Below are 71,090 nucleotides of genomic sequence, written 5' to 3' on the forward strand. Positions count from 1 at the left end.
AGAGGAAAAAAAAACAGAAAAAAGAAGTGAACATGACATGTATTGATTTACATTCAGTCTTTTAGTTCTTTTTCTGGATGCAGATGGCATTTTCTGTCCAAAGTCTATTGAGATTGCTTTGGATCACTGAACCGCTGAGAAGAACTGAGTCTTTCACAGTTGCTCATCGCACAATCTTGCTGTTACTGTGTACAATGGATTCCTGGTTCTGGCTTATAGGTTTTTAAATATTTAGTTTTCTCATGTGTGTAGGAACAAACACACCTAATTCATGTTATATACCGAATTCCTTTTTTTTATTTTGCTCCCTTCCACCTCTTTTTGGAGAGGACCCGCACATGAGACATAATCTAATTTAGGAAGAAGGAGTGGGCTTGTGATTTCATTGACATAGAGCTCCCTAAAAAGGAAACTTCCTCTGCCAATGCAGGTTGGCACTTTTTTTGGCAACTGGTCCTGGAGACTTGTTCAAGTTCACAGGAAGACTCGAACCCAGATTTATCCAAGGTAAATTCTTCATCTGTCATGTGACAGTGTTTTTTATAATTTGTGCCTCTGAGCCACAGAGCTGAGTGACTTAATGAGCCAATGAGTGTAAGAAAAGGGAAGTCCTTGTATCTTGCTTTGTGCTCCAAACTCAAGCCTCCACAGAGGCAAGTGCTCCACAACTCAAGTCACTTTCAGTCTGGATGTAGAACTGGGGCTCCCCAGTTCGGGTGGATCCAGTCTTCTGATAACAAAAGTACCTTTGTGTCAGCTGCCTCCCATTTCTAGACAGTTCTCCCTCTTTACCTTGTAAAACCCCAAGTTTAAGCTTAAGTGCCACTTTCTACATGAAGATTCCCCCTTCCTCTAGGCTGTTAATATACCCCTTCCCTCAAATTATCCTGAATTTATTTTGTATAGACTTGTATATGTATATATATTTTGTGTGTGTGTGTGTGTGTGTGTGTGTGTGTGTGTGTGTGTGTATACACACACACATATTTTGTATAAACTTATGTAGCTGGGTAGTAAAACTAATCTTCCTCCAGGTGGGAAGAGACCCTGCAACTTATAACTGGGATTCTGCAATGAATTCTGGGAGATGTAATCCCAAGCAGCTAGTGCTGATTCCTCTCACCTGGAGAGAAATTATTGTGAGAGGTGGATATCTATCCAGAGGGTTGAAAGAGGAATGGAGGGCAAAATGTCAGCTGGAGGAGAAACAAGTGAGCTTAAGATGAGCTGGATGTGTGTTTTAAATGGACACCAAAACTAGGAGGTTGGAAAGATGGCCAGAAGAGTTAAGCTCCTGCCATTTCTTCAGAGCTGCAAGAAAGGCAGTGGCTGAGAGAGCTCAAGCCTGCTGAGTTAGCTCTGACCTGAGGCTGAGAAAGGCAGAGATTTGATTTAGCACCACCTTCCTGCTTCTTCCTGGTGATGGTGAGCATTCACGCCAAGATCCTCTGTGAAGTTGTCTGTAATTCCTGATTTAGATAGTACTTTAAAAACTAGGTTACTGTGGTTAAGGACCACCATTTTTAACTGCTTTTGATTCATACATGTGGTTAATGGCTACAGAAGGAAGGAACAAAGTTGGTATGGGGGGAAGGAGGAGAGACAGACAAAGAGAGACAGAGATGCAGAAAGAGAGACAGATATAGAGCAGAAAGAGACAGACAAAAAGGGAATGAGAGATTAAGAGAGAAACAATGAAAACAAGAGGAATAACAAGAAAAAGGAGAGAAGAGAAAGAATAAGAATAAAAAATAGAGAAAAAAGAGAAGAGAGGAGAGACAGAAAAGAGAAGGGAGGGAGAAATGAGAGAATAGAAAAGGGATGAGAGAGAAAAGTGGAGAGAAGGAGAGAAGAAAGAGAAAGATTAAGAGAAAAGGGAGAGGGGGAGTCAGAAATACTGTTTTTGTCTAGTTTGGTCATAAGGCAGTAAGGGAATGGACCTTCATGCAAAGGCTGATGGGAAGCTTGAGCCATATGAGGGAGGATCTCAATGATTCTTTTACAAGTATTTCCAAGACGGTGCTAGGATCTTCTCTCAGTGTAGTGTGAGCTTGATCGCCATTATGGCATGGAGGGTGATTTTCTGCTGTTACGGTCTGGATCTGGTGGGAGGAATTGAGAAAGCAGGGCTCCGCATTGCCTTCCAGATGGTGCTTATGATGAATCTTCCAACTCCCAGAACACTTTGGATTACATTCCACATTCTGGCTCTCCCCTTGCCTTATTTTCTGATTTTGGGCAAGTCACTTTACTCTTAATGCCTGTTTATTCTTTTGTAACTTGAGGCTAATTTTGTTTATACCAGGTATGGGGTACCTTCCTAAAACAGGGATTATATGTGTGTGTGAGAGAGAGAGACAGAGAGAGAGAGAGAGAGAGAGAGAGAGAGAGAGAGAGACAGACAGACAGAGAGAGAGAGAGACAAAGACAGAGAAACAGAGATTGAGAGAGAGACAGAAAAGAGAAACACACAGAGAGACAGATTGAGAGACAGACACACACACACACACACACAGAGAGAGAGAGAGAGAGAGAGAGAAAGAGAAAGGTGGACTCTGGTAGTCTGGAAAAACCTTTAGACTAATTCTTCTCAGAATAATATTTTTAAGAAATTGAAGGAAATAATAAATTCCAATTATAAAGTAATGAAAAGAAAGGTGTGATTTTTTTCTTCCCCTCCAAATTTATAAACCCTATGAAATCTATCTATAGACCATCCCCTGTTCTAAGACTGTAAGATGTAGAGGAGGTGATAACGTATATTGGTAGGGCTTTCCTCACCTGAGAGTTCCCTATTCCCCAGCTTCTTAAATTATAGCTAGCAACCCCATATGGAGTCTCGTAACTGAATGCAATCATGAAATTATGATTTATTATCAGTAACTATTGATTTGTATACCTGTTGTATCCCATCCTGGAGTCTGGGTCATTGCACACAGTAGGTGCTTGGAGGTTTGTTGTTAGTGATATTGGCCCAAGTTGTAGACCTGGGAGGAGGGACAGGTGGTGCTGGGATGGGCAGGTATTTGGGGCATTTGCCCGCTTTGCGGCTACTCTGAGAGGCGGTCCTCCCTCCCAACTCCATCCCCCCAAAGAAGAAGCAGGAAGTAAACATCACATTTATTGTCAACAATCAGATTTACCAAACCAAAAAAAAGAACCACATGTTAATAAATATGGCATCTCTCTCTCTCTCACACACACACACTCGTACACACATGTGTCGTGGCTCATGTCACAGATGTACAAAATAGGGTGATGGGAGGGGGTGGGAAAGAGGAAGAAAGAGCAGCGTGGAGGAGCCGGGGCGTGGTCTCAGTGATGGGCACGAGAATCACAGTGTTGCACAGCTCAAACACAATTGTCTCACAGGCTAAGTCCCATGGGTGGTGCCTGTGGAGACACCTCCCAATGGGGGTGTCTGGGGGGGTGAATAGAGTCACACTCAAGGAGATGGGGTAGGGCTTGGGAGGAGCCAGAGGGCAGCAGATTAGGGACAGGGCAGGAGTCATCTAGGACACTGGGACATCAACGGGGCCAGGTTTGGGGGAGGAGCACAGGTATGATTGTTGAAGGTGAAAGCCTTTCCTTATCTCCCCACTCCCACCTTGAGGACTTGTGTCTCAAAGAGAAGGTGGAAATTTGGGTCTTTGGCCCCCCAGATCCTGTTCTTTGCAGAGATTAAGGTAGGACCCACCAAGCTGGTCACATCCCTGCTTGCCCATGGCACAAGGGCCCACAGGGAGAGAAGTAAGAATATGGAAGTCTCAGAGGAGATGAAGGGGATAAATGCAGATAAAAATGGGCTCAGATGGGGGGAATCGCTCTAGTGACAGGGCAGGCTCAGTCCTTTCTCTTTCTAGAAGGATCTGAGACACTCGATTTTCTTCAAGCCTCCCTATGGAGCCAGCCTTGGATTGCACCATCTTCTTATGTGCTACCTTTTTCCTGTATCCCATACTCTTGGGAAACTCGAGGGGCTGACATATTAAGTCACCCCGCTTTTGTTTCCCCAGAACAGGTGTGCATCCTTTCCCACTTTGTTCTTTTTCCCGTGGGGATGGAATAGGGACAGAATTCATACCACATAAATAATTCCAACAATTCCCTTTCACCTGACTCCTGTCAAAAGGATGTTTGAGCTGGGAGTGTTCAAGTCCCTTTCCACTCAATACAACTTAAGTTCTCTGAAGGCAGGAACTGTCTCCCTTTTTGTGTCTCCTCAGCACATAGCAGGCACTTCATCAGCACTTGTGGCTTGATGGGTAGATGGGCTGCTTTGCACCCCCAAAGAAATAACCTTCTCTGCTATCTTCCCTAAAAGGACAGAGGCAGGAGAAAAGTTTGGGGATAAAAAGGATTCGGATTTGGAAAGATCCTGTGATCTCAGGTGAGATCTGAAAGAAATCTTAATCCAAGGAGCATTTAATCAAGTGTTATGTGATCAGGCCCTAGAGAGACAAAGTTAAAAATTAAACACTTTTGCCCTCCAGGAGCTGATATTCTTCATGTAGTCTGAACCCTTTAATTTACAAATGGGGAAACCAAGGTTGAGAATGATCAGTTGATTCTGATACAGGTGAGAAGTAGCAAAAGTGAGCCTTCACTCCAATCCATCCTTCCTTCCAGAGTATGAAAGGAAGTAGTTTTGGCTACTCTAGGCAGTAATGGTAACTGAGTCCTTCTTGGACGTGGGGCTGAGGAAGCGACATCCTCAGAGAACTTTCCTTCTTGGACAGAAAGGCACAGGTGGAGACACCGAGAAAGGGGTACAAGTCCTAGCCCTAACCTTGACCTACTCAAAGCTCGAAATTTCTCTTGCTTTCCTTTCCTTCCTTCTCTGGGAGGCTGCACCAGCAGCTGGGGACTCAGCCAAGAGGGGTGAGGATCAGACACTCCCTAACGCATTGTCTCGGTAACAAGGCCGGAGCCTTGAGCATAACTCAGTTTAATTGGCTGTGACCAATGGCAAACATCACAGTTCTGAAATATCATCCTTAGGTACTCCTCTTCCATACACGATTGTCACAAAAGCTTTATCTTTAAAGAAGGGGGAGGGGATGTTCTGGGTTCTGCTGTCACCACGGCAACAAGACATGGCATTATTGATAGAGCTCTTGACCCAGAGCTCTTGCTGACGTCACCAACTGTTACCAGGGCAACTCAGGCCTCTGCTGGTTTTGGCTGAATAACGACCATGACATCATTGGGTCTTTGGGGAGGGTGGCTATAATCCGATGGTGGAGAAAGGAGGAGAGGAATGTTTTCTGTTCTTGCAATTCAAATAAATTGGTGAAGAAGAGGCTGCAGAGCCAGGGGATCTTAGAACAATGACAACTAGGGTGAAAAAAGAATATGGAAGGCCAAGTGTCTGGCTGGGGGGCCAGAAGGGAAATAAGACTGGGGGATGCCAAGAAATGGGGGGAGAAGACTAAGCTTTGTATTGCTTGTGATTAGTCAAAGTACAGTCAGCCCCTCAAGAGGGTTCCTTTGTGGCAGGATCCCTGGGTTCAATCAGCCCACCTGCATTATGCTTTCTTCCCCATCAGTTTCCTCAGTTTCCCTTGTCCAGTGGGACAGTGCCATGGAAGTGCTCCTAAGGGTTTGGAGTTGTACTACAGATAAATATTTTCCTGTTGCTAGGCACTCTGGTTTCTTAGGATCACCATTTATCCAAAAGTCTGCAGCTTCATGGGTAGGAAAAGGGAACTGATCAGCAGCGAATTTGAGCATGAGCCCTGTTATAACCCTAACTCACTGTCAGACCTTGCGTCATTTAACTCATTTTGGTCTTTTCCCTTTTCTGTAAGGCAAAGGTTGAAGTTCCCCAACCAGCCTTTTGGCTTTCTTTGAGGAGCCAGCCCCAAGTGAGACCACAAGACTAAATGTCCTGGGAGATCTTTGTCACCTCCAAGATCCTAGATGTGGATTTAAAGTTCTCTCTAGTCTAGTCCTACTGTAGCTCTACAACCTCATCCTGTACTACTTCTCTTTAGTCACATCAGGCCATATTAATCACCAGTTTACAAATTCATTTCTTCCTTTCTCTTTTCCTTTGCTTGTGTCCTTCTGCCTACAATAAAACTTCATTACTCCACTTTTCACTCGTTAAAATCCTCCAATGCCCAGCTCAGAAACAATCTCAGACCAACGCTCCCAGCACCTTCTTGCACTCCATCCAACAAACATTTATGAGATCCCTGCTGTGTGCAGGACACCAAGGTACAAAGCCAAAACAAAAAAGTGTTTCTGTCCTTAATAACTTGGTGATGCTTCCCTTATTATGGTTTGCTTAGTTTATTTTTCAATAGAGATATTTGCATATATACTTTCCTCCTTCTAGATGTTCTCCTCTGTGAGACAAGGACTACATCTTATCTTTATAGCTTCCCCCCCACACTTGACACAGCACCCTGTATATAGCAGGCGGTTAATCAATGTTGGATGAATGAATGGATGGATTCTCTCATGGCATGGAGATGAAGTCTGGTAGATAGGATTGGGATCCCTTTAAGACAAGTCCAGAACCAATGGGGTCGGCCTAGGGCTGAAGATAAAGCAGACTTTTTAACCTTAAAAAAAGCCATTGCCTTTTCTGCCCCCTCCCGGAACTATCCAGGGTGCTGACCGGACTTCTGCCTCAGGCCCTCTGGCTACAGGGAGCAGGATTCTCTCTTTCACAGCCAGACCTCAAATCTCTGTCCACTTCAAAGGGTTCTCTCTTGACTCTGACAACTCCTGGCATCTGCCCTAAAGTCAGTCCGACCTTCATATCTGATAGATCTTTGTGTTGTAAGATTGTAGGTTTTATGAAGGCAGAATCTATGTCTTATGTAATCTTCAAATCCAGACTTCGGGTGCTTTGTACAGACAAGATGGTTGGAAAAATTCATTATTAGTGATGTAATTGGTTTGAGTAACCCCCATCACTATCACCAGATTTCAGCCAAGTAAAGAAACAGGCCTTTGAGGAGGATAAGACAAGGATGTCACCCACTACCACACCTGGAGGTTATGTCGAGAAGCTGTCACCCTTTCCTATTACTCAAGTACCTTCTACATGTTTGCCCAAGGGCTGTACTGAAAAGAGCTGGCTCTGAGTGATCGATTATGGCAAGGGTTGGGTGACCCTCTTTGGGATGAGCTTTGTAAAACACAGGTTAACTTGATAGATTATTGTCTTTGAATTGAAGGACAGCATCACTCTAAGTTATCCCCAGACTTCATGGTAGGATGCTGGTCTCCAAATCTTGATCTTACCTTCCCATTCAGGGGGTTCAAGGTAAAGACTTGATGTGCCCACTCCAGACTGATTCCAGTGAAGGATCCCTTTCCAAGCCAAAATATGATCATCCTGTGGTCTACCTGGGCTCTATATGTACTAATGCCCACTTAAATATAAGTCCATTTTGAGTCAATCTGGAAACTCTAGTTTTTCTGAAGAGGAAAACACCAATGATTTCTCCATAAACAGTAAGATGGATGCCAGCCCATCTTTATTTCTTTCAGTAAAGCTAATTTTCCTCCTGTCATTAAGATATTAGTGTCTAGACCATGGTGGTTTCTGTGAATTTAGGAAACATTACGGACCCCAATTTTGTAACACAAACCAGCATACACATATGGGCAAAAGATGAACCAATAACTAAGGAGATATTAATAACTAACCAAAAGCCTTTAGGGCAGATATCCCAGTGCCTACTTGGGGGCAGGACACAGTCTTATTGTACACTGAAAACAGTAGAAATTCCTTTGCCTGATTTTTAAAGTTCTACACCACTTGGTACCATCAAACCTTTCCATCCTAATCTCACAATACTCTCCTCCATACAGTCTGTGTCAACTACTTTGGACAGCTCTCCATTTGTTACACATGATATAACAGTCTTTATCCTAAGATTTCTTTCTTTCCCTCCTAAATCCAATGAATTCCTAACCATCTTCTGAGACCCTACTCAAATGCCAGCTCTAATACTTGATTTTATCCCTGTCTGTTGTACTTAACAGCTGATATTGTTTATTATGGTTATTTGTGAGTCTCCTTTACCTTAGACTATAAACTTCATGAAGGGAATGCTCCCAAACCACTTAACACTGGACACTATACATGGAAGGTGCCCAATAAGCTGTTATGGGACTGAATTGAAGGTGACTCCCTCAGACAATTTCCCTGTCCTCTTGCCATGTATAGTGAATATGATGTCTCAAAACTATGGTGTCCCCAGTTTGTGTCTCTCTTCCTCCCATCATGAGATTTCAGATGGACATCTTTCATATAGCTTCTCAATCTTCCTATAGCTTGGGTATGACCAGGCTCTTTAGCTCAAAAACATTGTTTCCCAGTTGCCCACAGGAAAAGTATAATCTACTTAGCCAGACATCTTGGCTCTTCACAGTACATCTCCCATCTACCCTTGGTTCTATTTTCCACAGTTTCCCTTTATATATTCTACAATCCAGCCAGAATGGAGTCGTAGGGATTTGCCACTACATCTCCCACACAGGGCTGTGACCAATTAGACAGGGATGAATTTCCTCTCAGTCTTTGCCCTTTGAGATCCCTTGAGATCTTTGAGATTTCCTTCAAGAACTATCCCAGTCACCACTTCTTCCATGAAGCTTTCCCTGATACTCTCAGTTGAAAGCATCCTCCCCCTCCTTGAATATTCTTAGATCACTTTGTCGAGAGAGACGATGATAATAATGGCAACCTCCCCTAAAGTCCTGCCAACCGACCGACAGAATGACAAATGTCCTGCATTTCCCACAATGACGGACTCAGTGCTAGAGCTACCAGTCCCTCTTTTTTCTTGCCTACATTTCAAGATTCCTCTCAACTCTGGGTGCTAAAAATCAGAAAGCTAATGCCCACCCTGCTTTATTATATTTAGCCTCAAAGGAGGATTTTTGCCTAATACACCCTCGGTAAAGTAGTTTCTTCCCACCAGGCCTCAGTTCCCTGCTATGTAAAATGGGGGAGGGAAGATTTCATTCATTCATCCTTTGTATTCATATCCCCAGTGCCTGGCACCTAATAGTCACTTAATACTTATGATAGATGAATAGATAAACAGATAGATAGATGGTCTAAGGCCTGAGGCAGCTCATATCTCTGTTATTCAATTTAAGAAAAAAGAGTTCTTCACTTGGGAGCGGCTCAAGCCCGCAATCAAGCCCACATCCCCTTTTTGGCTCAAGACGGGCTTATAGATACTGATAGATACGAGGCCCCGCTCAGGCATACCTGTGGATCCTGGCTGTTCTAGGTCCTTGAGCTGGACCTCAGAACCCTGCCTTTGACTTCTGTCTGGTCTAACACCCTTTACGTGACAGCCTGGGATGCATGGTGGCTGAGAAGATGGCAGAGAAGGTAGATGCTTACTTGGGTGATTTCAGGGGCACTTTGAAGGGAACAGATCCCCCAGCTTCCCAAGTCTTGACACTCTGATTGAATGATCCTTTAGTTATGATCTAGTGTGAAGGCAGATCTGCCTGGGATGGGTCCAGAAGGAAAAGAGATTTGACCAAAGTTACAGAAAAGCCCTGGACCCTGATGCACCAATTCCTGTTCCTATAAATGCTTGGTCCAGTGGGAGGCTACATCTGTTGGCAGTGCTCAAGGGAGCTCATGGGAGTGAGCTCCTTGGGAATGGAGGGATGGGGGGAATGACCCCTCCAGTGCTTGAGGCAACATCCCCTGCACCACACAGTGGTGATGCTGAGACACCATCTGATGCTTTGTGATGGGGGGGATGACAAATGACTGGAGAACCAGAGGAGGGAGGCAGTGTGGTACCATAGGAGAGGCAGCTCGATATGGAGTCAGACAGAACTGGAATTCAAATTCGGGCTGTGCCATTTACTACGTGGGAAGAAATTTAACCTCTCTGGGTCAGATTCCATCTGTGAAATGAGTGGTTTGGGCCAGATATTAAAGTCACTTCTAGATCTGAATCTATGACCCTGTTGTTCAATCATTCCCAACATGTCTGACTTTCTGTGACCCTCGGTTGGGGTCTTCCTGCTGGAATGATTTGCCATTCGCTTCTCTGGTGTGTTCCCATTTTACAGATGAGAAAATTGAGACAAACAGAGTTAAGTGACTTGTAAGTGATTCCACAGAGCCACCTAGCTAACCTTATAATCTTGGGACTCATGATTTTGTCAGAGAGGTGAACTTGAGCTAAGCTCTTTGGGCCTCAGTTTCCACATCTGTAAAATGGAGAGATTGGACTTGATGACCCAAAGTTCCTTCCATGTCTACATCTATTCTTAGAATAGTGAGCTCAAGCAAGTCACTTACATATTCTGAGCCTTAGTTTCCCCATTTGTAAAAAGAGGATCAGAGTAGATGGACTCCAAGTTCTTTCTAGTCCTGATCTCTTCTAAGCCTCCATTCTGGTCAGTTGTGAATTCTTTTATCCTTAGGTAGAGACACACGCCCGAAATGAGTGAACCCGGCGGCGGGCATTGCCATGCTTGTTGTCCCTCTTCCTGTCCCCGCTTTCACCAGGACTCACCCTAAGCTTGACAGAACAAGCCACAGCTGCTGAGTATCTCCAGATGTCTGTGCCCGTTACCTGGAGCATTCGGGAGAGGGGGAGGAGGGGGAAGCAAAGATGTCCACAGTCTAGCAGGGAAGGGGGGAGAGGGGAGGAGAGGAGGTGGGGATAAAGGGAAGGGATGCTGCCCGCCCCATGCTCCCCTGGGGAATGGCTGGGGAGGAGGAGGGGAGGCTGGGGCTACGGGCCCTCCTTCAGGCCTCACGCCTTGGCCTTGGCCTTGGCCTTGCTCTTGCAGGAGTCAAAAACCATCTTGGTTGCGCCCCCAAAAGCCTCGACCAGCTTGTCATCCCAGGGGATGATGTTGCCCACCAGGGGGGAAGTGCAGTTGGCAATGCCCAGGATCTGGGCCGGTGTCAGGATGTGATCCCACAGGTTGAACTGGGCAATCTCGCCCACAAAAGCCTGGGTAGCATCAAACCGACCGCCCAGCGTGTCCTGGTGGGAGGACCGGGGGGAAACGAAGAAGGAAAGGGAGAAGGGGTGAGGGAGGAGAGAGACAGATACAATTTCAGTTAATAAAACACCAGCCCTGGTACCGATTTTCTGAAGTGGGCAGCAGGGGTTTGTGGGAAGGATCCAAAGTCAGAAGCCTGAAGACTTGGGTTCTAGCCTCAGCCCTGCTACTAACCTGTTGTATGAAGGTGGGGAAGGGACCCCCTCCCACACTGTCTGTAAAATGAGGCTGCTAGATTAGCCCCAGAGCCTCTTTTAGCTCTGACATTCTGTGTTCTAAGGACCCCCAGCTCTGACATCTTCATCTGGTTTCACAATAATGGCCAAGATGGAGATAAGCAAGCTAATATAAGTCAGAGTAATTTGGAAAATCTTAGAAAGGGAACCAAGCTTGGAGGAATCAGCGCTGTCATTATTATTTTAATCATGTAGAGGTTTCCAAGCTTTATCCCTGCTGCTCCTTTCTCCAGAAAGGTCTCTTTTTCCCTCTTCCCCTTCCCTACTTCTTTCCACCCTTCCTCCCTCCTTTTTCTCCATCTCTCCCTTCCTCCCTCTCTCCCTCCCTTCTTTTTCTCCTTCCTCCTTTTTTCTCTCCCTTCTTTTTCTTCTTTCTTTTTTCTCTCCCTTTTTCTTTCTTTCTTCCTTTTCTCCTTTCCTTTTTTCTTTCCTCTCTCCCTCCCTCTCTCCTCTTCCTTCCTCCTTTTTCCTTTCTTCTTTCCTTCCTTTTCCCTCCTCCCTATCTCCTTTCCTCCATTTCTCTTTCCCTCTTTCTTTCCTCCCTTTCTCCCTCTCTTCTTCCCTCTCTGTCTCCCTCCTTTCATCTCTCTTCCTTCTCTCCTTTCTTCCTTTTCTTTTCTTCCTTCCTTCTCTCTCTTGTCTCTTCCTCCCTCTCTTCCTCCTTTCTCTTCTTCTTTCCTCCCTCCCTCTCTCTCCTCCTTCCTTTTTTCCTTCCTTCTTTTCTTCCTTCCTCTCTCCCTCTCTCTCCTTTCCTCCTTCCCTCCTTTCCTCCATTTCTTCTTTCCTCCCTCTCTTCTTCTTCCCTTTTTCTTTCCCTCCCTTCTTTTATTCCCTCTCCCTTCTTTCCTCTTCCTTCCCTGTATCCTTCCATTTCTTCCTTCCTTCCTTCCTCCCTCCCTCTCTCTCTCTCCTTCCTTCCCTCCATTCCTTTCTTCCTTCCTTCTTTCTTTCCTTCCTTCCTTCTCTTCTCTGCATTTCCCAGAACCTGAACCCTCTTCACCTGTTCCTGCCCCAGGATGATGATTCCATGGGGTTTAATGGGATGCCAAGCAGCCAGGTTATCACTGGAGCCACGCAGCTGGCCATCTTGGTAGGCTGACCACAGGCCGTCCCTCGTGGTCCACGCAATGCAGATGTGGTGCCATCGCCCATCCTTCAGATTCAGTGGCAGCTGGGCCACCTGGAAATGGGCACAAAAGAGTCCTTCATTAAGGGAAGATCCTGCCCATGGCTGACACTCAGACGCTGGCCAACTGACTTCAGAGATTCACTGAAAACCTCAGAGCCGAGGGGACATCAGCGGGCATCCATCCTCCCCGTGTCAGAACCACTTCTGCTCAATGACATCTCTACAAATGGTCACCTAGTCTCCAGTGCAGAACCCGCTATCTTTATAGATAACTCATTTCTCTTTAGGGTAAACTCAATTTTTTGGGAATTTTCCCCTTCTATCAACAATTCATTTCAAAAACTGTCTTTTGTATGGATACAGCCCAATCTGTAAGGGGGCTGGGCGTGCTTGGGAGGTTTTATCGGTATGGGAGACTTCCACTGATGGATGGAAGGATGGGATAGCCCACTATTTAGTCTAGAGAATTGCCTGGGACTATGAAGGGTTAAGTGACATGTGTCTCAGGCTCAATCACTTATTTAAATGCCTCAGTTTACCACTCTGTAAAATGAGGTGGTTCAGACTCGATGGCTTCTTCCAGTTTATATTCTGGGATTATGTTATTTAGAGATGGAAGGGGCAAGATCTGGCACTCAGTGAGCACTTTATAAATGCTTGGTGGCTGACTAAGTCCCAGACAAGGGAAGGGTTTGAGGTTGCCCAGAAGCAAGAAGCAGCCCTGGAATCTGAACCCCCATTCCATGCTCTCCCCAGGACTCCTGAACCCACATTTTGCATTTTTTCCCTTACTGCCTGCAACCTGCCCCATCTCTGGGGTCTCAGGGGAAAGCTCCTAGAGATGGAAGAAAGGGCTATTGGAAGAACTTAGCCTTCTATGGCCGCTGCCCAGCATCCTCTAGGTGAGCTCTCAGAATGGCGTGAAGGAAGAGTGCATTGGCACAAAATGGCAGCCCATGGCTGGGAATGGAGGAGACAGACCGCGAGCAGCCACTGCCCGTTCTGAGGGACGACCCTGCGGTCAGGTGTCAAAGGGAGCCAGGGTAACTCCATTCTCCATGAGGAAGGCTGCTACCCAATAACCCCCTGCAGATCAGCTGGGGTCTCCTCTCAGGCGGAGGGCAGGTGGCAACTGAGGGAGCTCTGTTTTCAGGCAGCATGAGAACTCAAGAAAGACCCTGCAGACACTCATTAGTAGGTGATTGTGGGCCCGTTATTTGGCCTGTCTCTGCCTCAGTTTCCTCATCTGCAAAATAGGCTAGAATCATAGGTTTAGAGACCATCAGGCCCAACTCCCTCATTTTACAGATAAATAAACTGAGTCCTAGAAAGATGAAGAGGTTCCCGAAGTAGTCAATATGAGAGAACAATAGTAATACTTGTACTGCTGTGGAGAGATGGATTTTGAATCAGAGAACATTGGTTCCTGGCTCTGTTATAAGTTAACTGTGTGACCCCTGGTTTAAGTTTTCTATAAAATGAGGAGGTTGGACTGGCTGGACTCTGAGGCTGGCTAGGGGAAAGTGCTTTGGAAGCCCGAGAGCCCTGGGGAAATGGGAGTTGTTGGCTATGGGGACCTGAGCCAACTTGATTAGCATGAAGCCATCCCTGCCCCAGCCCCAATGCCCTGGAGTGGGGAGCTGAGGAACTCAGCTCCCGAAGCTCAACAACCATCTCCCAGGGGCACCAGGACCTTAGCCAGGAGGATGGATGATGAAGGTGGTCAAAGCCAGCCGGCTTCTTCCACCTCCCTCTTCTCTAAAGCTCTGAGGACTCCATCCTCTGCAAAGTAAAAGCATATTTCTCCATCCTTCCCAGCCTCAATATTCTGACCTCATCACACAACACACACACACACACACACACACACACACCCCACCCTGATAGAGAGGAAGTAATCCTGCCTTCATGGGGACAAAGAAGGTGACAATTCCCAGAGACCGTGGGGGCCTCTGTTACTCAGTGCCTCCATATCCTTCCCTGGAGGCAAGATGAGAGAAGGGAGTTGGAGTCTAATCTTTTTAGATGGGTATCAGGTCCATCAATTGGGGAATGGCTGAACAAGCTGTGATACATGAAGGTAACGGAATATTATTCTATAAAAAATGATGAACAAGGTGATTTTAGAAAGGCCTGGAAAGGTTTACATGAAGTGATGGTGAGCAAAACTAGCAGAACCAGGAATACATTGTATACAATAACAGCTAGAACAATTAGCGCAATGATTAACTATAAAAGGTTCAGTTCTTCTCAGCGGTTCAGTAATCCAAAGCAATCCCAATAGACTTTGGAGAAAATGCCATCTACCACCAGCAAGAGAACTAAAGAGACTGATTGTAAATCAACACATGCTAGGCTCACTTCTTTTTTCTGTTTTCTTTTCTCTCCCATGTTTTTTCCTTTTGTTCTGATTTTTCACTCCCAACATGATTCATAAAACAATGTGTATTAAAAATAAATAAAGTGAATTAAAAAATAAAATGGGCATCAGATCTGGAGAAAAATAGAATAGAAGGAGACGTCAAGGTAGTTGGCTAGAGATGAATGGCAGGGAAGGGGACCCCTTCCTCATCCCTCCCTTGGTCTTTTTCTCCTAAATCTTTATTCTCTAGTTCCTTTCTTCCCTGTCTCCCTTAGGCACTATTGTGGGGAAGAGTTCTGAGCTTGGAGTCTGGAAAGGGCTGGCTTTGACACTAGCTAGCTTTGTAAGCCAGATAAAAGCAGTCTGAACCTTGGTTTTCTCCTCTGCAAGCTGGGCATGCCATTCCCTGCTTCACACCCTCACGCCCCATGGAGCTCACCTGGTTCCCTCCTTCCCCAGCCTTCTCCACATCTAGTCCCCTTTCCTTACAGAATCCCTGTGCTTTTTTCCTCCAGTCCCAAATCTTCCAGGACCTAGTCCTTCTTGCCTCGAAACTTCCTTCCTCACTGCTGCCTCTTGGAATCCCTGGTACCATTCAAGGCTCACCACAAGTGCCATTCCTCCACTCATCTCTGACTCTCCAGGATGCTAATTCTCTCCTCACCCCCAAAGACTATGGATTTCCTTTCTGTAATGTTGTACTTAATGATTAATGCATCTTAAAATGAAATCTTGAGAATAAGACCTGTTTCCCCCTTTGTGTCTCCAGTGCCTTGTATACAGCTGGAATTTAATAAATGCTCATTGAACACCATTCCACTCCCCAATCGCTCACCTTGTCATTGATGAGCAGCTCCATGGGGTCATGCCCCGCCTCCAGCAGCACCATCTCATTGGACTGGCCCGGCACTGAGTAGGAGAAAGGGGTGCCTATCCCCATCCCCCCAGACTTAGACTTCAGCCACATGCAGATGGTAAAGGCGTATAGCTCTGGGAGGGTCCTGCGCACGCGGGCATACATGTAATTGTTCTTCACCGGGATGTTGATCTTGAAGGCATCTGGGGGGCTGTAGGCTGATGCCCCTGAAAACCAGAGGAGGGTAGAAGAGGCAAGAAGAAGTCAGTGGGAGGAGACAGTGGATCATAGACTGACATAGTGGGTCACTATGACCCACGGAAATGACTAAGGCAGACTCGGGCTCTATACTGACCACCCTCCAAGTGCTTAGATTCCAGAAGCTGGTCTAGGAGTTGGGGATGCCCGCAGTTTACTCTAAGACCCAGTTTGGCCAATCACAAACTCACAGAGCCCTGATCTGAATGGGATTCCAGAGTCATCTCCTGATAAGACTAACAGCTAACCTAGAATCTCCTTTCACAACATCTTCCACAACCAGTTCTGTCCAAGCAAAATCCCAGAAGATCTAGGATTATAGGATCATAGAGACCTATGCAAAACTGGAATGTTTTTAGAGACACTTAGTGAACAAATAATAATATCTAACATTTATCTAATGCTTTAAAATTTGCAAAGAGCTGTACATATAATGTATTTTTATTCATTTTGTTAAATATTTCTTTAACATTCATTTTTTAAAATTTTGAGTTCTAAATTCTCTCCCCTGCCTAGAAAGGCGAGGAATTCGATGCTGATTATACACATGAAGTCATGCAAACATATTTCCTTATTAGTCATATTATTATGCTATTAAATTCTTATTTATTATTAAATATTCATTTATTATTATTAAATGAAGTGAATTCGCTTTATAGAATGGAAGCTCCTCGAGGGCAGACTTTTCCTTTTGTTTCTACATCCCCCCAAATAGTGCCTGACACATAATAAGACCTTAATTATGGATTGATTCCCTAATTCCACCTTCCACTGTCTCATTAGCCATACAACTCTCTCTAACTCCAGGCATCTGGGTATTCTCATTTTACTCCCAACTGGAGAAAGTCACGAAAACTTTGCTGGCTGCAGTCACTATGAGTTCATGTTAAGTGGGTCCTCACTGCTGCACGACAGACCTTTGACTGATCTGTTTCTTTAATGATACACTGCTATTAGCTGGGTTTTATGTTCTTATTGACTCACTCTCACATTCCCCACAGCAGCTGCTCCAAACCTCCTCCTTCAAGTCCCTTCTCAGTGGATGGTCCTCCTTCCTACTTGACTGAGAAGCTCCAGACCATCTGTCACGAGCTACTTTCTCCTTCCTCCTACAGATACCCAAAACTTTTTTTCTATCTTCTCCTTTCCTCCAGCATCTGGAGAAGAGGTGGAGGAACCTTGATAAGACCAGTCCTTCTAACTTGTATCACAGATCCCATTCCCTCCCACTCCTCTCCCCAAGCTTCAAATAGCAATTCCTTTCCCCAACCGCATATAAAAATTCTTCAGCAAGGACCGTTTGCTCCCTACCTACAAATAAGCCCTGGTCTCCTCAGTCCTTGCCCTGCCTCATGCTGACCCCTACCCTGAAAATCAACAAGACAAAAAAACACAATCCAAACTTCTCATTAGTCTTGAATTTCTTCTCAATTCTTGCCACTTACTTCTGCCTTTAGTCCAACCCCTTCCTTTACCAAAGAGGTAACTGAGGCCCAAAAAGGATCAGAGATTTAGAGCTGGAAAGGACCTCAGAGACCATCCAGTCCACCCTCTTTATGAATGAGGAAACCGAGATCCATGGAGGTTGTGACTTGCCCAATCACATAGCTAGTAACTCAGGTGGATTTTGAACTTTGGTCTTCCTGTCTACAAATCCAGTGCTCTATTCACTATCCCCTAAAGCTCTATCCCAGTTCTCCTTCCTTAATTGAAACTACTCTCTCCATGACCTTCTGATTAAAGGATCCTGGGATTGAGAGCTATAAGGGATTCTAGATAACACCTCCAATTTTGCTGATGAGGAAATTGAAATCCAGAGAAGTGAAAAAGTCACGCAGCTAGCAAATCTCACTAATAGGCGTTTAGGTAGCTCTCTCTCCTGTAGCATGTCACCTCCCAATGATCTTTTTTCCCAGTCTTCTTCCTCTTTGTTCTTTTGGCAGCATTTGCCACTTGGCCAGTGTCTCCTTCTATACACTTTATCTCTCTTTCCTTGCCTTCTGGTCTATCCTGGTCCTCCTCCTCGATCACCTTCAATGCACACCAGTAAGTGTGGATATCTCCCTTGACTCTAGCCTCTTCATTTAAAAAAATTGTTTTTTGCTTTTTAAAATAGCTTTTTATTTTTCACAATACATGCAAAGATAGTTTGCAACATTCACCCTTGTAAAACCTTGTGTTCCAAATTTTTCCCCTCCCTCTCCACTCCTCCCTTTAGACAGCAAATAATCCAATATACGTTAAACATGTGCAATTCTTCTAAACATATTTTCATATTTATCATGTTTAGCCTCTTCTCTTTCCTCTCCCCAGGCAGGCAATCTCCTCCAATCTCATGCCTTTCCAGGTCACCTCTATGGGGATGGCTCCCACACTGGTAGCTCCAACCTTGACTTCTTCTCCGAGTTCTAGATCTGCTTAATAGCCTGCTAGTATCTCAGACTCAACATATCCAAAAGTAAACTCATCACCTTCCTTTGAAAAACAAATGCATTTTACTGCCACCTTATATATTTACATCACTGACATTTCCCATCATGCCTTTCTTTGGAATACCTTCCAAAAATTCATCAAGAAAATCAAAAATTAATCCAATGCAGAGACCCTGCCTCTGGTCTATCCTATCCCTGTAGTTTCCTATCTCTCTGTCATAGGTGTGTTGCATTATCTCTTCTCCCCACATAGCATTTTTCATTACTCAGTAAATTTATCCTCTTTTCCCAAAACCTTCCCATCTTCCCACTTGCCCTAGTTCTGTTGAGGCCATTCCTATTCTTGAAGTCACTCCAGCTTGAAACTTTAGATACATTTCTGACTTCCCTCCTCCTCATTTTCTCTCTGTCTCACCAGTTGTCAAATCTTCTCCATTGGATCTCTATAACATCTCTTCCATTTCTCTTCTCTCTACTCAGAAGCCATCACTATAGTTCAGGTCTTTAACACCTGGAGTACTGCATGAGCTTTCTAAGTATGGGAGTCTATATCCACCATCCGGCATTCTCTCTCTCCCCCCATAATTGTCAAAGCAGTCTATGAAACTGCCCTGACTCTGTGGTCAAGAGGTTCAAATGCCCCCTCTGCCATTTCCTACATTTGTGACCATAGGGATATTCTCTCCCTTCCCTAGACCTCAATTTCCTCATCTGTAAAATGAGCAGTTTGGAGATGGTTTTCTACATCTCTTCCGAGTCTGGATTTCTGAGCCTTTGATTCAACAATCCTAAGGCTGGCCATATTATTCTCCTGCTCATAAAGCTTCAGTGACTTCCAACTTCCTGCTGAATAAAATTACAACTCATTAATTTAACATTCAAACTCCCTGGTCTGCTGCCAACCTACCATTCTTATTTCTTGTTCCTCTCCTTCCTGTACTCTACATCCAGGCAAACAGCATTGTGAGTTCTTCCCTAATCTTGTCTTGTCCAGTCTCTTTCCAACTCTAATTCTCCACTAGAATGTAAGCAGCTTGAGGGCAGGAACTAGGAACTCTTATTTATTTATTTGTTTGTTTGTTTATTACCGCTCTTTGTGTCAGCAATGTTTAGTTCATTGGAACACTGAAGGAGCTTAATAAATATTTATTGATTAACAGGCTAACCATTTGCACAGGATATCCTCACAGCAAGACTATCCTCTTTGCATATGAATGCCTAGATAATTCCATTTTAAAGTTGGGGAAACTCCCAATGTGATTCAAAAAGAAATGTGATGTTTTAGAGGCAACTAGTTGGTGTGGTGGATAGAGCACCAGCCCTGAAGTCAGGAGAACCTGAGTTCAAATATGACCTCAGACACCATACTTCCTGGCGGTGTGAACCTAGACAAGCCACTTAACCCCAACCAATTGCCTCAGCAAAAGGAAGGAAGGAAGGGAGGGAAGGAGGGAGGGAAGGAGGAAGAGAGAGAGAGAGAGAAAGAGAGAGAGAGAGAGAGAGAGAGAGAGAGAGACAAAGAAAGAAAGAAAGAAAAAGAAAGGAAGAAAGAAATGTGTTTTTAAAATTAATATAGATGTATAACCAGAAAAAAATAAAACAATAAACAAAGTGGGATAAAGCCTAGGAAGGATAAGTGATGAAGCTGTAGTTCATACTCCATTCCAGAGGCTTTTCTGCTAGGCCAAGTCCTTTCCTTTCCTGCCCATTAGAACCTAGAACATGGCAGGCACTCTCAGTCTCTGTTGAATAAATGAATTGAACCATAATCCTTGCCAGCTCTGCTTTGCTCCTGATTTCAAACATTCCCATGCCAGCCCACAGAGACCTAAGCAGCCTGGGACAGAGCTTGTGCTTGCCACCCTCTGCCGCCAAACCCTGTCCTTGGTAGTTCCCCTCCAGTCTCACCGTGTTCCAGCTCTGCCACCCGGTCCTGCAAAGCGTTCAGCTCCTTCTCTACCGCCTGTTGCTGCTTGTGGTTGCTGCTGCTCAAAGATGAGCGCTCCTTCTCCAGAGCCATGACCTTGGACAGCAGCTGAGCCTCCAAGGTTTCCATTTGGGTGTGGAGGGGGTCCTGAGGCGGAAGGGGCCGGGCTGTGGTGGCTGACACGTTCCCATGGACTGGCAGTTCCTGCTGTATGGGGGGAGAAAGAGGGAGGGGGAAGTCATCGAGAGCCCACTTAGGACCACTTGGAGAACTGACACATTTCCTTTCTGACAGCATTGCTGCCGCCACCAGCACCCCTCCTCCTCCATCATCATCATCATCATCATCATCATCATCACTCATTTTTTTTACCAATTTGCAAAACATTTTATCTTCATCCTTTCAGTCAGAAAGTAAACAAAAATGGGAATAATGATAGCACCTTCCTCCCCAGAGGTATGAGAATCAGATGAGATTAATTGTAAAGTGCTTTCATTACTATAGAAGTGCTAACTCTTATTAACATTATTTTATCCCCACTACACTTTTGTGTGCTAGTCGCTATTATTCTATTATGATATATATCCCGGTTATATGATGATACCTATATGTCACGAGTTGCATTATTGCAGTGTCTTTTAAAACCCTTTTATCGTTATCTTTTGATTTTACACCATCATTATTTCCTGTCTATATCATTTAACTGTCCCTTGTATGAAAAAATAAAAAAAAGAAAGGCGGGGGAGTAGTTTTTCAGAAAAAATACCCATAGGAAAAACTGGAACCTTTCCCGGTAAGATCTGGAGTGAAGCAAGGTTGCCCACTATCACCATTATTATTCAATATTGTATTAGAAACACTGGCCTCTGCAATAAGAGTCGAGAAAGAGATTAAAGGAATTAGAGTAGGCAATGAGGAAACCAAACTATCACTCTTTGCAGATGATATGATGGTATACCTAGAAAACCCCAGAGATTCTACTAAAAAGCTATTAGAAATAATTCATAATTTTAGCAAAGTAGCAGGATACAAAATAAATCCCCATAAATCCTCAGCATTCTTATACACCACCAACAAAATCCAAGAGCAAGAGATACAAAGAGAAATTCCATTCAAAATAACTGTTGATAGCATAAAATATTTGGGAATCTACCTACCAAAGGAAAGTCAGGAATTATATGAGCAAAATTACAAAAAAGTTTTCACACAAATAAAGTCAGACTTAAATAATTGGAAAAATATTAAGTGCTCTTGGATAGGCCGAGCAAATATAATAAAGATGACAATACTCCCTAAACTAATCTATTTATTTAGTGCTATACCAATCAGACTTCCAAGAAAATATTTTAATGATTTAGAAAAAATAACAACAAAATTCATATGGAACAATAAAAAGTCGAGAATCTCAAGGGAATTAATGAAAAAAAAATCAAATGAAGGTGGTCTAGCTGTACCTGATCTAAAATTATATTATAAAGCAGCAGTCACCAAAACCATCTGGTATTGGCTTAGAAATAGATTAGTTGATCAGTGGAAAAGGTTAGGTTCACAAGACAGAATAGTCAACTATAGCAATCTAGTGTTTGACAAACCCAAAGATTCTAAATTTTGGATAAGATTTCATTATTTGATAAAAACTGCTGGGATAACTGGAAATTAGTATGGCAGAAATTAGGCAAGGACCCACACTTAACACCACATACCAAGATAAGATCAAAATGGGTCCATGACCTAGGCATAAAGAACGAGACTATAAATAAATTAGAGGAACATAGGATAGTTTATCTCTCAGACTTGTGGAGGAGAAAGAAATTTGTGACCAAAGATGAACTAGAGACCATTACCAATCACAAAATAGAAAATTTTGATTATATCAAATTAAAAAGCCTTTGTACAAACAGAACGAATGCAAACAAGATTAGTAGGGAAGTAACTAACTGGAAAACATCTTTACAATTAAAGGTTCTGATAAAGGCCTCATTTCCAAAATATATAGAGAACTGACTCAAATTTATAAAAAATCAAGCCATTCTCCAATTGATAAATGGTCAAAGGATATGAACAGACAATTTTCAGATGAAGAAATTGAAACTATTACCACTCACATGAAAGAGTGTTCCAAATCACTATTGATCAGAGAAATGCAAATTAAGACAACTCTGAGATATCACTACACTCCTGTCAGATTGGCTAAGATGACAGGAAAAAACAATGATGAATGTTGGAGGGGATGCGGGAAAACGGGGACATTGATGCATTGTTGGTGGAGTTGTGAACGAATCCAGCCATTCTGGAGAGCGATCTGGAATTATGCCCAAAAAGTTATCAAACTGTGCATACCCTTTGATCCAACAGTGTTTCTATTGGGCTTATACCCCAAAGAGATACTAAAAAAGGAAGGGGACCTGTATGTGCCAAAATGTTTGTAGCAGCCCTGTTTGTAGTGGCTAAAAACTGGAAAATGAATGGATGCCCATCAATTGGAGAATGGCTGGGTAAATTGTGGTATATGAATGTTATGGAATATTATTGCTCTGTAAGGAATGACCAGCAGGATGAATACAGAGAGGCTTGGAGAGACCTACATGGACTGATGCTAAGTGAGATGAGCAGAACAAGGAGATCATTATACACTTCGACAACGATATTGTATGAAGATGTATTCTGATGGAAGTGGATTTCTCTGACAAAGAGACTTAATTGAGTTTCATTGGAGAAATGATGGACAGAAACAGCTACACCCAAAGAAGGAATACTGGGAAATGAATGTGAACTATTTGCATTTTTGATTTTCTTCCCGAGTTATTTTTACCTTCTGAATCCAATTCTCCCTGTGCAACAAGAGAACTGTTTGGTTCTGCAAATATGTATTGTATCTAGGATATACTGCAACATGTTTAGCATATATAGGACTGCTTGCCATCCTGGGGGGGGGGGGAGGAGGGAGGGAGGGGGAAAAAACGAAACATAAGTGATTGCAAGGGATAATGTCGTGTAGAAATTATCCTGGCATGGATTCTGTCAATGCGAAGTTATTATTAAATAAAATAAAATTTATTATAAAAAAAAAAAAAAAAAAAAAAAAAAAAGAAAAAATACCCATAGCTCTCACCCTCTATTACAGTATTTTTTTTCTTTCTATTTCTTCCAAATCCCTTTCACAGATACTTGAGCTCTACAAGAATTCCTGAGAGGTAGATGGCTTAGGGAAGATTTCCCCCTTTTCACAGATGAGCAAACTAAGGTCTAGAAACCAGAATGATTTATCCAAGAGGACAAAACCCATCCCAGAGATCAATTTCCTCTGACGCTTTTTCTCCCTACCCCCTTTCCTCTCTCCCTCCCTTCTCCTTCCTCTCCTTTTATCTCCCTCCTCCTCTTCTCTCTCATCCTCTCCTCTCTCCCACTCTCTCCCTCCCCCTTTCTGTTCCTCTCTCTCTCTACTGCTCCTGCTTCCTCTTTCCTTTTACCTCCCCTCCCTCTACCCCTCTTCTTTTCTTCTTTCCCTCCCCTCTCCTTCCCTCCGTGATTTCTTCCTCTGTTTGAGGGCATAGAAGGCTCATTATCAGCCAGAATCATTAAGAGGATGCTTAATAATTTAGCACACTTCTCAGAGACTAAGAAATCCTTTCTGTGTCTTTCCATCCTTCTTTCCCTCCCCCCACTCCCCATGGGTCCTATGTACTTTCTGGTCCCCAATTTATTCCTGGTTTCCAGCAAGCTGATAGAACTGACATCACTCCAGTAATTCTGACCAGCTGGTGTCTACCCAGCCTAGCATGGTGGATGTAGGCTATTGTCCCAGCTCCAGCCTTGGGATCACATGGGCAGACCCAACTCAGAAACTCAAGGGGGGAGGGAGGGTGGCACAGAGGGCAGCAAGCTGACTTCTTTCTCCTTTGTGATACCAAGAATAGACGAAGGGAGGAGAAAATGAGAAAGAGGGAATGAAATTTGCCTCTTGCTCGGGCAGAATTCAGAGCTCGCTCTATTGGTGGCCATTAAAGTAAATAAACAAGCAAAAATACACTCCGACAGGAGCAAGACTAGATCCCAAAGGACAAGGTTCTAGGCACGGTTCCACGGGGACTGAAAATCTCAAATCGTTGCATTTGAAGGCAAAGAATTCCAAGTCTGGTTCCCTGGACAGATGAAGTTGGGGCAGGGAATGTGGAGAGTTCATTTCATTAACTAGAGGAAATAAGATAGAAAGTGATTTGGAGAAGGGTCAGTAAATCTGAGTACTGCCTTTCAGATTGGCTAAGATGACAGGAAAAAACAATGATGAATGTTGGAGGGGATGCGGGAAAACGGGGACATTGATGCATTGTTGGTGGAGTTGTGAACGAATCCAGCCATTCTGGAGAGCGATCTGGAATTATGCCCAAAAAGTTATCAAACTGTGCATACCCTTTGATCCAACAGTGTTTCTATTGGGCTTATACCCCAAAGAGATACTAAAAAAGGAAGGGGACCTGTATGTGCCAAAATGTTTGTAGCAGCCCTGTTTGTAGTGGCTAAAAACTGGAAAATGAATGGATGCCCATCAATTGGAGAATGGCTGGGTAAATTGTGGTATATGAATGTTATGGAATATTATTGCTCTGTAAGGAATGACCAGCAGGATGAATACAGAGAGGCTTGGAGAGACCTACATGGACTGATGCTAAGTGAGATGAGCAGAACAAGGAGATCATTATACACTTCGACAACGATATTGTATGAAGATGTATTCTGATGGAAGTGGATTTCTCTGACAAAGAGACTTAATTGAGTTTCATTGGAGAAATGATGGACAGAAACAGCTACACCCAAAGAAGGAATACTGGGAAATGAATGTGAACTATTTGCATTTTTGATTTTCTTCCCGAGTTATTTTTACCTTCTGAATCCAATTCTCCCTGTGCAACAAGAGAACTGTTTGGTTCTGCAAATATGTATTGTATCTAGGATATACTGCAACATGTTTAGCATATATAGGACTGCTTGCCATCCTGGGGGGGGGGGGAGGAGGGAGGGAGGGGGAAAAAACGAAACATAAGTGATTGCAAGGGATAATGTCGTGTAGAAATTATCCTGGCATGGATTCTGTCAATGCGAAGTTATTATTAAATAAAATAAAATTTATTATAAAAAAAAAAAAAAAAAAAAAAAAAAAAGAAAAAATACCCATAGCTCTCACCCTCTATTACAGTATTTTTTTTCTTTCTATTTCTTCCAAATCCCTTTCACAGATACTTGAGCTCTACAAGAATTCCTGAGAGGTAGATGGCTTAGGGAAGATTTCCCCCTTTTCACAGATGAGCAAACTAAGGTCTAGAAACCAGAATGATTTATCCAAGAGGACAAAACCCATCCCAGAGATCAATTTCCTCTGACGCTTTTTCTCCCTACCCCCTTTCCTCTCTCCCTCCCTTCTCCTTCCTCTCCTTTTATCTCCCTCCTCCTCTTCTCTCTCATCCTCTCCTCTCTCCCACTCTCTCCCTCCCCCTTTCTGTTCCTCTCTCTCTCTACTGCTCCTGCTTCCTCTTTCCTTTTACCTCCCCTCCCTCTACCCCTCTTCTTTTCTTCTTTCCCTCCCCTCTCCTTCCCTCCGTGATTTCTTCCTCTGTTTGAGGGCATAGAAGGCTCATTATCAGCCAGAATCATTAAGAGGATGCTTAATAATTTAGCACACTTCTCAGAGACTAAGAAATCCTTTCTGTGTCTTTCCATCCTTCTTTCCCTCCCCCCACTCCCCATGGGTCCTATGTACTTTCTGGTCCCCAATTTATTCCTAGTTTCCAGCAAGCTGATAGAACTGACATCACTCCAGTAATTCTGACCAGCTGGTGTCTACCCAGCCTAGCATGGTGGATGGAGGCTATTGTCCCAGCTCCAGCCTTGGGATCACATGGGCAGACCCAACTCAGAAACTCAAGGGGGGAGGGAGGGTGGCACAGAGGGCAGCAAGCTGACTTCTTTCTCCTTTGTGATACCAAGAATAGACGAAGGGAGGAGAAAATGAGAAAGAGGGAATGAAATTTGCCTCTTGCTCGGGCAGAATTCAGAGCTCGCTCTATTGGTGGCCATTAAAGTAAATAAACAAGCAAAAATACACTCCGACAGGAGCAAGACTAGATCCCAAAGGACAAGGTTCTAGGCACGGTTCCACGGGGACTGAAAATCTCAAATCGTTGCATTTGAAGGCAAAGAATTCCAAGTCTGGTTCCCTGGACAGATGAAGTTGGGGCAGGGAATGTGGAGAGTTCATTTCATTAACTAGAGGAAATAAGATAGAAAGTGATTTGGAGAAGGGTCAGTAAATCTGAGTACTGCCTTTCCAAGTCATAATTTACTGTGGTATCTTGGGCAAATCATCCCACTTCTTATCTGTGAAATGGTCATAAGATTCCCTCCCCTGCCTCCTTCTCAAGGGAATTATGGATGGGGGAAGAGAATAGTTATGCAATCAAAGATGTGAATATGGGAGGACCTCAGGAGCTAACCTCCCGCTATGTTACAATTTAGAAAATAGGGTAAGAGAGAGGATGTGATGGGGTTATTTACGACCTAGACCTAGACCTGAAGGGAACTTCAGAGTTTCCTGTTCCAATCACCACCCCTATTTTACAGAAAATGAAGGAAACACAGGTCCAGAGAAGGGAAGAGATTTAGGATCATAGACAGCTAGAAAGACCTAAGAAACTGTCGAATCTAGCTCTGTTTTTATAAAAGAGCACATTGACGCTCAAAAGGAGGATGACTCATCCAAGATCATACTAGTCAGACATGGGATGGCTCTGATTCCAGAGCTAAGGCTCTCTTTACACTGTTCCCTGCCTTGTGGGAGAACATTTTCTAAACGGTGAGCCTCATATACCTGTGAGGGGGAGTGCTGACTTATATTGGACTCCTATTGAATATTTTGGAACTATGCCCAAAGGGCTATAAAACTGTCCCTGCCCTTTGACCCAGCAATGACACTATTAGGTCTGAATCTCAAAGACATCAAAGGAAAAGGACCTATTGGTACAAAATTTATAGCAGCTCTTTTGTTAAGCTAGAAATAAAGAGAATGCCCATCAATTGGGGAATGGCTGAAGAAAATGATGGTTTATAAATGTGATGGAATATTATTGTGCTATCAGAAATACAAACAGTAATTTTGTAATTAAAAACCCAAAAAGGGTTTTGTGAACTGATGCAAAGTGAAGTAATTGTACACAATAATAGCAACATTATAACAACGATCAACTACGGAAGACTTATCTATTCTGATTCAAGACAGTTTCAAAGGATCTCCGATGAAACATCCTATCCACCTCCAGAGAGAAATTATGAGCTTTGAATGCAGTTTGAAGTAGGCTTTTAAAATTCTCTTTTTTGCAACATAGCTGATACGGAAATATATTTTGCATTTCCCAACAAATAATTGATATGATATCGCTTGCCTCCTCAGTGGATGGGAGAGGGGCAGGAGGGAGAGAGATAATTTGGAATTCAAAACTTTTAAAAATGAATGCTAAAAAGAAATGAATTTAAAAAAGAACTTCTACTGGTTCACGTGTATAGATGTTCACCGTTTTGTGGAAAAGGCATATTCCTGAAAACATTGTGTGAGCCACTGCTCAAAGGCACATGGAAAGCATGGAATTTTAGAACTGGAGAATCCTGGAGTTGGAAAGGACCTCCGAACCTATCTGGTTCAATCCCTGTTTTTAGGTATGCAGCAAGAATTCTCTTTATAGTAACCTTGACATAAGGACTGATCTGGCCATTCCTTGAACACCTCCAGAGATGGAGAGCTCATTACTTTCACAAGTTAAAGCTATTATAGTATGAACTGACTTCAAATGTTGGAAAGATTCTGTTAATATTATACTTCTTTGTCACTTCCTCCCTCCCTCCTCCTCCCCACCCACTTCTCAGATGACCATCAACCTACTATATATGCCCTGTACATACATGTACTTGTCCTTTTTCAGGAAGGCTGTGAGTTTCTTGAGAACAGACACCATGTTTTTGCCTTTCTTTATATCCCAGCACTTAGCACAATGCCTGATACACCGTAGGTATTTAATAATTGTTTTATCTATCCAGAATTTAACTTTCGGGATATCCCGCACTGGTGAATGGCTGAACACGTTACGAATGTGATGGAATACTATGGTACTGAAAGAAATAATGAAGGGGAAGGTTTCACAGAAACCTGGGAGGACATATGATCTGATACAGAATGAAGGGAGAAGAAGCAAGAGAACAGTTTCCCTAATAACAGCAACGTTATAAAGATCAACAACTTGGAAAGACAATAGTTGATGAGATGCCCAACCAGAATTCCCGAGAACAGACAATGAAGTTTGTTTCCAGCCTCTTGACATGGAAACAGGCTATAGAATGAGACATAATTTTTGCACATGATCAATGAGGGAATTTATTTCACTTGTCTATGCAGTTTCATATATGAGTTTTATTTTCCTTTTCTAATGGGAAGGGAGGAAGTGAGAAGGAGGAAAAATGAATGCTTGTTAATTGAAAAAAATGTTTAAGGCTATAAGCTCCATGAGATAAGTCTCCATGAGACTTTCATCTTTGTATTAATATCCACAGAGCCTAGCACAGTAGGTGGAATAATTATTTTTTCTCCAACACTTATGCTAACCTTAAGGATTAATGAAAGCTCTCTTCTAATTCTCCTATTTCTTCCCCCTTTCCCCACCTAATAATATTTTAATTTTTTCTCATTACATGAAAAGATAATTTTCAATATTCACTTTTGTAAGATTTTGAGTTCCAAGTTTTTCTCTCTCCTCCTCTCCAAGTCAGCAAACAATCTGATATATGTTACACGTGTACAGTCATATTAATCACATTTCCACATTAGTCATGTTGTGAAAGAACAAAAGGAGAAAGCCATGAGAAAGAAAAGGCCAAAAAAAAAAAAACATTGAAAATAGCATGCTTCATGGGGCAGCTGGTAGTGGATAGAGCACCAGCCCTGAAGTCAGGAGGACCTGAGTTCAAATATAGCCTCAGACACTTAACACTTCCTGGCTGTGTGACCTTGGGCAAGTCACTTAACCCCAATTGCGTTAGCAAAAAAAAAAAATTAATAATAGCATGCTTCAATCTGTATTCAGACTCCACAATGCTTTCTTTGGATGCAGATAGCATTTTACATCATGGATCTCTTGGAATTGTCTATAAGTCAATTATGGTTGCTCATTGCACAGTAACATTGCTATTACTGTGTAGAAAGTTCTCTGGTTTTGCTCACTTTTCTTAGCATCATTTCATGTAAGTCTTTCCAGGCTTTTCTGAAAGCCACCTGTTCATCATTTTTTTAATAGCGTAATAGTATTCTAATTCATTCACACACCACAACTTGTTCAAGCATTCCCCAACTGACAGACATTCCCTCATTTCCCAATTCTTTCCACCACAAACAGAAGAGCTATAAATATTTTTGTATATGTGGGTCTTTTCTCCTTTTTTCGATCTCTTTGTGGTATAGCAATTTTATTGCTGGATCAAAGAGTATACTCATTTTTATACCCTTTGAGAATAGCTCCAAATTGCTTTCCAGAATGGTTAGATCAATACACAACTCCACCAACAATGCATTAGTGTCCCAGTTTTCCCATATTACCTTCATTCTATCATCACCTTAATCATATTAGCCAAACAGATAATTGTGAATTGCTTTAGTTTACATTTCTGTAGTCAATTTTTTTCATATGACTATAGATACCTTTAACTTCTTCATCTGAAAACTGCCGATCCAAATCATTTGGCCATTTATCAATTGGGGAATGACTTATATTCTGATAAATTTGACTCACTTCTCTATATATTTGAGCAATGAGACTTTTATCAGAAACACAGATTGTAAAAAATCTTTTTTCTGGCTTTCTGCATCCCTAATACTAGTTGTATTGACTTAGTAAAAAAAACTTTTTAATATAATCAAAATTATTCATTTTGCATTTTATAATGTTCTCTATTTCTTATTTGATCATAAAATTTTCTCTTCCCCTTAGATCTGACAGGCACATTATTCCTTGCTGTCCTAATTTGCTTTTAGTATCATTCTTTATGTCTAAATCATGTACTTATTTCAACCTTATCTTGGTATCTGGTGAGATGTTAATCTGTACTTAGTTTCTGCCATACTATTTTCCAGTTTTCCCCACAGTTTTTTTTTTTTTTTCAAATAATGAGTTCTAATTCTAAAAGCTGGAGCCGTTGGGTTTATCAAACAGTAGATTACTATTATACTATTATAGATTACTATACTTATTGATTACTTTATCTTGTGTTCTTAACCTAACCTATTCCACCGATCCTTCACTCTATTTCTTAGCCAGAATCAAATCATTTTGAAAATTGCCACTTTATAATAAAGTTTTAGGTTTGGCTTTTTTTTTCATGAATACCCTTAATAGTCTTGACTTTTTGTTTTTCCAGATAAATTTTGTTATATTTTTCTAGCTCTAGAAAATGACTTTTGGTAGTTAAATTGGGATGGCACTGCAATTCCCTTATTAATGGGGTGAGGGGAAAAGTTCTCTTTCCTCTTCCTCTACACCCGACCCATGATTTCTGTCTTCTCTCATTTGACAATCCTAAGCTAAATCAATTATTAAAATTGTTATTGGATTAGCAGATCTTCCTAATATCCTTTTATGTTGCTATAAAAACCTAATGAAATGCACCATCAATTGAAGGAAGGGACATAATTCTATAGTGGAGGTATAGAACCCTAAAAGGAGCTCACTTTAGCCTCATATCAGGTAATTTTTTAGCTTAACTAATTATCATGATTAGCTCAGTGTTAAGCCCTGTTTCTAGCTAATATTTCTTCACAGGTGCTGTCAGTGACACTATAAATTCAATGCCCTGAGGAAGTAGTCCCAGGTGTCCCACCCCAGTTACAGTTCTTCCCTCAGACCTCACACAGTGCTTTGTTTGGCTCTCTCTGGTACTTGGATTGTAATACCCAGAAGCCTATATTCTCAAAGCTAGAAAGGACCTTTAGGGTCTTCTAGTATATCTACTTCTTTTTTTTAACTGAGGCAATCAGAGTTAAGTGACTTGCTCAGGGTCATGGGCATAGGAAGTGGTAAGTGTCTGAGGCTAGATTTGAACTCAGGTCCTCCTGACTTCAGGGCTGATGCTCTATCCACTGCACCACCTACTCCATCTACTTCTTTTTATAGATAAGCAGGCTGAGATAGGATTTGAAGCCAGGTCCTTTGACTCCAAAATCCTGGACATGTTACATTTTGCTGCAATGTCCCAACAGCAGATATTTATTAACTCAGTGGCTAATAAATAGCCTTTGAAAGTTGCTAAATTAAAAAAAAAATCAGTCCTCCAGCAGCCATCCTGGTGATGAACCTCTCTAAACAAAGCCAGATGGGGCCTAGGATAACATCCATCTATATCTAGGTTCATCCCTCCAGCCTCTTCTTCCAGTGATCAGTCACCCCATTTTTTCCTGTGAGTCATTTACCTGTTAACTGAGAGGGTTTGGGATGGATGACCCTGAGGTCCTTTCTCTAGCTAGGGTCATGAGCCAGTTATCCTCCATGAGAAGAATCCCTCCACCAATGCAGATTGAAACCCATCCTTGCTTACCCATCACTCATAGCATTCATGCACGACTTTGCCCCATGATATCACTACTAATAATAGCTTACCTTTATATAACATTTTGCTATTACAAAGTGTGCTATATAAATGTCAATTATTAGCATGACTATTAGTCTCATGCTGGTAATATAAGCAGCAGATGCTCTGGGGTAGGGATGGAAGGAGTAAAGGAGGCTGACCGGAACATACCCTGCCCTCATCTGTGGGAAACTGAGGCAGAGGCTCCTGGGTTCCTGGGAATCAATCCCCTGAGACCCCAGTCCCTTTCTGAGAGAATCTGGCTAATACCTGTTGCAGCTTCGTGTTTAGAGCAACTGTTTAGAACAAGGTTCTTTAATCTGATTAAAGAACCTTGTTCTAAACACTTGTTCTAAAAATGTATTTTTTCCATCCTACTTCAGGGATCCCCTGGATTTCAGGGCACCCCTGAAATAGGATGGAAAAAAAATTTTGAATTTTCACTAGCCTCTAATTGAAATTTAGTATTTCTTCCGATTATGAATGTTGGTAACAAACCAAAGTAGCAATGCCTAGGATTTTGCCACTGAGAGAAACCACAGATCTTTTCAGGTCATTTTATAGCTGTTGCCGATATCTCGGAATATCACTTAGGTTATTGCCATCACTACTTTGAAATGAATATGAATTAATTATGAAACTCTCTCAGTCAATTACATTTGTTTTAAAAAAAATTTTAATGTATTTTGATGTAATCGGTTTTCTCTGTAATCTAATATATTTTATGTATTTCAATGTAATTGATTTTCTCTGTAATCTGATATATTTTATTTTATGTATTTTGATGTAATCGGTTTTCTCTGTAATCTGACGTATTTTATTTTATGCACTTAAAAACACAGTTCTGAGAAGGATTCTATAGGCTTTCCCAGAATGACTGCCGGGGTTGGGGTCCAGAATCTGAAAGAAGAAATTAGAAATCCCTGGATCACCAGATTATCGCTAAAATTCCTTCCATCAATAATCCCTGTGTTCTAAGGATCTTCCAGCTCAGAATTCTAAGATCAAATGAAATAATATTCGTAAAGTGTTCAGCACAGTGCCTGGCACATAGTAAGCACTTGATAAATTCTTATTCCCTTGCCTTCTCTAAGGTCCCTCCCATTTCTGGCATTCTCTATGAGATGATAGGACTCTGAGCTGAAAGGGGATCTTGTTGTTTTCCATCTGCCAGCCAGCTTGAAGGAATCAAACAATTGATAAGTGCACTGGAGAAAGCGAATATATGAGGACCAAGGGTGAAGAAGCCATTTCTTTTTTCTTTCTGGTTTTTCATAATAATAGATTTTTTTTATTTTCAAAATGTACAAAAAGACATTTACCCTTGCAAAATCTTGTGTTCCGAATTTCCCCCTTCCCTTAGACAACAAAGAATCCAATATATGTTAAACATGTGCAATGAAAAAGCTATGAGTAATCAGGGAAGGCTTCCTGAAGGAGAGGCTGGAAAGGCAGGGCAGGAATTGAGCAGAGGAGGATGGGAAGCTAGGGGAGAAGAGATAAGCATTCTGGTTCTTGGAACAAGGGGAGCAAAAGCAAAGGCAGATTAGCTATATCTAGCAGAGCAACACAAGTAGTTTGCTGCAATAATAATAATCAAAGCAATTTCATAGAAATGATCTTGTACCAACAAAAGAAGGGAGGCAGTGGAGGGAGCTCATCCCCATAGTAGACAGGAGGATGCTGATAGCTTAACTAGCTTGTTTGAAGTCTCAGAATCATTAACATTTTAGAGCTGAGATAAACCTTAGAACGTGGACTATCTGAGCTGGGAGGGTTAGAAGTGGGTGTGTTAAGGGGCAGCTGGGTGACACAGTGTCGGAGTGCCAGCTCGGGAGCCGAGAGGACCTGAGGTCTCAGACACTTAACGCTTCCTAGTTGTGTGATCCTCAGCAAGTCACTTAACATCAACTGCCTGAAGAAGTGGGTGTGTTAGGTCTGGGAGGAACTGTAGTAATCCCATCCATCAATGGTACAGGGGGAAAGAGTGAGAACCAGTGCTTTCTTCAAGGTCTCTCTGTGGGAGAGCTGACACTCTCCCAGAATTACTGGCTTTCAGAGCTGGAAGGGACCTCAGAAAACGCATCCCGCTCCTGAAGCCCAGATCCCTCTGTCATACCTCAGAGAAATGGATGCAACAGTTTTTGTAAGACTGAGATCCTAACTCTGTTCTAGGGTCCATTCTGGGTTTAATTTTGCTTGAACCAGATCACCTCATTCCCTCACACACTTTAAGCCAAGACTGATCGCTGCCCAAGCTTGGCTGGAAGCATGATCACTACGAGTCTTAGTCAAATCCCCAGTTTGGGGAGGGAAAAGCCCATAATGCACTCTGATTGGCAAAGGTACAGAGATGGCTCAGCACTTGCTGTTGGGGATGTGTCGGGCTTGTGAAGTCTATTAATTTCCCTCTTGAGACCCTGTCTGCTGCATCCATTGATCTGGAAACCTCACCCACCTTGCTGCATGCTGATGGCTACCGAACACTTATTTCACTTCTGAGCCCCAGACAACTCTGCCAATTCCCCATAATTCCTCTGCCTGGTCCTCTTTCTAGAAACTCAGGCTCAGCATGCAGACACTCAGCTCTAAAAAGAGTATGGAGTCTGAATGTGGAACGCAACATCCTATTTTCATCTTTTTTATTGTTATTGTTGTTTGCTTGTTTTTTCTTTTTCATTTTTTTCCCCTTTTTGATCTGATTTTTCTTGCACAGCCACAGCATGATAAATGTGGAAATATGTTTAGGAAAATTGCACACGTTTTTTACTGTTTAGAGAAGGGAGGGAAGTGGGAAGGGAGGGAGAAAAATTTAGAACACAAGATTTTACAAGGGTGGATGTTGAAAATTATCTTTGCATATATATCTATATATCTATATCTAGATCTATAGTTTTTGGTTTTTTTTTTTTTTGCTGAGGCACTTGAGGTTAAGTGACTTGCCCATGGTCACACAGCCAGGAAGCATTAAGGGCCTGAGGCCAAATTTGAACTTCAGGGCTGATATTCTATCCATTGTGCCATCTAGCTGCCCCTCTTGGCTTATATTTTGAAAAATAAAAAAGCTATTATTTTTTTTTTAAAGAAAGAAATTGACTTTACTCTTAAAAAAGAAACAGTCTCTTAGCTGCTCCCTAAACCACCCTGCTAATATAGAGGCTGGATTTGAGCCCTGCCTTAGACATTGTGTGATTCTGGGCAAGTGACTGGATTTCTCTCATCTATAAATGAAGATAATAATCCTCATATTACCGGCTCCATACAGCGCAGACAGCTGTAAGGAGACAGGTGTCCCAAAAGTCCTGGTGTTGTTTGAGCTACTAAAGATTGTGCTTATGTCTCTCGTGTTCAAAGAGACTAGAAGGCGTATGCAGGGGTCTCCACTGGACTAGAGTTTTCCAAGGTTGCTTTCAGCTATACTATAGACAGTTTTATAAATGAACATTTTAGGTGTTACTGTCCTGCCCAACACTCAGGTTCCACTCTGAGCTCTATCTAGGCATCAATGCTCCATGTTATCAGTGCCATCCCAGCTCTGAATTTGTGTGTTTTTTCAGCTCTGACATTTCAGTTTATAATATCCTTCTCAACTCTGGCATTCCCTTTTTAGGGTCTCCTTCTAAGTATCCCCTGACATCTGACATTCCCTGTTCCAAGCTCCCTCCCAGCTCTGACACCCCTTGTTCTAAGCTCCCTCCCAGCCCTGACATCCCCTGTTCTAAGCTCCCTCCCAGCCCTGACACCCCCTGTTCTAAGCTTCCTCCTAGCTCTGACATCCCCTGTTCTAAGCTCCCTCCCAGCCCTGACATCCCTTGTTCTAAGCTCCCTCCCAGCCCTGACATCCCCTGTTCTAAGCTCCCTCCCAGCCCTGACATCCCCTGTTCTAAACTCCCTCCCAGCCCTGACATCCCCTGTTCTAAACTCCCTCCCAGCCCTGACACCCCCTGTTCTAAGCTCTCTCCCAGCCCTGACATCCCCTGTTCTAAGGCCCTTCCCAGTTCTGACAACCCATGGTTCCAATATCTCCCTCAAGGCTACCAGAGTGTATGCTCACATAAGAGCTCTGCAAACACAGCCTCTCACTGTTAACACCCTTAGCCAGCTCTCCCCTCCGTAGCACACCCCCCATCACTCTACTCTTACTCACGGGGAGGCAAAGAGTCAGGCAGAGTTTCCGGGAGTCCTGACTGTTCAGGAGATGGCCACTTTGTCCCTACACCTGCCAAGGTGGACTGAGGAGGTCTGTCTGAGGAGGCGGTAGGAATGGGGATTGGGGCAACCAGAGGCAGGGAGCATTTGGCCAAAGCAGCCTGGGAAGGCCAGTTTATCAGATCCCATTCCCCTGATTGGGAATCTTGTCATCTGGAGGGAACATGGCACGAGACCTCTCCCTCACCCCCTGCCAACTTTCCCATCTGCCATCCCAGTCTGATGCTCATCAGGGTGGGGAACTGACTGTCTTCCAGAAGAGCCCACTCAGAGTTTATGAAAAGATGAGAGGGGGTGGATAGAAAAGAAGGGAGGAGGGAAAAAAGCAACACTTTCTCACCACTCACCTACTAATGGATTGAAAATCTGTCTCTGCTTGGCTTCTTCCCCAGCTTCTCCTCCTCTTCCTCCTCCTCCTCCTCCTCTTCCTCCTCCTCTTCTTCCTCCTCCACCCTCCAGCCTTCCCTCTTTTCCCCGTGTCATAAGAGACTAATTAATGCACAGTCCAGAGTTTGGGAGGCTCCTTCCTGTGTATAACCAAGCTGGGAGTGGAGAGACTTGGGAACAATGGGTCAGATCTCCAGATCTCCTGTGATCTTATCAGTGACCTGGACCTCAGTTTCTTCAATTGTAAAATGAGCAAATTGGACTAGATCGGGGTTCTTAATGTGGGTTTCACAGACAGTGGATAGACTTCAGGGAGTCTGTGAACGTGGAAGGAAAAAAATTACACCTTGATTTCCATAACTGAAATTTAATCTTTCTATTATGTATGTAGGCAACAACATGATTCTGAGAAAGGGTCTCAGGCTTCTCCATTCTGGCTGTTCAAGGGTCCAGAACATAACAAGGGCCTGATTAAGAATCCCTGAAGAATACTAGATGTTCACTGAGATTTCTTACAGGTCTCCACCTCGTATTTTCTGATCAGATGATTGGAAAAGAAGAGGTCTGAGTTAATATCCTAGCCTTAACATGTCTTAGCTGACAACCAGAGGCGTGCTACTTTACTGATCTGTACCTCAGTTTCCTCATCTGCAAAATGGGAATCACAAACCTCGGAGCCCTTAAAGCACTATTGAAATAGGGGTGGAGATATTGTGTTGGTCCTGTCACTCTTGTTTTCGTTTTTTTTCAGCTGTACAAATAAAAATTGGATTAAGGGGAGATATTGTGTTGGTCCTGTCACTATGTATGACTTTGTTCTTGGTTTCTTCAGCTGTACAAATAAGAATTGGATTAAGGGATCATCTGTGAGTCAGTCTGGGAGGCAGGAAGGTAGCCCCAAGACAAGAGAAAATTAGAATTAAGAAAAGAATATACGTACACTGGCTGCAGTGCTGGGGAGGAAATAAAAGGGAGGGGATGTGAGAGGGAGGGGATGTGTAAGTGAGTGAAAAGGCAGTGGTTGTCTCAAAGAGCAGATAATAAAACCATAGCCCCTGCTCTTAGCAGAGGGAGTTCCCAAGGGTGGGACGCCACACATGCGGTCCCACAGGCTCCGATTGGGCAGTGTGGTTTCGCTTGTTGTTTTACTTTATTACTGGGAAGACTTCGGTCTGGAAGAAGGAAAGGGAAGGTTGGGTTTCCGGGAATGATAATGATCTAAGAACAAAAAGGGATCAATAAAATGTAGTTTTTCAAATGGAAGAAGAGGGAAGAAATGGAAGACATGCAGAAGAGCTGAATTTAAACTGGTATGGATTTAATACTGTAGCTGGACATAACTGTAGCAGATCCTTCCCTGTTCTTACTTGCTCTGATTTAAGACTCCAGCCCTTCCCCTTATCCCCCTCCAAGATCTGACATTCAATGCTCAAATGCAAATAGAGACGGATCCCGGTGGGCTGTGTGTTGATTTAGACAATCTCAACTTAACATTATCCCTCTTGTATTTTTATTTATTTTCTCAAACATTTCCCAATTACATTTTAATCTGACTCAGCTCAGTTTGAGCCCCTTGCTCCAGGGCACCTCTCAATTTTGACATTCAACACTCTCCCCATCTCCTATCCCCATCCCTGTCTCTGAGATTCTACTACATATTCTGAGGTCTCTTCCAACTCTAATTTATTCTTTGTTCTGACATCCCCTGTTCCAAGACGCCTCCCAATCTGACATTCCCTATTCTAAGCTCCCTCTCAGCCTCTGTTCTAGGACCCCTCCCAGTTCCGACACTCCCTGTTCTAAGGTATATCCAATTCTGATATCCCTTGTTCTAAGACAATCCCTCCTCCTGCTCTGACTTTCCTTATTCTAAGACCCCTCCCAGCCCTGATCCTCCCTGTTCTAAGGCCCCTTCCAACTCCGTATCTAGGATCCTATGTTCTTGCACATAAGATCTTTGGTCAGAAAGGACAGTTGTTCTTATTCCTGTTTTACAGATAAGAAACTGAGGCTAAGAAGGGTGAATCCTTACTTGCCCAAATGGTCATTAAGCACATCTGGGACTTCCAAGGTTAATAACCCAAAGGGGCTGTTTCTTAAGGTAGTGATCTCTCTCCCCTGGAAGGGTCTGAGTGGCTAATGGTTACACCCCACGGATGAGCCTGCAATTCCTGCTCAGACACAGGCTGGACTCGATATCCTCCAAGGTTCCTTCCAGCTCTAGCAGTGTTGCTTCTCGGATGCTTTTAGGTACTTGGCTGGCTGCCCTTCCATTCTTTACTAGTCTATACTCATTGACCTCCCCTGGCAGAAGCCCTAGGACTGGCGACTTTTCTAAGACAAATAGAGCCCTTGGGAGCAGATCGTAGTGAATAAGGGAGAGCTTCCCAAAGTACTTCCAAGCTCTTCCCTCCCAACTACTCTGGGAGTCAGGGGGCACAAGTCTTTTTAACTTTCTGGTATGGATAAGAACACTGACCCAGGGCTTCCCGGTTCCAGTTCTTTCAGCACCAAGCTTCCAGATTTAGAAACAAAGGGTCCCAGAGATGGGAGGAAATTTGGAAACCGTGAAGTACAACCCCTTCATTCTATAGGGAAAAGGTCCCAGGCCCAGATTGGGGCAACAACCTTCTTTGTTTCTAGTCTCCTCATATCTAAGATGGATGTTTTCCAGGAGTTATAGGGAGATTCACCATGTTCAGATCAAATCCATAGATTGAAAAGGGATCTCAGGGACCATCTAATTTCACCTCCTAATTTTACGATGGGAAAACCGAGGCCTTAAAAATGAAGTGACTAAGCCACCGAGAGTAGAACCGGGAACAATCAATGGAAGTCACAAAGTGGAACATTTGGGAGTGGTGTAGGCAAGGGATCTCAGGGGTCATCTAATTTAACTTCCCAATTTTACAGATGGAAAAACCGAGGCCTTAAAAATGAAGTGACTAAGCCACCAAGAGTAGAACCAGGCGCAATCAATGGAAGTTACAAAGTGGAACATTTGGGAGTGGTGTAGGCAAGCGTGTGCTCATAGGTTAACAAGTGACTCTCAAAAAATGTGTCCATGACACACTTTGGGGGGGGTGTTCTTTTATTACTTTTATTGTCAGTGATATAAAACCGCAAATTATTATGTGCAGCTTGCTATTCTTAAATATCTAATAAAGTTCTTATGTAACTTAAAAAAATGGAAAATGAAATGACTTGCTCAAGATCACACAGGTCGAAAGTAATAGTCAGGCATTTGAATCCAGATCCTTTTAGTCCAAACCCAGGTAGTTTTCTCCCTAACGTTACCCAGGTCACAGATGCACCTCCTCAAGCTAATCTTGGAAACTCAGTATCTCCCTCTCTTTTCCCCTCCACACCTCCCTCCCTTTTCTTTTCTTGTTTGGAAGCTCTGGGCTCCTGGCCTCAATCTAATCAAGGTTGGGAAGGGGGAGGGAGGAAAGGGGAACAGAGAGGGCCAGATTGATTTCCCCTGCCTAGTCACCCAATTCCAATTTGGAACTGTAATTAAAAGAAGATGAATGGGGCCTCTTGGAGCCCAGACCTCACCAGCTCAGGATAAATGGATGGGTGAGGGAGATGGCGCAGCGGGGGTGGTGATGGGGCAGAAAGAAGCTGATCCATTAGAAAGGCGGCTACAAGAGCTCCCAGGACAGGGGCAAAGAAGCCTCAGACATCCCACCCCTCTCATCCACAGGGGGTTCCCGAAAAACATCAGTCTAAATTCAGAAGTCACTGAGTCCAACGTCATCATTTTAAATGAGGGAATCTCATCTAAACAAGAGGGAGAAGTCCCTGACTTTATGGACATACAAGTCAGTGGCAAAAAGGGGGATCTCTTAGCTCCTTCCCCCACATTTCTCTTTTTTGTCATTTTCCCTCAATAGCTTCCCCAAATCCTCACCCCCAGCCCCTTTGATAAATTATCAAGTTCTAATTTGTTCCCAAGCTTCTCTGTTACTCCTCTGAAAAGTCAGAATTAAACTCACTAGGAAAACAGGTCATAATGCAAGAGGAAGAAAAGAGGCACTAGCCCTGAAGTCAGGAGGACATGAGTTCAAATCTGGCCTCAGAAACTTAACACTTCCTAGCTGTGTGACCCTGGGCAAGTCACTTAATCCCGACTGCCTCAGCAAAAAAAAAGAAAAGAGTAAGAAAGTGTGGATGACACCTGCTGGCTATATCCCACAGTAGTTCATATCCACTAGATAGTGTTGGGGAGGGGGTGGTCAGGCCATGGCAACATGGCGTAATGGATAGAGCACTGGAGCTTGGATGTTCATTGTGGTCAGTGAGTGACCTCATGCCACTTTTCTCATCTGTGAAATAGGGATGGTGACAGTCCTAATACCAAATTCTCCCCAAACTTGTGAATTACAGTTGGCAAAATTAACAAATGTTAACTTTTGTTATTATAGACAGGACCCTAGCGCTGGAAGGGAAGACCCATCCAAGGCTCTTATTTAAAGGCTGATTTGCCAAGGTCACACGGCTCATGAGCAGGAGAGCTGAGAGATGAGCGCAGGTCTTCCAAAGTTCAGAAATTTCTCCATGTGATACCTCGACAGACAAGGAAACTGAGGCTGGAGAGTTAAACGGAGAAAGTGGGGATTCAAACCCAGATCTCCCATCTTTTTCTCTTTGTGTTGCTGCCCCCTCACTCCCTGCCTCGGAATGGGCAAAGGGAATGGGATCCGTCTGTGTCCATCCCCATAGCCGTGGCACGGTCCCTTTCCAGGAAGTGAGCATTCGTGCAGCCCAGTCCCTGGCTCTGTTCCTTCCCTGGCAGCAACCTCCTCCCTTTTTGCAGCAAATTTAAAAAAATAAATCAAAGTAAAATCAATAGATCTCAGAAAAAGCTCCTCTAAATCCCCTTACTGGCCACACTCCTCTTCAGATTTAGCCGAGTGCTGGAAGCCTGGGGGAGAGAAACACCCGGATGATTCAGCCCGTGGCCCCTGTCCCCCAGGTTATACTGCCCAAGACACACTCAAGGTCAAGAGCCAGGGGATCAGAGGATTCTTATAATCCGAAAATGCAGAATGTCAGGAACACATGAAGTCAGAAGGTGGAGGGCCCCCAAATTCTGCTGGGGAAGCATAGTATAGGAGAAGGATTGGATTTGGAATCACAGTGCATGAGTTCAAAACCCAGTCTGCTATTTAAGACCTGTCATTTCTCTGGGCCTCAGTTTCCCTATCTGTAAAATGAGGGTGGTGGACTCTTGGACCTCTAAGCTCTAGTAAATGTGGAATGTCAGAACTGGGCGGGGGGCTTAGAACAGGGAATGTCCCAGTTGAGGGAGACCTAGAACAGGGAATGTCAGAGCTGAAGGAGACCTAGAACAGAAAATGTCAGATCTGGGAGATGTCTCACCGATCCAGTACTCTGATTTTACAGAGCAGGAAACTAACACCCAAAAAGCAACAGGGACCTTTCCAGGATGGCACAGCCATCCTTTCTTTCCTATTATATCAGAAAAATTCTTCTGTGATGTATTTCTACTGCAAGATCAAAAGTCAGAGAATGGCCAAATCTCAGAGGAGAAAGGGATGCCAGAGGCTCTCTGATACTGAGCAGGGTTCCCTCAACAACCAAAATCAACAAAGGGCCAGGAGATCTCCTGGGAAGTCCCTTCCCCTTCAGCTCAGCTACCCAGGAGACCTTTGTTCCAATTCTAGCTCTTTGCCTCATTATGCACTTTTATCTGAGTCTCAGTTTTAATAATCCCTTCATTTCCTACCTCAAGGAGAAGGGGATGTTATAAGATCAAGCCTGAAGAAATTATCTGTAAGCAACAAAGGGGTAGAAGGGATTGGCATTGTAAATACTGATGATTGCCTTACCCAGCATCCCTTTCAGAAGCAGAACGGAGTATATATTCTGGGAGGCAGAGGTGACCAGAGCTTCAGACAGGAGATATCGTCTCGTGCCTGGGTCCCAGAATTATAGACTTAGGGCTGGAATTAGAATGAGGGGCCGTGGCCCCTCTCACTGAGTCTAATCCTCTCATTTCACACAGAAGGAAATTGGAGAGATTAAGTTATCCTCCCAATTAGTGAGATTCTGAGGCAGGTGCACATCCAGGTCTTTCTGACTCTAAGCCTCGAGCATGATTCTCAGCTTAGAACCTTTCTGAGTCTAGTCCTTTTCACCCCTATCCAGACACTATAAATCCCAATCTAGAACCTTTCTGGGTCTAATCCCTTTTATCCCCCCCGTCCAGACACCATGATTCCCAATCTAGAACATTTCTAAGTCTAGTCTTTTTCACTCCTTATCCAGATACCATGACCCCCCAATCCGGAACATCTCTGGGTACAGTCCCTTTCACCCTCTATCCAGACACCATGATCCCCAATCTCAGACTTCTTTGGGTCTTTGGTATTTTATGGACCAACTCTTCATGCCCTCTCTCCAAGGGCCTTATTCCTGCTTGCGAAGGGAAGTGGACTTCAAGGGGGCACCCTGAGGTGTCCAAGAAAGAAGTCCAGATTTTGAATCTGAAAACCTAGATTTAAATATTGTCTCTACTACTTGGCACTTGACTGTGTGTTCTTGGGAAGATAATTCCCCTCCCTAGACCTCAGTTTCCTCGTATACAAAATGAGAAGGTCTTTAAAGTTCCTTTCAGTTCAGTCATCCTTCCAGGTTTCATGAGGATGTGGCCAAATAGGATTTCGGGCCCTGGGGGCTTGGGGAAATCCAGGCCAAAGTCTCACTTTCCAGCATCATCTCTACCTACCCATTTTCTGATTCTACCCATTGCTCTCACATACAAGACACCTGCCTCACACTTGCAGGGAGCATCGTTACAGGATAAGGAGAGGAGAGGCAAATCGGGACCGCTCTTGTGGGGAGGTAGCACTGAGGTCCAAGGCTGGCCGAAGTCCACCTCGACCATCTACCTGAAGTGACACGACATGGGCAGCAGGTCCCGCTGGGAGGGCCTTTCCAAGCCAAAAGCTGGAGGTGTTGCCAAGTGTAGGCTGGGAAGGAAGCCAACCCCTTTCCGGCTCCATTATCTTGGGATGCCCAGGAAGGTAGGAGAGCCAAGCACAACCCACCAGTACCATCTGCATGCTGCATGTGTTGTGTAGAGTGAGGAGTAGGAGAAAGAGAGGAAAAAAAAACCCATTCTCCATCTCCATTTCCTTCCACTTGGGATTTGGGTGTTGCTCATATTTCCAAAGAGGCATCCAAGTTTTCAGTGGTATTCACTCATGTAGGTACTTTGGCAGGACCTGTACTATACAATAATGGAGTAGAAAGCCACTTGCTGAATATACAGAAGCAAGGAAGGGCCCACCTACTCCATCTGGGGACAAAGCCTTTCACTCTACAGTGAGAGAGCTAAGGAGGGGCCGTCTCTAGGTGTTTACACAGCCATGATATGGCCATGCTGTGCCTGGAATGCTCTCTCTCCTTACCTTGAGGAGTCCCTAGCTCCCTGAAAGGTTCTGTTCAGGGGCCTGAATAAGGCCCTTTCTCATCCTTCTGTTCTTAATGCTTTTGTCTCCTCCTGCTGCTCTCCCACTTCTTTCTCCTCTTCCTCCTCCTCCTCCTTTTCCTCCTTCTCTTCCTCCTTCTCCTCCTTTCTTCCTCTTCTTCCTCCTCCTCCTCCTTTTCTCCTCTTCCTCCTCCTCCTCCTTTTCCTCCTCTTCTTCCTCCTGCTCCTCCTTTTCCTCCTCTTTCTCCTCCTCCTCTTCCTCCTCCTCCTCCATATGACTTTGTATCTGTATCTACACACAGGAGAATATAAACTTCTGAGGGACAGCTAGATGGCACAATAGCTAGAGCAGTGGCCCTGAAGTCAGGAAGACCTGAGTTTAAATCCAGGCTCAGACACTTAATACTTATTAGCTATCATTTGACTCCAAATGCCTCACCTAAAAATTAATAGAATAATAATAGAATAAAATCAATTAATTGGAATAATTAGAATAAACTTAATTAATATATTTAATACAAATAATTAATATATATTATTATATATATAATAAATAATATATAGAATATAATTTCTAGAGGGTAGAAACTGGCTCCCTTTTGTGTTCCCCGGCACCTAGAATGATGTCTGGGACACAGTAGAATGTAAGCTCTCAGATATTGTGTATATCTAATAATATCTAATAAACCCTTGTTAAATACCCTTGATTCCTTTCTGTGCTTTCAACTTTAAAGGACCATAGGGATCACTTAATAATAGTAATCATAATAATAGCTCATTTTTCCCCCTAGGGATTTAAGGTTTGCAAAGCACTTTAAAATGTCACCTCACAGGATTTTTCCAGCATGCCTGGGAGGCCAAGGGACTATTGCTATTTTCATTTCAGAGACGAGGAAACTGAGGCAGAAGAGGAAGTGCCTTGCCCAGGGTGAGGAGTATCTGGAAACAGATCTGAGCCCAGGTGGTGAGCCCAGGTACGAGGCTGTAGCCACTGTGATACCTAGCCTCGCCCGAGCCAGAACCGTTATCTGGGAGAGCTAAATCATCTCCCTGCAGAGCTCGGTGCCTTGTACAAAGGAAGAGCTTAATCAATGTTTGTCAGATTCTGAAGCTTTGATTCCCCAGCCACCCGCCTGCCTAGCTAGAAAATTGTCAGGAATTACAGAAGGTTTAAACTGCAGATCTTCTACTTAACCCTGGAGGCAGGCCTGTTTCTCCCCCATTTGATACAGGGCTTTCTTGACATGAGGCTGGTGGTTCCCCAAAAGTTTGCTGAAATGACTTGGAAGGGACCTTGGAGACCATGCCTTGCTTTTAAAAGGTGGAAACTGAGGCTTACTGTGACTTGCCCTAAGGGACTTGCCTGTGGTCCCTAAGGTGCCAGTCAGGAGTGAGATCTGCCTCCTCTGCCTCCAGATCCCATTTCTGATCCTCGAATCTACTCAATTGACTGTAGATCAGAGAACGCTGGGGGTAGGGGGCTGGGGAGGAGGAGGACTGAGGGAGGGGTGGAAGGCAGCAGTCCTAGGAAGGGCTCATGCAACTTTACATCCGTGCCAAAAGCTTTCAGGATGCTCCAACTAGGAGGAAGCTATTCCGGTGGCTGTATACAGAGGAGGAAACTGAGGCTCAAGGAGGCAAATTACTTACTCAGGGTCTCACAGATTGTGGCAGAGCTGAATTCAAAACCTAGGGTTTGGTTCTCCCCCCCCACCCCCCTTTACCACAATGATAGATCAAGGCAAGGTGGGTGTGTCTCTTTATCAATATCAGGATAATAAATGATTATGAGAGGCAGTCCCCCCTCTCCTGATTGCTGTGACCAGTCGTTTGGGGCTCTCTATATAAATGGTAGTTCTCCCCCCTTCATTTCCCTCCTGCGCCGCCGTATCTTTTTTTTTTTTTTTAAGGGATTCTCTAGACCCGGACCATCTCTCCCCCCTCCCCCCCACTCCCTGAGAGGCCGTACTGGGTGCAGAGAGAAGAAATGGGGAGAGAAGTCCCTTATCCACAGGCAGGAGGCTGGAGGCAGCAGCAGCCCCTGTGAAATCCGGGCACAGAGCCCAGCATTTCTCGCTCTTAGCTCCTTCTCCCAAGGGGAGGGAGGGGTAGTGGCTGGCTCTGCGATCGCTCAGCGACCAATGAGGGCAGATTTCTCATCCGAGCCCCTCTGGGGAACTAGCAGGAACCCCGAGCTGGGACCCTTTGGGACCGGGCACCGCCCGGTGGGCTCTCCGAGCAGCCGTGTGTCCGTCTGTCCCTCCGGGGAGGACAAACAGGGCGGGATGGAGGAATGGGATTTCTTTATGGAGGCTGTCCTTGGGTCTCCTAACAGACTCAGCCCTACACCAGCTGTCTTCCAGAAGGGAGTTAGCAGGGGAAGTCCCCGGGCACCCCGTGGCCTCCCTCTGATCCGTGTGGGATCCCGGATCTCTAGCCCAGACCCTAGAGATCTCGCCCAGCCCCCTCCCCCCATTTTTAAGGAAAGTGAGACGGAGAATGGGCTGGGGGGCACTTGCCCAAGGTCACACAGCGGTGAGAGGACTAGAACCCTAGCCTCCTGGCTTTCCACGCACCCTCTTTTCACTCCGCACCCCGAGCTCCCTCTGGGCACCCCTTAAACCCGCACGCTGTTTGCCTGCCCTGCGGGGCTGCGGAGAGGGAGCGCTCTGCAGACCTTGGAGAGCTCAGGCAATTCCTCCGCCAACAGGCGCTCAGCAGGCGCCTCCTCCCTCTCCGAGTGGGGCTCGGCGCTGGGCGCGGGGGATACAAAGACGGGAGCGCGCCGGCGGTCGGTGCCTTGCGGGAGCTCCCGCTCCGCGGCCCGGCGAGGTTCCCCGAGCCCCCAGCCCGAAGGGGCGGCCGCTCACCTCGATCTTCTCGATCCTCTCCTTGAGGGCGCGCACGGCCTCCTCCAGCTCGCGGACCACGGCCGGGGAGTCCCAAGCCGGGCCGTCGCTCATGGTGTCCTGGCGACCCGAGGGCCCCGGGTCCTGGAAGGGCAGCTGCAGTCCGCTCTCGCAGCGGCCCAGCTTGCCGGTGAGCTCGCGGATGGCCTCCTGGTCGGCTCGGATCCGCGCCTTCTGCTGCAGCGCCGTCTGCCGCAGCTGCTCCGCCGTGCTCTGGAGGGCCAGCAGCTCCTCCTCGCGCTGCCGCTGCTGCTGCTGCTGCTGTCCCGAGCCCGGCCCGTCGCCCTGCACCGCGGCCCCGTCCGCTGCCGTCGGGCACTCGGTGGCCAGCGGGGTGCACAGGAAGCGGCTGAAGAGCAGCGGGTGCTGCAGCGGCCGGGCGCTGGCCAGCAGCTCGCCGCCGCCGGGCAGGGGCAGCTCGTGGGGCCCGGCCGAGCCTCCCGGGCCGTGCAGCGCGCTCAGGCTCTGCTCCGGCCCGGGGGGCAGCAGCGCCGCGGCCCCGGCGCTCGAGTCGTTGTCGGCGGCGGCCCCGGAGGGCGCCCGCGCCGGGCTGGCCGCCGGGTGCACGCTGGCGATGATGCACACGATGGCACCGAGGAAGGCCAGCATGCCCGCGGCCAGCAGCACGGCCAGGAACTTCAGGGTGGCGCGGGCGGCGGGGGGGCCGCACGGCCCCGTACACGCGGGCTGGGGAGGAAGGGGGACACGGACTCGAGGAGTTCGCGAAGGAAGCCCGGCGCGCGGCTGGAGCTGCTGCTACCGGTGCCGGGGCCACCGCCGCTGCAGCCCGCTGCTGCTGCTGCCGCCGCCGCCGCTCCCGCCGCAGCTCTGAGCCGGGCTCGGGCTCCGGGAGGGAGTGGGAGACTGCGCCGGCCCCGCCCCTCTCCTCCCCGCCCCTCCCCTCCCCTCCCCAGCCCGCTCCCGCCCCGCCGGCCAGGCCCGCCACCCCAGAGCCCGTCCCCCGCCCGGAGCCTCAGTAGTCTCTGAAATGGGAGGGGGAACCCCCACCGGAGACAGGGGGAGAAGCCTCGCTACCAAGCGCAGCCCCCCCGTTCCGGGCCACGGGGGAAAGGTGACATCGAGCCATCTCCTAGCCTTGGTCGTCCCCCTCCTCTGCACAACCATCCCCTCCCTCTCCGTCACCCCGAAAGGAGGAAGGAACGGGGACCTGCCGAGATCGCTTTGCCCCCAACGCCAGCTCTCCTTTCCCTTCCCGGGGCTTAGAGCTGGCTTCTCTTCCTTTTTTCCATAGATTTAGGATCCGAAGGGCCGTTAGAGGCCACCAGCCCAACCTTCTCAACCTGCCGCAAAGAGGGAGTTGGCCAGGGGGGGTCTCAGAACTAAAGAGTCTAAAGCTAAAGCTCCTGACTCCAAGCCTAGTACACTATCACACCTTCCTCCACAGTTCCTTCTCTTCTCCCCCTGTGGGCACCCCAAAATGGAAAAGGCGATTGAGAGGTCTTCAGGGACCTTCCCATCCTGATCCTAGCTCGCCATCTTTCCATAACACGGGGGAGAGAGGGGGGAGAAAGGGGGGGGTGGCGGACATTCATATGGGATCAGGGATGCCTTATCTTCACTCCCCTCACTCCCTCTGTCCCTTAAAAATCACCATTCGTGTATCCTCGGGGATCCCTGCTCCCTGCTCCTTCTGGCCAAAAGGATAAAGAAAAGACTGCTGGGAAGGAGAAGAACTCTTCCTCCTCTTATTCCAAACTTCCTTTTACTGGTGACATCTCTACTCATCTCCCTGTATCCTTCCCCAGCATCCACCCTCACTCTTCCCCAGCTTCTCCCCCCACTACTATGGTAGCCCAAAGAGCTGGGGACGGAACCATAGCTGCACTGATGCCCTCGTAGGCTGGCAGCCAGCTACCACCCTTCTGGGCAGAGGAAATGCAGGCAATCCTCCCCCATCCTTCAAGGCCCAGATCAATCTCCTGTTTCACTGGGAAGACCTTGACTAACAGAACAATAGAACTTTCCAAGCAGGAAGGGCCCTTTGAATAAGAGCTCTTCATTTTACAAGTGGGGAAACTTATTCCAAATATGTTAAGACAGCAGACTGGTTTCCTGGGGGCCAATAGGAAAACAGTTGCCATGATGGAGGCTGGGTTCAAACTTACTGTGTGATCTTGGACAATTACTTTCCTTCCTGCAGCCTCAGTTTCCTTTTTTTGTAAAATAAGATTGAATTGGATGATCTACAAGATCCCACCTAGCCCTGAAAGCCCCAGTCCTATGAACCACAATGATCACGCGGTGACTTCTCAAGGCTTAGCACAGTGCCGGACAGATACAAATCCTTTCATATATATTGATTGACATCAGAAAAACCAGATTAAAACATTAAAAAAAGTTTTAAAACACAACAAAAAAAATCTCCTGTAAAATAACATACATTGATGACAATAATTACAACAATTTATGTGGAAAGAACATTGGATTGAAGCTGATGGCTGTGTCTCTATAAGGCCCAATCTTGACATTTCCTTTCATTAGTTGGAGAAGGGGGGAACTACGGCTGCAGAATGTTGCCCGCACTCTCAAATCAGTTGTTAATTGGCTAGTTTTGCTCACCTGTTTTCCTTTGTTATATGGGAAGGATCACTGGAGTTCAAAAGTGGCCATGATGTAAAAACTAAAGATGTCAATAAAAAACTTTTTAAAACTTTTATTTATTTATTTATTTTAAAGACACATTGCTTTACGAATCATGTTGGGAGAGAAAAATAAGAATAAAAGGAGAAAAAAAACAAAAAAAAGAAATGAACCTAGCATGTGTTGATTTCCATTCAGTCTCCTTAGTTCTTTTTCTAGATGCAGATGACGTTTTCTATCCAAAGTCTATTGGAATTGCCTTGGATCAATAAGACTTTTTATGAAAAACAGTATGAGCCAGTCCAAGAGGTGTGACAAATAGCAGAAAGTCCAGTGCCAGGAGATTTCAGACAGTAAGTGTTATCTATAGCTCTGAAGAGAGAGAGCTCAGCAAGGGCTGGGAGCACTAGTCCTAATGCTTGGAAGGATAGAAAGAATCTGAATAGACTGGGGCTGGAAGGGAAGATGATGTACTAAGAATTTTCAGAATAATAATTCTAAAATACTTGAAAGTGCTTTGCTTTCTTAGAAAGTTTAGAAAGTACCCAACGAACTTGCTTAGAGCATTGATTGCCTTGGTACATTAATATGAGAAGGATCTGGGACTCTGTGTATTTGAGGGAACTCTTAGTATCTTTGAGAAAGCAAATATAATCTATTTATTTATGCCTTAGTAAATAAAGCTGGAGGGGTAGAGAGGTGGTGCAGTGGACAGAGCACCAGCTTTGAAGTCAGGAGGACTTGAGTTTAGATCTGGTCTCAGACACTTAATACTTCCTGGCTGTGTGACCCTGAGCAAGTCACTTAATCCCAACTACCTCAGCAAAAACAAACAAACGAATGAATGAATGAATGAATAAACAAAGAAACCTGGAGAGTTGCCTTAGACACATTTTGTGATGTGCCCCGGGTTATAGAATTCTTATGTGTATTGAGTGAGATTTGACCCCAGGTCTTGGGTTCAAGCACAGCATCCTATCCACTCATGCCATGTTGCCTCTCCAATTCACCCAGTCCATCCTCGCTTCTTCCTCCCTTCACCCAGAGTTCTGCCATAAACTTCACAATACAGCTTGACCCAATGGTCGAAGTGACACTTGGATGACTTACTTACTTTGTTACTGAATCACAGATGGTTGAATTTAAAAGGAGCTTCATCAAGCATCTAGTCCAACCTGTCTGTACAAGAATGGGGACCCCCTTCTCCAACTTTCTGTCAATTAATCCACTAGCTTCTTGATCTCCAGTGACAGGAAACTCACTACCTCTCAAAGCATCTCATTCCACTTTGGAGTGACTTCAGTGGTTAGAAAGTTTTTATTACATTAAGCCCAACATTACTTAGAGCAACACCATCACATTCTGCTCATAGTTGTGTCCCTGGAGCCTAAGAGAATCAGTGTAACCCCCTTCCTTATAAAGCCCTTCCAAAAAGTGAAAAAAAGGCATGTCTCCCATTTTCTCTTCCTCAGGATAACTATATTCAATTCTTTCCTTGAATCACATTTAGCAAGATCTCCAAGCTCTTTCCCATACTAATTTTTTCTGGATTCACCCCAGGTTAACAAGTATTTTTTTAATTAAAGCTTTTTATTTTTCAAAACATATGCATGGACATTTCTTTAACATTAGCCCTTGCACTACCTTGTGTTCCAATTTTCCCTCCTTTCCCCCATACCCTCCAATATATGGTTAACAAGTATTTTTGAAAAAAACAAAAACAAAAACAAAAACAAAAACACAAGTATTTTTGGTGTAGGTAAAGAGAGACTGGATAAGTAGTCCATTAGAGATGCAGAAAGTTAGTTACCTGGGACATGGAGAGGCAAGACTGGAATTCAAGGCAAGTTTATGGTCCTCTCCACAATCCTGCCACTGACTTACCCACATCGCTCCAAAAACAAGTGCCACGCACTGACCAGACTATTCCAGATAGAGTCTGTGCAAGGTAAAGTGCAGTTGAACTCACTTTTTTTATTTTTATTTTTTTATTGTAGCTTTTTATTTACAAGATATATGCATGGGTAATTTTTCAGCATTGACAGTTGCAAAACCTATTGTTCCAACTTTTTTCTCCCTTCCCCCCATCCCTTCCCCCAGATGTCAAGTTGGCCAATACATGTTCAATATGTTAAAGTATATCACTTTATTTGTAACATGATATCTGTCTTATTGCAGATTCTAATCACTTTTTGCCTTTTCTGGTGAGGGAATACCCATGAGGAGCTTGTGGTGCCCTAAAACCTTCAGCTCTTTTTCAGACAAACTCTCATCTGGACACCTCTCCTCTATTTTATAACAATGTGAACTCAGTAATAACAAGGGACTGTTCTAGTCTATTTGTATCCCTGATACTTGGCTCAATGCATAGTAGGTAGCAAATGCTTAATAAATGCTCATTGCCTGAAGTTGATTGTTTGAACCTAAATTTACATTTACATTTCTTCTGGTTAAAACTGATCTTATTAGATTCTGCCATTCATTCTCAACTACTGGTGAAGTCTACAGACCCTTTCTGAGAAATAATGTTTCTAAATGCAGAAAATACATTGGATTATAAAGGAAACATCATATTAAAAAAACCTACTGAAACTTATTATTTTAAATTAGAATTATCAAAGTATTAAAAACAAGTTTATAGACCCCCCCCAAGGTCTGATTATATAGCCTGGAGAGGTCTTTTTGTGAACCCCCATTTTGTTACCCAATGTTTCAGCTACTCTTGACCACTTCATGACATTTACAAATTTGCTAAACATGTCAGGGCAGAATTTGGTGGCAGGGAAAAAAAAAAAAAAAAATATATATATATATATATATATATATATATAATATATATATATATATATATATATATATGTATGTATGTATATATACTTCCAAGTGTAGTAGTCAAGAAATCTGAGTTCAGAGTTAGTCAACTGTCAAGGGGTCATAATATCAGATTTAGGACAGAGCCATCCCAGCATCAGAAAGTTCAATGGAAAAGACCTTAAATAGTTTACATTTTGTAGATGGGTAAATGGAAGACGCAAAAGCAAAGTCCCATCAGTCACCATGCTAAAGTAAATCACCTAGAATTTTTGTTTTCTATCTTACCTCACTGATCTAGCAACAGGATTTACTGATAAGATTCCACCTGACCTAGAGGTCAAAGGACAAGTGATTTAACCACTTCCCATCCCCCCAGGCCTCCATCTCCACAGCTCATAAGGATGTAGGAACTAGGAGGCAGGGGATCCTCAAAACCCTATCTTTGTCAACCTGTCCAGCACTGGGCAAGTAGAGCTTTGGGTCAGGGGGTACGGGATGGATTTAAAGGGTCCCTGAAGCAGGGTCCTGGGGGCATTTTTGCCCTTACCTGCCACATTCATGCTTCAATAGGCTCAGCTTCCTCACTCTCTGGTAGCATCCTAAAACAATCTATGCTATTACAACTCCCCCTCTCCTTGTACCCCCTCTCCCACCCCTGCCTTCGTACAGAAACTTTGGCTCTGGCTCCAGAGATGGACAAGAACAAATCCCACCTGACACTCATTGGCCATGTGACCTAATGAAAGTCAGTCAATCGCTACAGAATCCAGTTTCTTCATCTGTAAAATAAGGGGGGTGGGCTAGATAGTCCCCAAGATCCCTTTCCGGTCTGGAGCTAAGATTGGGTGACTTGGTAACTTTAGCATTTAGTACAGATGGAGGTTCACAGCACACTGAACCCTCCCATTATTCACTAGGATCAACAGAAGCCTATTTGAACCTCCACAAGTTTAGTCCCTACAATAACATGGGACCACCTCTGCCGACCCTCTCAGGGGGGTTTCTGGCCCCCATTTCCAACTCCTAGCAGAATGGATTCGTGCATCCTTCGGAGAAAACCTGCCCTTAATGTCTTCCATATGCCTTTGTGTAGAATATTAATAATACCATCTCGGTACAAAATGTTCCGCTGCTTTTCTCCAGGGGAATAAGCCTTGTATCCAGGAGACTGACAAGAGGCATTGAGCAGTCCTGAGTCAAACAATTTTTCAAAGAATGGTAGCTTTAGAGAAGGTTAAATAGAAGCCAGCATGTCGTGAAGGTTGTGGAAAGAACACGAGGCTGGAAATCAGAACAGCGGGGTTCTGGGTAGGGCCAGCTCTGCGTGTGGCTGCCGAGAGCAGATGCCCACGGCATAGGCTGACGGGCCCCCTGCCCCTACCCTCTCTCCACCGACCTGCTTCCTGCCTGCCAGTCCCCCATTAGCCTTGCCTCCCTTTGGACCGAGATGCTCCGATCTCCGGGCATCCTCTGAGAAAATGAGGATGTAAGGTTTGCAAAATAGGAATGTTGAAAGGTAGGAGAGGCTTTGGAAAAGGAAGAAGGCTGGCAGAGGCAAGGGTGCTCATTAGTGAGATGTCTGCTGTGATTTTGGACGGTCTCTTTGGCTGTGCAATGGGGGCCACAGGGAGGCTGTCCTCATTCCACATTGACGCCTTCTCTTATCTGTTGACCCTAAGTATCCCCACTTCAGGGACCATCAAACTTGCATCTCCATCCCCAACTTTCATCTCCTAAGTTCAACTCATCTCCAATTGTCTCACAGACTATATGCTCTCCAGGCTCTTGCCAAATCCCAAGAACCGGACCCAGGATGGTTCCCAAAGTAGAATTATTATCTCTGTCTTTTAAAAAAAAGTTTTTTCCCACCCTCAATTCTCTCTCTCTCTGTCTTTGTCTTTCTCTCTGTCTCTGTCTCTGTGTCTCTTTCTCTGTCTCTCTCCCTCTGTCTCTCTCTCTTTTTCTCTCTCTCCCTCTCTCTGTCTCTCTTTCTTTCTCTCTCCCTCTCTCTGTCTCTCTCTTTTGGATGTAGTGATCAATTTTACTGATTTTTTTTCTTTTAAAAAATTCTTTGTTATATAAGATAGTTCCGGGGGCAAGGAGAAGAGGGACATAGAAACTTGTAAGTGATATGGAAACAAAAATGTCAATTACAATGTATTTTAAAATGTTTATTAATTGAGTTATTCTTCCTCTCCACCATCCAGGTTTGAAATGTCAGGATTAATTTAGAAATTTTAGGATTAATTCAATACAATCTTCTCACTGAAACTCAACTCCCACTTTCCACTTATGCCTCTTCCTTTGGCAACAAGCTAGCTTACATCTTAAACCTTGTCTTTTCACATTCCTGCCATCTTCTTGTACCCAGGAGCACCTGACTCCTTCCTGATGACACAGTTTTCCTGGCTGGCCTCTGGGGCACTGGTTGAACTTTGACTGATTGTTCTCCTCCCTTTCCCAACATCATCATGGTGAGGGGACCGGAGCTCTCCATGCTCTCTTAGTAACTAACATCTCTGGGGTTTGCTCAATTCCTATTTACTACCCAACCAAGCTTCTGAAAACTCTTGTCTAACAACCTTTAGACACTTGCTTTTCTCTTCCTCTTTTTTTCTTCTTCTTTTCTTTCCCCTCCTTTCTCTTTTTCCTCTTCCTTCTTTTTCTCCTGGTTCTTATTCTTTCTCCTGTTCCTCTTCCTCCTCCTTCTTCTGGTTTTTATTCTTTTAGTTCTTGTTCTTTCTTCTGTTTCTTCTCCTTTTTTTCTCTTTCTCCTCTGCTTCTTCTTTCTTCTCCTCCTTCTTCTTTCTCTTTCTTCTCCTCCTCCTCCTTTTCTTCTAGTTCTTGTTCCAGTTTTTCTCCTGTTCATTCTCCTTTTTTCTTTCTTCTCCTCCTTTTCCTTTCTTCCTCTCCCTGCTCCTCCTTTCTTTTTCTCCTCCTCCTTCTTGTTTTTCTTCTTATTGTTCTTATTCTTTTAGTTCTTGTTCTTTCTACTGTTCCTTCTCCCCCCTTTTTTCTTTCTTCTCTTTTCTCCCTTTTCTTTCTCTTTCTTCTCCTTTTCTCCTCCTTCTTGCTCTTGTTCTTTCTCCTGCCCCTCCTTCTTTCTCCTCCCCCATTTTCCTTCTCTTCTTGTTCTCTTTCTCCTCCTCTTCCTTCTTTTTTCTTCTCCTTCCTTTTTCAAAGACAATCAGGGTTAAGTGACCTGCCCAAGGTCACATAGCTATTGAGTACCTGAGGCCAGATTTGAGTCAGGTCCTTCTGGCTCCAGGGCTGGTCCTCTATGCACCGTGTCACCTAGCTGCCAACTGCCTTTTCTTCTTCAACAAATTCAATGCCCGGCTTATGATCCCAGAAAAAAAGCGAAGAGACCTTTCACATCCCTTCTTCATTCACGTGTCTTCTGCTTCTCTACTTATTCATCCCTGTCCTGTGACAGGGGACCCTTCTCCTTGCCAAGACAAATCCCTCTCCATACATAAACGCTCTCATTCCACCCCTTCTTCTCCAGCAGATCTCCCCCTCTTTCATCTCCACTCTCTTACTGATCTTCAAACTCTCCCGGCCTACTGTGTCCTTCTATTGACACAAATACATCCATGTCACTCCCATTTCCAAAAGGCTCTCTGTTGATGCATCTGTCTCCACCAGTGATCTCTTCTCCCTTTCCTGGCTACACTCCTTGAGAAGGCTGCCTACAATAGGTACCCCACCCCCCACTTCCTTTCTGTTCACTCTCTTCTACATTCTCCAAAGTCTGACTTTCCACCTCATCATTTGACTGAAACCGCTCTCTCCACGTCATCGGTGGTCTCCTAATGGCCAAATCCAATTGTCTTTTCTCAGGGTTTATCATTCTTGGTTTCTCTGCAGCCTTTAATGCTGTTTATCACCCACTTCTCCTTGATCCTCATCTCTCTGGGTTTTCCTTCTACCTGTCTGACTGCTCCTGCTCTGTTTCCTTTTCTGGGTCTTTATCCAGGTCACATCGGCTAACGGTAGGCGTCTCATAGGGCTCTGTCCTGGGTTCTCTTCTTTTCTCCCTCTTTGTAACTTCATTTGATGAACAGATCAGAGCCCCCGGATTCAATGATCACTTGATTCTCAAATCTATTTATTTAGTCCTAACTTCTCTTCCGACCTGCAATCTCTCATTTCATTGTCCGCGGGACATCTGGAACTAGACTTCCTGTAGACATCTTAAACGCCAATGTCCCCAATAGAGCTCATTGTCTCTCCCCATTCACCCAGCCTGACTTCCCTCTCACCATCAAGGACGCCACATCGAGCCAGTCACTTAGACTTAGGCATCATCCTTGACTCCTCAATCTCTCTCACCGTCACCTCCATAACCAATTAATTGCCAAGTCCTGTAGTTTCAACCTTCCTGAGAACGTCACTATGTCTTCTTCTCTGCTCTTGACGCTGCCACTCACTATCTTGTTGCAAGCCCTCATCACTTCACTCCTGGACTACTGCAACAGCCTGCTCACTAGTCTACCTGCCACAGTTAAACCTTCCCTCTGTAATCAAAGTGATGTTCCTAAAGTACAAGTCTGACCACACACACCTACATACACCCATACATACACACTCACACACACACACTCACTCACACTTACACACACACACTCACACATACACACACACTTATACTCACACACATACACACACACACTCCCATACTCACTCACACACATACACACACACACTCTCACACAGACAGACACACACATACACATACTCATACTCACACACATACACTCATACACACTCACTCACACACATACACACAGACACTCACACACTCACACACATACATACACACACACTCCATTCCACAAAAAGCAGTGGGTTTCTATTGCTTCTAGGATATATAGAATTGAAAATATTTTATAAATATAAATAAATAAGATACTTCTAGGGTATAAAGGATATAAAATATAAAACACTGGCATTCAAAGCCTTTCATAGCCTGCCCCGCATAAACCTTTCTAGTTTTATATCTTACGACAGCCCATATACTCTGGGTTTTATGATATTAGCTTCCTGGCTGTTCCTTGCACGTGACACTCTATTTCGACTCATGCCCTCCATGTCTGGTATTCTTGCTTCATTTCTGCCTTCTGCCCTCCTTCAAATACCAGCTAAATAATCCCACCTGCTACAGGAAGACTTTCCCCATTCCTGGATTCCCTACTTTTCTCGCAACTTTCATCTTATTTATTTGTTTATTTATTGTTGCTGAGGCAATTGGCTTTAAGTGACTTGCCCAGGGTCACACAGCCAGGAAGTGTTAAGTGTCTGAGGCTAGATTTGAACTCAGGTCTTCCTGACTTCAGGTGCTCTATCCACTGCACCATCTAGCTGCCCCTCCCAACTTAATTTTAATGCCTTCCCTCTGTGACTGTCCCCAATGGATATTGGACTTAAAGTTCCTTCTGAACAGGTACTTCCCACCCCACCCCACCCCCCTTTCTTTGTAGCACATATATTGAGTGCTTAATGCTGCTTGTCGGTTGACATGGGGAAAATGAGACTCAGAGAAAAACAAAAATCATCTTTTCCTTTTCTGCTTTTGAGATCATATAAAGGACTCCCAAGAGCTAAGACAGTGTATACGGTGTTATTATGATCCTGGACCAGGACTTCAAAGATGGCGGCAGAGGGGAAATGTTACCAACTTCATCAATGACCAGCAATTGATGTGATTGGATGATTGACAATTCAAGGTTCCTAGTCCTCACTTTGGTGTCTTCCATGTACATTTCTAGATGCGCCATTTGTGTTGGAATCTAGATCTGTGTGCGATTTCCTCATTTTACAGATGGGGAAACTAAGGCTCAAAGAGGGGAAAGTGACTTAGTCCCTATCACATAATCATTGTAGCTCAAGACTTGGAAAGGAAGTCATCCAGTCTTACCTCTTATTTTACAGACGAGGAAACTGGGTCTCAGGGAGGTTGTCATTTGTCCAAGGTCTCCCAGAGATAAATGTCTCTTGTTTTTTGCTTTAGAGTAAAAACTCATTTTATCAATGTTGGGCTTTTTTTTTTTCCACACAGAGATCCAAAAAGCCAAATAGTTTTATCTCAGTAGAGGTGGAAGGACTTTATGGATCCTTGATTCATACCTGCTCACTTATAGAGAAGAGAACTGAGGCCCATAGAGGTTTTTTGGGTCACCCAAAGTCAGTTATTAGAGTGAGAATTCAAACCCAGGTCCTCTGCTAAATTGTATACCCTATACCATTTGCCTTTGTTCTAAGTTCCCTCCCAGCCCTGACATCCCCTGTTCTCAGCTCCCTCCCAGCCCTAACATCCCCTGTTCTCAGCCCCTGTGTTCTAAAGGCCCTCCCAGCTCTCCTATTCTAAGCCCTAGCATTCTTGTTAACTGACATCCTCTGTTCTAGGTAGGGAAAGAGAGAAGTCTGCCGTTCAAAGTCTGACTAGAGCAGACATGAAGGAAGGACACCCAGACTGGGAGGGGCCCCGCTGGTCAGTCTCTTTCTGACTTGGGGTCCGTACACACTTTCACAAGTGCCATGTGCCTGGTTCCCAAGAACCGGATAGAGCCATCCAGATGAAATCACGGCCAGGGAGCCTTCGGGAAGGCGCCTACTTACCATGTGGAGATGGAGACGTCTCCGTGGCTAGGAGACCCCCCCCAAGCCCACCCTTGAGAAAGAAAGGAAGCAGAGACGGGCCGGCAGCCGAGGCTGGGCCGGAGGAAGCTGCAGCTTTGGAATGTAACAATTTATTGGGGGGCAAAAATAGGCTTTGAACTCCCCATTCCTGGCATTGATACAATACGGAAGAGCAGCAGGAGAAACAAAATGTACAATACGAGAGTAATTAGCACAAAACAACCAGGAAATAACCCAAGAGAACCAAAAAAAGTCCCAAACCCCGAGACCGACCAGCTTTTCCACCCGAAGCATCAGCTGGGGAAGGGAGGGCGTGGAGGCTGAGGTGCAAAGCGGACAAAGGCAGGGAGGCGGGCCGAGAGTGGCCAGAGGTCCGCCCTCCCCCAGCCCCAGCCACCGGGGGGGGGCCAAGTTTAGCCAGCTGGGAGCTGGAGGTTCGAACAGCGAACGGGAAACCGAGCCAAATGACAAGATGACAGGGCCCCCTCCCAAAATATATAGAGAGATATGTATGTGTATATATTTATATATAGAATTCATTCGTGCACAATGCTTTTCATTAAATGCGTTTTTCTTTAAAAATCTAAAAAAAATTATAAGATACATTATTCCTTTTAAGGGTTGTTTTTTTGTTTTTTGTTTCAGCTTTTAAAAATGAAATAAGTCTCCACCTGGGCTCATCCGGCCAAGGGAATCCCCCCAGAGCTTACGTGGATGGAGGACGTTGGCACACGAGAAGGCGTGGGTGGGGGCGGGCCTGATGCCCGCCTCCCTGTGCCCTCCCTGGCTCTCCACCCCCCCATGCCTCGTTCCCAAATCTCAAAGACGGACACGGAAGCGGGGCATGGACCCTCAACTTTTCCCTTAGTACCAAGCGTCGGAGGAGGACGGAGAGGGAGGATTTTTCATCAGAAATTCAGGCGGAGAACTTCCTTCCCAAGGCGGGGGCCGGGGCACAGAGCGGGTCTCCGAGAGCCCCGGGAGGGACCTTGGGCCAGTGCATGAGAAGCGGGAATAACTCGGGGTGGAAGAGACCCCTCTGTTCTCTCCAAGGCAAGAAGTGCAAGGTGGGAGGGGGCACAGGCCACAAGCGACAGCTGCTCCCGGCCCCAATCCCTGGCCTCTGAGAAAGGGCCCGTCGCCTTCATCCGTGTCTTCTCTGAGGAGGCAGACCGGAGGGTGAATGAGGCAGCCTCCGAGAGCCGCTCTCTGTCTCACCACTTCTGTGGGGAGAGAACAGCCCGGGCCCCTGGCCTGGCCTGGCCGGGAACACGCTGACCACATCCAGCCCCCGCGGGCGCAGAGGGATAGGGGTGCCTCCCCCTCTGCTCCCTTCTCTCCTGCCCAGATTTCCCCCCCCCCAAAAAAAAAGCAGCACAAGGGAGGGCGAAGCGTCCCGACTTGGGAGTTCAAAATCTGCCGTTTGCTGTGGGTTCTGGAGAAGGTGCTTTCTATGTCTGGGACGCAGCCCCCCTCCCCTTAATCAGACATTCTGGGGGACGGGATCTCGACTGCTTCCCCGCAGGGGACCACAGCTGAGGAAACCACACGGAAGGTGCCCCAGAAAGTCAGGGGATCACAGCTGGGCTGTGTCGGGACTCAGGCCTTCCTGACTCCGAGGCAGCCTCTCTATCTGCTACACCAGGCTGCCTATTAATTTTAAAATAGTAGTAACAACACCTGCCTCCCCCAGGACCGAGCGAGACAACAGATGGGGAAAGTGCTTTGAAAATTGTAAAGCGCTATAAAGAATAGTAGGGATGGAGCCGCCACACGTCCCCTCCCCCTCGCTGCTGGGCAGCCCCCAGAAGGGATGCCCCCTCCTCCCAGCCCCCATTGCTCATTTACTGCTTTTGAAAAACACATGCCCCCCCCCCCCGACCCAGTTCACAGATGGGGAAAAAAGAGGCCAGTGGGGGCTGGGGAGGGGGAAGTCAGGAACGGTTTCAGACGTGAGACCGGAACGTGGTATTTCTGCTACGTCCTATGACCAGCGGGGCCGGTGGGAGAAGCCAAAAGGCTCTCGGGGTAAAATCCGGCTTGGGAAAACGGGGTTTGGGGGAGTTGGTATACAAAAATAAAGAGAAGTGGCTGCAGCTTCTGCCTGGTACAGGGCAAAGGGACAAGCAGCGGAGGCCTTGGGGGAGCGGGCGCCCCTTTGCTCAGAGACACCCCAGGAGACGAGGTATTCGCTCCCCCCAGGGGCACTAGAAGGGCTGTTCTTGAGCCTAGAGGGTCTGGGTGGGCATCAAACTCAGTAGGGCGTGGGTGGGCACCTCTCTTTTATGGGGAGCTGGAAGGAACTGATGTGACCTACCCCTAACACCTAGCCTCCTCCCTGGGCATGTGGTAGGGGGTCTCCCCCAAGACACACCCTCACCCCAATCCCCATGCCCCGGCCTCTCGTTCCTCCTCCCTACATTCCCACCCTATTCTCTGGGACTTGGCCAGGTTAAGGGTCCCTCATCGAGGACTAAGCCTAGAGAAGGAGCTCCCACCCTCTCCCCTTCAGCCACAAAATCTGGCCTTCCCAAGCCAACCCCACCTCAGCACCTTGGAGCCTATCCCCCCTCAGAGGCAGAAGTAGGGAGGAGGGCCCCGGGCACATCTCCTGTCACGGATGGGCACGGAGCTGGCTCACCATGGCCCTCTCTCCACCCCTAGGCCAAGGAGGGGGATAGTTTGTGGACCAGTTAGGGTTCCACGCTAACCTCAGCTGGGAGAAGAGGCGAGCGAAGAGCAGCGGGACCCCAGTGGGCCCCCCACCGGCCTGGAGACCAAGAATACTACCCGCCCATCTCCTAGCTTTCCCTCCCCACGGCTGGCTGGTGGCCCCGCCGTAGCTGTGCAATCACAAGTATTATTATTTTTAAATATCTCTTTCTTCCCCCTCCCTGTAGGAATTCCACAATATTTTTTCTGTCTTTTTTTTTCTTTTCTTGTAAAACTAGTTCTTTCACTCTCCCATCATAAAATCACCTTTGAAAACACGACTTTCCCCCCCACCCCACCCGCTTTTAAGAAAGAAAAAAAATTTCACGAATGACAGACTCTCAGAAAACACGTTTCTAGGGATCCCCGGGAAACGGCCAGATTTGGGCGCCCAGGTTAATTTTCATCAGAGGGGTGGGGAGGGAGGCCAGCTCTTCCAAGAGGGACAGCCGGCCGGCACTTGGACGGCCAACCAGCCAGCGGAGGGTTCTGGTCCTATTCACCAGGGGAAGGAGAGGATGGGCCCACGTGTCCTATGCCCTACCCAGGCCCACCCCAAGGGCCGTTGTCCCCTGACCCTCACAGGCCAGCGGCACTTACTTCTAACAAGTCCTGAGGTGGGCCGGGGGCACAGGGTGGCCCCAAGGGAGGGGACAGAAGGGAGCTGCCTCCTTTCTTCTGCTTCCCTTTCTAATTTCTGGAGTCACTCTATCCCTACCCGCACAAGTACACACACACACACACACACACACACACACACACACAGAGCTCAAATCTCAAACAACCACCATCGTGGACAAGATGCATCTACTTCCCCAAACAATTACTCTCTAACCAAACACAGTATATTATCTGGAAAAAACAGGACCCCCCCCCTTGCCAGCTCCCCCTTCCTGGGAGCCCCATCCTAACCCCACCCTCAGATAAGCCACTTGAAAGAGGAGGAAGGTTTGAGGTCTGCCCCCTGCCCGTAGAGTGGAAGGAGGGCAGGGGGCAAGAAAGATCAGGGAGAAGATGTGGGGTCTTCATCCTCCTAGAAGAAGGCTGAGCTCTGCAGCAGCTCTCTGGGTCCCACAGCCAGAGAGGAGGAGGAAAAGACGATGATGTTCCCGACGGGCCGCCAAGCATGCCATAGGAAGACCCAAGATCTTCAGGGATCTTGGGCTGCGTGGGACCCCCAAGACCCAGGGGATGCTGGAAGGTGTGCTCTGGGCAGGACTGCTCCTAGATAATTGCTCCCACAGCCAGCGAAGGTAGTGGAATGGAAAAGGAGCCTTCCCCACGCAGAGGCTGGAGCACCAAAACGGGCTGGGTGGGCAGCGGGGAGAAGGCTGGGAAGGAGGGGGACGGCCCACACCCCATGGTACACACACACACATACAGAGGCACATACACGCCAAGATGCAATGGACACACCCACAGGAAGGACAGTGTCCCCAGAAGGCTCTGCTAGCACCTTTGGTTGACAAACTAGAGGGGCCCACTTCGGATCTTGGGGTCTTTGGAGGGGAGGGGGACCTCTCAGCCCATCTCCCCCAAAGAGGAATCAGGAAGGAGGAGGGCTAGCAGGCCAAAGCCAGGCCACCGGGGAGATCTGTATGTGGACGGCGGGTGCTAGGGTGTCCCCACCACACAGTGACCAGAAATCCCCCCCATTGCAGCTGCCCAATCAGAGCCTCCCATCCTGGAGATGCTACAGCCTCCAGAGCTACCCACAGCAGAGGGAGGTGGGACTCCAAACAGGGAGGAAGAATTTCCCCCCATTCCCAAATCTAGGAGGGCAGGGGGCGAGGAGGACGGAGTTAGCACCTGGGGTCGGGGGAGGAGGAGAGGTCGCAAGAGCACCAGCTCTTCAGCTGCCAGTTTAGCACCGAGAGTGGACACGAGCTCCGGGTACCCAGGTCCTGGTGGGGGTGGTGGGGGAGTGGGGAAGGGCAGGAGTGAGAGCCCCGGGGAGAACGGGGTCCGAGCCAGCTCTGCGGCCCGGCTTCCAGACGCTGCCAGGCCAGGTGATGGGCTACCGGGCAGCGGCCCCGGCCTGTGGCCGCCCACCCGCTCGGGCACAAGCCCTGCCCCATCCTCCCCGTCCCCTCCTAGGGCCGAGGGGCTGGGGGCGGGGTGCCTGTGAGCCAAATCAAATCAGCGAAGGACAGGCGGGGGTGAGGGTGCGCGTGGGTGCAGGGGAGCGGAGATCAAACGCTAGTGAATGCGGGCAAGGGGGGAGGGATCGCCCGGGCGTGCCCAGGACCACCCGCCCCTCTGGGTGGAGACCGGCCCCCCTCATTTGCCGCCACCCCCGTTAGCCCCGCCCGCACCCACAGCCCCCTGCGCCACCTTCTCAAAATCCTCGGGGTTGCAGAATTCCTTGATGGTGACGGTCAGGAGGTTGCTGGTGACATCCGTGACCACCACGTTGGAGCAGGGAGACATCTCCGGACGCCAGTCCCCGGCCTCCTGCTCGGGGTCGGAGGAGGGGCGCGGGGGCGAGGACGACGGGGGCGTCTGGCCCCCCTCGCCCCCTCCCGGGGGCGACCGCTTGCTGGTGGCGGCGGACTCGGGCGGAATGGACAGGTCGAGCACCTCGGACTCGCGCCAGTCGGGGACCGCCGGGCTGAGGGTCTCCGGGAGAAGCTTGGGGGGCGAGTCGTCGGGGTCGGAGGAGGAGTGCGGGGCGGGGGAGGGGCATCCTGAGGAGCTGGAGCTGCGGATGTCGTAGGGGGCGGCGGCCAGGATGAGCCCCCGGGGGGGCGGGGCGGGGCCCTGCGAGGAGCCGGCCTCGGGCTTGCCGGGGGCCCCGGGGGCCGGGCCGGCGCTGGCCGCGGGCTTGTTGTAGATGGAGAAGGCCCCGAACTTCATGTGGCGGATCTGCGTGCGCAGGATGCTCTCGCTGAACTTCTTGCTCTTGCCGATGACCCGGTTGCGGGAGGGGATCTTGGGGCGGGCCAGGGGCCCGCCGCCCGCGCCCCCGGAAGCGCTCTTGGCGCCCTTGTCGATGACCTTCAGGTTGAGGATGATGCGGCTCCTCTTGGGCTCCCTGGGCTTCACCTTGCGGTTGATGATCCTCACGGTCTCCGAGAAGGGCGAGATGGGCGGCCTCATGCCCGGGCCCGCCCCCGGGGCTCCGCTGCTCTGGGGGTCCGGCCGGGGCAGGGGGCGCCGCGACATGCGGTGGCAGCGACGGATGTCCTTCTTGAGCCGGTGCACGGCGGCGCTGGAGTGCAGCTTGGGGGACGTGGAGCTGGAGCCCGGCTTGACGGAGAAGTGGACGTCGCCGATCCGCAGGGCCTCAGCCTGGGCGCGCGCCTGCAGGGGCGGCGGAAGCGAGAAGGTGAGAAGCCCGCCGGGAGCGGGGCCCCTCCCCCCCCGCAACAGGGCGGGGGGAGAGACCAGACCTCGGAGAAGGCCCCTTTCACCTCCATTAGTGACCTGGGGAAGGCCCTGCTCTGAGACAACTGGGGGCATCTCACCTGGCTCTCTGCTGCCCTCTGCTGGAAAAGCCAGGCATCCTCCCCGGCTGACTGCCAGCTTGCGCTGCTCCCTCCCAGCCTCGGGCCCCGCGTCCCCTGCTCCCCACAAGCACCCTCCTTCCAAGCAGCCTGCTCTCCTCTCCCAGACAATCCGCTGTTTCTATAGCGCTGCAAAACCCTCTGCAAATGGGGTCGTGTTGCAAGGGTGAAGGCTGAAGATAGCTTGGAAAATAAAAAGCTCTTATTTAAAAAAAAAAGTGGTCTCATTGTAGAGGGGAATGTGGAACATTATCTTTGTTATCTGGAAAAATAAAGACTTTTATTATTAAAAAAAAACCAACAAAACCAAATGTGATCTCATTGTAAAGGTGAATGTTGAAAATTGTCTTTACATGTATTTTAAAAAAATAAAAAACATTAAAAAACCCAAAAATGTAAACTCATTGCAAAGGGGAATGCTGAAAATGATCTTTATGTGTCTATGGAAAAATTAAAAAAACTATTATTTAAAAAACAACAAGAAATGTAAACTCATTGCAAGAATGAATGCTGAAAATGATCTTGAATGCATTTTGAAAATTAAGCTATTATTATTTAAAAAACAAAAACAAATGGGACCTCATTAGAGAGGTGACTGTTGAAAATGATCTTTGCATGTATTTTGAAAAATCAAAAACTTATTATTTAAAAAAACAAATGTAAACTCATTGCAAAGGGGAATGCTGAAATTACCTTGTATGCATTTTGAAAAATAAAAAGCTATTATTTTTAAAAATCAGCAAAAAGGCGATCTCGTTGTAAAGGTGAATGTTGAAAATTATTTCGAAAAATAAAAGGCTATTATGGTTATTTTAAAAAACAAAACCAAAACAAATGCGATCTCATTGGACCCTCAAACATTTGACCCTGGAAAGTCTACAATTTTACAGATGAGGAAACTGAGGGCCTCAGGTTGTGACTTGGTCAGTCCCAGCTTCAGCTCCTGCCAAAAGTCTTTCCTGTCCTCCTTTAATCTTGGTGTCTTTCTCCTGAGACAGCCCCAGTTTTTCTTGTATTTATATTGCTTGTACATAGTTGCTTTCAGGAGAAGTCACATCTCCCTCATCCTTTCTATCCCCAGAGCGTAGAAGAGAGCCTGATACACTAGGCAAGTGCTGAATAAATGTCTGATGACCTTGCGGGGGGGGAGGGTCTTCCCTACTGATTGGGTCTCAGTTTTCTCATCTGGGAAATGGAAAGGTAGAAATCTAGGGCTCAAAAGTCATCCCCTTCAATTTACAGATGAAACTGGGACCCAGAGAGGGAATTACAGTCTGGGAATTAGAAGAAATTTCAAAGGTCATTTAGTCAAAGCCCTTCAGAGTTTTACAGCCAAGGAAACTGAGTCACAGAGAATCTAAGCCATTTGCCCAAAGTTCCAGAGCTCATAAATATCAGAGGCAAGATTTGAACTCAGCTCCTCAGGGGACCCCAAATCTCTGGCCTGCTTTTGATATTCTGTGACCCTGAAAGGCGGCGACAAAGGAGAGGAAAGTTTCAGAGGGAAAGGGGGTGGGGATGAGGGAGGTCCCCAAGGCGGCAGCCAGCTCCCTGCCTTCTAAGGAAAGAGGGCGGGCTCCCTGCTGGCTGAAGCCCTCGGCCGCCCAGCAGGCCCCGGGCCAGGCTACCGGGGGCTCGGGCAGGGAGCGATAATAAGCGCTGGCATTCATCGGAGGCGTCGCCCGGACTGGGCAGCCGAGCTCCAAAGGCAAGATAAACTGACCCAGGAATTTGGCCCCGTCCCCAGCTGTGGGGCCAGGACCAATGGCCGGCCCGGCTCGCCGTGGCCACGCCCCCTCTGGCTGCCGGCGGCGCTCCTAAGGAGAGCCATCGCCGGGCACTGAAAAACAGAATGCAGGAAAGCCAGGGCTGGGAGGGGCCTGAGAACAGGAGATGTCAGGGCTGGGAGGGGGCTTAGAACAGGGGATGTCAGGGCTGGGAGAGAGCTTAGAACAGGGGATGTCAGGGCTGGGAGAGAGCTTAGAACAGAGGATGTCAGGGCTGGGAGGGAACCTAGAACAGGGGATGTCAGGGCTGGGAGGGGGCTTAGAACAGGGGATGTCAGAGCTGGGAGAGAGCTTAGAACAGGGGGTGTCAGGGCTGGGAGGGGGCTTAGAACAGGGAATGTCAGGGCTGGGAGAGAACCTAGAACAGGGAATGTCAGGGCTGGGAGGGGGCTTAGAACAGGGGATGTCAGTGCTGGGAAGGAGCTTAGAACAGGGGATGTCAGAGCTGGGAGGGAGCTTAGAACAGGGGGTGTCAGGGCTGGGAGGGAACTTAGAACAGGGGGTGTCAGGGCTGGGAGGGAGCTTAGAACAGGGGGTGTCAGGGCTGGGAGGGAGCTTAGAACAGGGGGTGTCAGGGCTGGGAGGGAGCTTAGAACAGGAGGTGTCAGGGCTGGGAGGGAGCTTAGAACAGGGGATGTCAGAGCTGGGAGGGAGCTTAGAACAGGGGATGTCAGCACTGGGAGGGAGCTTAGAACAGGGGGTGTCAGGGCTGGGAGGGAGCTTAGAACAGGGGGTGTCAGGGCTGGGAGGGAGCTTAGAACAGGGGATGTCAGGGCTGGGAGGGAGCTTAGAACAGGGGATGTCAGGGCTGGGAGGGAGCTTAGAACAGGGGATGTCAGAGCTGGGAGGGAGCTTAGAACAGGGGGTGTCAGGGCTGGGAGGGAGCTTAGAACAGGGGATGTCAGGGCTGGGAGGGAGCTTAGAACAGGGGATGTCAGGGCTGGGAGGGAGCTTAGAACAGGGGGTGTCAGGGCTGGGAGGGAGCTTAGAACAGGGGGTGTCAGGGCTGGGAGGGAGCTTAGAACAGGGGATGTCAGGGCTGGGAGGGAGCTTAGAACAGGGGATGTCAGGGCTGGGAGGGAGCTTAGAACAGGGGATGTCAGAGCTGGGAGGGAGCTTAGAACAGGGGTGTCAGGGCTGGGAGGGAGCTTAGAACAGGGGATGTCAGGGCTGGGAGGGAGCTTAGAACAGGGGATGTCAGGGCTGGGAGGGAGCTTAGAACAGGGGGTGTCAGGCTGGGAGGGAGCTTAGAACAGGGGGTGTCAGGCTGGGAGGGAGCTTAGAACAGGGGATGTCAGGGCTGGGAGGGGGCTTAGAACAGGGGATGTCAGGGCTGGGAGGGGGCTTAGAACAGGGGATGTCAGGGCTGGGAGAGAGCTTAGAACAGGGGATGTCAGGGCTGGGAGAGAGCTTAGAACAGAGGATGTCAGGGCTGGGAGGGAACCTAGAACAGGGGATGTCAGGGCTGGGAGGGGGCTTAGAACAGGGGATGTCAGGGCTGGGAGAGAGCTTAGAACAGGGAATGTCAGGGCTGGGAGGGAGCCTAGAACAGGGAATGTCAGAACTGGGAGGGAGCTGAGAACAGGGGATGTCAGAGCTGGGAAGGAACTTAGAAGAGGGGGTGTCAGGGCTGGGAGGGAGCTTAGAACAGGGGATGTCAGGGCTGGGAGGGAGCTTAGAACAGGGGGTGTCAGGGCTGGGAGGGAGCTTAGAACAGGGGATGTCAGGGCTGGGAGGGAGCTTAGAACAGGGGATGTCAGGGCTGGAGGGAGCTTAGAACAGGGGGTGTCAGGCTGGGAGGGGGCTTAGAACAGGGGGTGTCAGTGCTGGGAGGGAGCTTAGAACAGGGGATGTCAGGGCTGGGAGGGAGCTTAGAACAGGGGGTGTCAGAGCTGGGAGGGAGCTTAGAACAGGGGGTGTCAGTGCTGGGAGGGAGCTTAGAACAGGGGATGTCAGAGCTGGGAGGGAGTTTAGAACAGGGGATGTCAGGGCTGGGAGGGGGCTTAGAACAGGGGATGTCAGGGCTGGGAAGGAGCCTAGAACAGGGGGTGTCAGAGCTGGGAGGGAGCTTAGAACAGGGGGTGTCAGTGCTGGGAAGGAGCTTAGAACAGGGGATGTCAGAGCTGGGAGGGAGTTTAGAACAGGGGATGTCAGGGCTGGGAGGGGGCTTAGAGCAGGGGATGTCAGTGCTGGGAAGGAGCTTAGAAGAGGGGATGTCAGGGCTGGGAGGGAGCCTAGAACAGGGGATGTCGGGGCTGGGAGGGAACAGAGAACAGGGGATGTCAGAGCTGGGAGGGAACCTAGAACAGGGAATGTCAGAGGTGGGAGGGAGCTTAGAACAGGGGATGTCAGAGGTGGGAGGGAGCTTAGAACATGGCTAGTTCTGAGATCTTAAATTTGGTCAGGGCCTCAGAGGTCATCTAGGCCACCCCCTTCAATTTCCTGAGGAGGAGGCTGTCTCAGGGCTGACCAGGGACTTGCCAGGGCCACACATGCTACTGAACAGCCAAGTCAGGACATAATATGAGGGCGTCGTTCCTCTAAAGAATGGCTGGAGGAAGACCCGGGTGGCTCCTCCAAGGGGGAAGGCCCTTAGGAAGACCTTGGGACTCAGAGCTAAAAGGGGCGGCAGTCCAGTCCCCTCATTTTACAGATGGGGAAATCGAGGCTCGTGCCAGGTGACCCTGCGCCTTCATCGCCCATCCTGCACCCAGCGCCAGGGCCTGGACCCTCTCTCAGCCCTGCTCCGGCCTCCCCACCAGGCTCACCAGAGGAGACCCGGGCTTGGAACCAGAACCCGGCACCCAGGACCGGCTAATAAAGGCCGGCTCCCTTTTCTCCCCACCCCCACCCTCGCTCCTGTCGACAACCCCGATGGCCACACGGTGGCACTAGAGGCCCCGCTGGCAGCTGTCCCAGAGCAGGCAGAAACTGCCATTTAAACAATCGGGAGCCCCTCCAATGGCCGGCATTGTTACATGGGTGACAAGACCGAGGAGGAGGAGGAGGAAAAGGAGAGAGGGAGGAGGAAAGGGGGAGGGAGAGGAAGAGGAGGAAAAGGAGGGAGGAAGGAGAATGAGGAAAAGGGGAGGAGGAAGATGAGGAGGGAGAGGAGAAGAAAAAAAGAGAGAGGGAAGAAGAGGAGGAAGAAAAGGAGGAGATGAGGAGGGAGGGGAAGGAGGGAGAGAAGGAGACGGAGGAAACGGAGAGAGGCAGGAAGAGGAGAAAAAAGAAAGAGAAAGAGAAAGGAGAGGAGAGGCAGAACTAGATTACTCTTTCACCCCAATCTCATCTCCCTTCGGCCCAGGACTACAAATAAGACAAGCCCATCATTTATGAAGCACCTACTGTATGCAGAATTCCAAACTCAGGGCCAGGGGAGGCAGGAAAATTACCCCCATGGTACTCACAATCTGTCATTCAACAAATATTTATTAAGCACCTACTGTATACCAGAGGTTGCACAGACAAGAGTCTCTGTCTCCATGAAGCTTACATTCTGTGGAGATACAGCACGGACCTGTGTAAACGTGCAGGATAAATACAAGACAGTTTGGAAGGAGCTTAATAAAGAACATTGTTGGTTGACCGATTGATCTGAGGGAAGGAGAGGGGAGGGAGCGAACTCGGACCTCTCCCTTACCTTGCCAGGCTGATTCTGGGTTCCCGGGGTCACTAGGATGGAGAAACCCTGGGCAGGGGAAAGAGTGCTTGGGAGCCGTGACCTCTGACCTTAGCTGGGCTACTAAGCTTCTGGGTGAATCTAGGCAAGTCAGTCTCCTTTTCTGAGCCTCAGTTTCCTTTTCTGTAAAATGGGAGGCTTTGATATGATTTCTCAAGTCTCTTCCAGCTTAAGCTCTCAAACATTAATCCCACATAGTGGGTGCGCTCTAGTCAAACTGGCATTCTTACTGTAGCTTACAGGTGGCGCGCAATCTCCTTTCTCCACACCTTTGCCCAGGCAGTACCTCCTGCTTGGGATGCCCTCCCTCCTCACTTCTGCCTCAGCTCAAGCACTATTTTCTACAGGAAGCCCTGATTCTCGCCTTCAACGCTCCCCAAAGTGTCAGCATCCTCTCTCCCAAACTATCTCGCATTTACCTTGCACATTTACACAGCCATATGCCGTCTCTCCACAGAATGTAAGCTTCCTGAAGACAGAGTCTGTTTAATTTTTGTCTTTGTAACTT

At 46.6% G+C, this 71,090-nt stretch overlaps 3 protein-coding genes across 3 annotated transcripts in view; 1 reads left to right on the top strand and 2 right to left on the bottom strand.

The window, feature by feature from the left end:
* Window positions 1-3,108: 3,108 nt before the first annotated feature.
* NPTXR (neuronal pentraxin receptor) lies at window positions 3,109-51,329 on the bottom strand. Its single transcript, XM_051962511.1, has 6 exons — window positions 51,324-51,329; window positions 46,800-47,594; window positions 20,201-20,426; window positions 15,582-15,829; window positions 12,256-12,435; window positions 3,109-11,000 (listed from the first exon to the last, which is right to left on the bottom strand). Exons 1-6 carry the CDS (start codon window positions 51,327-51,329, stop codon window positions 10,764-10,766), a joined length of 1,692 nt encoding a protein of 563 aa, XP_051818471.1. The 3' UTR covers window positions 3,109-10,763.
* Window positions 51,330-58,983: 7,654 nt separating this feature from the next.
* The window catches only part of CBX6 (chromobox 6), a 19,575-nt gene continuing 7,468 nt past the window's right edge, over window positions 58,984-71,090 (bottom strand). The window contains exon 5 of the mRNA XM_051962000.1: window positions 58,984-64,910. Coding sequence (XP_051817960.1) covers window positions 63,888-64,910 — 1,023 coding nt within the window. The 3' untranslated portion in view covers window positions 58,984-63,887. The remainder of the gene's footprint in view (window positions 64,911-71,090) is intronic.
* LOC127538302 (uncharacterized) lies at window positions 65,084-68,128 on the top strand. Its single transcript, XM_051962005.1, has 2 exons — window positions 65,084-67,369; window positions 67,502-68,128. Exons 1-2 carry the CDS (start codon window positions 67,007-67,009, stop codon window positions 68,051-68,053), a joined length of 915 nt encoding a protein of 304 aa, XP_051817965.1. The 5' UTR covers window positions 65,084-67,006; the 3' UTR covers window positions 68,054-68,128.

The sequence above is a fragment of the Antechinus flavipes genome, chromosome 5 (genome assembly GCF_016432865.1).
Source record: "Antechinus flavipes isolate AdamAnt ecotype Samford, QLD, Australia chromosome 5, AdamAnt_v2, whole genome shotgun sequence".
Taxonomy (NCBI): Eukaryota; Metazoa; Chordata; class Mammalia; order Dasyuromorphia; family Dasyuridae; genus Antechinus; species Antechinus flavipes.

Coding starts and splice junctions, on each gene's coding strand:
- NPTXR (XM_051962511.1), bottom strand. Junction 20,427..46,799: donor AGAGGATCGAGAAGATCGAG/GTGAGCGGCCGC, acceptor CCCCCCATACAG/CAGGAACTGCCAGTCCATGG. Junction 15,830..20,200: donor GGTGGCAGAGCTGGAACACG/GTGAGACTGGAG, acceptor TCTGGTTTTCAG/GGGCATCAGCCTACAGCCCC.
- LOC127538302 (XM_051962005.1), top strand. CDS start 67,007: ATGTCAGGGCTGGGAGGGGGCTTAGAACAGGGGATGTCAGGGCTGGGA. Junction 67,370..67,501: donor GAGGGAGCTTAGAACAGGGG/GTGTCAGGGCTG, acceptor TTAGAACAGGAG/GTGTCAGGGCTGGGAGGGAG.